This window comes from Cydia amplana, chromosome 25 (genome assembly GCF_948474715.1).
Source record: "Cydia amplana chromosome 25, ilCydAmpl1.1, whole genome shotgun sequence".
Classification (NCBI taxonomy): Eukaryota; Metazoa; Arthropoda; class Insecta; order Lepidoptera; family Tortricidae; genus Cydia; species Cydia amplana.
The window spans coordinates 1,388,943-1,449,890 of NC_086093.1; the positions used below are offsets into that span (position 1 = coordinate 1,388,943).

At 38.2% G+C, this 60,948-nt stretch overlaps 5 protein-coding genes and 1 non-coding gene across 6 annotated transcripts in view; 1 reads left to right on the top strand and 5 right to left on the bottom strand.

Moving 5' to 3' along the window:
• LOC134659567 (uncharacterized) overlaps window positions 1–5,201 on the bottom strand; it is a 6,994-nt gene extending 1,793 nt beyond the window's left edge. Inside the window, exons 1-5 of the mRNA XM_063515234.1 lie at window positions 5,062–5,201; window positions 4,671–4,801; window positions 3,005–3,134; window positions 2,031–2,185; window positions 1,161–1,292 (exon numbers count right to left, since the gene is read on the bottom strand). Coding sequence (XP_063371304.1) covers window positions 1,161–1,292; window positions 2,031–2,185; window positions 3,005–3,134; window positions 4,671–4,801; window positions 5,062–5,143 — 630 coding nt within the window. The 5' untranslated portion in view covers window positions 5,144–5,201. The remainder of the gene's footprint in view (window positions 1–1,160; window positions 1,293–2,030; window positions 2,186–3,004; window positions 3,135–4,670; window positions 4,802–5,061) is intronic.
• A 3,032-nt stretch (window positions 5,202–8,233) lies between these two features.
• Window positions 8,234–11,433, bottom strand: LOC134659541 (large ribosomal subunit protein eL32). The gene is made up of 3 exons (XM_063515207.1): window positions 11,243–11,433; window positions 9,678–9,787; window positions 8,234–8,436 (listed from the first exon to the last, which is right to left on the bottom strand). Exons 1-3 carry the CDS (start codon window positions 11,355–11,357, stop codon window positions 8,257–8,259), a joined length of 405 nt encoding a protein of 134 aa, XP_063371277.1. The 5' UTR covers window positions 11,358–11,433; the 3' UTR covers window positions 8,234–8,256.
• Window positions 10,627–10,706, bottom strand: LOC134659909 (small nucleolar RNA psi18S-841/snoR66). Its single transcript, XR_010097837.1, has one exon. It is a non-coding gene; the product is annotated as a small nucleolar RNA psi18S-841/snoR66 (small nucleolar RNA).
• Window positions 11,434–11,839: 406 nt separating the features above from the next.
• LOC134659564 (single-stranded DNA-binding protein 3) lies at window positions 11,840–32,248 on the top strand. Its single transcript, XM_063515231.1, has 7 exons — window positions 11,840–12,313; window positions 13,712–13,921; window positions 16,162–16,308; window positions 19,246–19,422; window positions 21,504–21,620; window positions 27,093–27,197; window positions 32,057–32,248. Exons 1-7 carry the CDS (start codon window positions 11,968–11,970, stop codon window positions 32,188–32,190), a joined length of 1,236 nt encoding a protein of 411 aa, XP_063371301.1. The 5' UTR covers window positions 11,840–11,967; the 3' UTR covers window positions 32,191–32,248.
• Window positions 32,249–40,715: 8,467 nt separating this feature from the next.
• LOC134659584 (zinc finger protein 271-like) lies at window positions 40,716–42,228 on the bottom strand. The gene has a single exon (XM_063515247.1). The coding sequence runs from the start codon at window positions 42,144–42,146 to the stop codon at window positions 40,716–40,718; it is 1,431 nt and encodes a 476-aa protein (XP_063371317.1). The 5' UTR covers window positions 42,147–42,228.
• A 1,991-nt stretch (window positions 42,229–44,219) lies between these two features.
• On the bottom strand, window positions 44,220–54,650 carry LOC134659870 (zinc finger protein OZF-like). The gene is made up of 2 exons (XM_063515579.1): window positions 54,419–54,650; window positions 44,220–45,338 (listed from the first exon to the last, which is right to left on the bottom strand). Exons 1-2 carry the CDS (start codon window positions 54,648–54,650, stop codon window positions 44,221–44,223), a joined length of 1,350 nt encoding a protein of 449 aa, XP_063371649.1. The 3' UTR covers window position 44,220.
• Window positions 54,651–60,948: the final 6,298 nt, after the last annotated feature.

A 60,948-nucleotide genomic window follows, 5' to 3' on the forward strand; every position in this document is an offset into this window, starting at 1 on the left:
CGCCACGTCACCGAAGTGTCAAATCTGAAATTGAACTTTATGCATATGCACGTATGTCTATGTGGCTCTGTAGTCTGTGACCGATTAATCGATCTTTGGCGTTCAAAAGCTTAATAATTTGTTACTTCGTATTGCATGTCGTGATGTCCTATTAAAGATTAGATATATGCGTTTATATTTATAAATTAAAACCAATGGCTTTTAAGAGTTTCAAGCTATGCCGTAATTGTCATGGTAGGCTAAGACAAGCACCCATAGAATAACCTTTCATTCTTCCTCGCGTTATCCCGGCATTTTGCCACGGCTCATGGAAGCCTGGGGTCAGCTTGACAACTAATCCCATGATTTGACGTAGGCACTAGTTTTTACGAAAGCGACTGCCATCTGACCTTCCAACCCAGTGGGGAAACTAGGCCTTATTGGGATTAGTCCGGTTTCCTCGCGATGTTTTCCTTCACCGAAAAGCAAGTCACCGAAAGGTAAATATCAAATATTTCGTAAATAAGTTCCGAAAAACTCATTGGTACGAGCAGGGGTTTGAACCTGCAACCTCCGGATTGAAAGTCGCACGCTCTTACCGCTAGGCCACCAGCGCTTTTTTAAGCAGCCATAGTATAACGATTTTAAAAAATAACGCTACCCAAAAAATATCAACATTTGATTAGAGTGGAAAAAAGCTCGAAAAATAAAACTTACGTCATAGAGAAAAAAATACATAGATTGCTCACTCCATACATCACTTTTAGTACCAAAAATACTATTAGCATCTAGCATCGAGTAGCGGAACTATCAGTACTGCTACTTGACAATAGATGTAGCAGTACTGATAGTTCCGCTACTCGATGCTAGATGTAGACACTGAAATTAATAGTCTAACTGATGTATGGAGTGAGCACTCTTGTCTTACTATATTTCTCTATGCTTACGTTTAAAAATGCTATAGGTATATCGCTTTGCAACTTGTGACTCTTCTGAGACTGCTCATAAAACTTTTCTAAAGTTTTATGAACACCGCCATCTGTGTTTAGCACACTACAGTCTAAAGTGTACGGTCCTCGCGTGCTGCACCTTTTTTTCAGCAGATAGCGCTTTACAAATTTATATACTACAAAAAAAACTAAAATTAGTGATCAGCGCCATCTGTGTTTACGACACTGTACCTGCGCGACCGCGGTCCTGGCGTGCTGCACGTGGTGCGCCTCCTCTTTCAACAGATGGCGCTTTACGTGCTCTATCTCTGCGGTCAGACCCAGCTTTTCTTTTTCGAGACGAAGGTTTGATTGTTTCAACGCCTAGAATTAAACATGATATCGTGTAAAAAACGTTGACTGGAGTCATATAACAGTAAAAGAAAATAAACAAGTGCAAAATATTGTAGCCGCCATTTGTCAAAATGTATGCATTAGATCGGCGGTTCTCAATCTTTTTTTTGACGGAACCCTTTTGGAAAGCGAAATACTTGATGGAACCCTACAATACGGTGGCGGCATAGTAAAATGTTTCGAGGCGACTAAAGCATAGTGTTCTAAATTCTTGCGGAACCCCTGCAGGGGTGTCGCGGAACCCTAGGGTTCCGCGGAACACACTTAGAGTATGGCTGCTCTAGATGGCGTTATACGTAAGGCGCAAACGCTGTCGCTTAACATTTAACAACCTATAGTTACCGGTTACCGCATGCTTGGAGTCGTACAGCGCCATCTAGTTTTCCTACGCAAAGTGTTCAAAACTTTTGTCTTAGTCAGTCTTAGCATAGAGAAAAAAATACATAGATTGCTCACTCCATACATCAGTTTTAGTACCAAAAAGACTATTAGCATCTAGCATCGAGTAGTGGAACTATCAGTACTGCTACTTGACAATAGATGTAGCACCGACCGGAAAGTCTTATGCTGTTGAGATAAGACTTTCCGGTCGGTGCTACATCTATTGATAGTTCCGCTACTCGATGCTAGATGTAGACACTGAAATTAATAGTCTGAACTGATGTATGGAGTGAGCACTCTTGTCTTACTATATTTCTCTATGATTACCTTCAACTTTTCCTTCTTCTCAAGATGGCAGTCTTCCACCCGTCTCTTGAGCTTTCTTCTGAGTTCGTCTAGAAGCGTCGAGAGTGTCAGTCTGTTTGACTCAAGCTCTGCGCGCTGCTGCACGATCGTGTTTATTTGGTTCAGCAGCTTTATGCCTGTAATATTTTACAGACATTATACTAAATGACTGTCAGTTAAATTAATATTAAATAAAAAAAAAGTTTGCGAGTGGTGCAAATGGCCCGTAGTGTTCGTTTAAATGGGCAAAGTTACAACAAAATGATCATATTGGCAAATGCCTATCCTCGTGCCGCCCACCATACAAAATTATAGCCAAGGAAGTTTGAATCTTGTTGTATTTTCGATTGGATTGAATTTTATTTCCACTAAAATTTTACGAGACAAATGAAATGCTACCTACTTTCTTTTTAATTAAGGTTGATATTCCATCGAAACTGAGTGTACATCCTAATGTGCATTGGGCGGCACGAGGCTATACATTTGTTGGCCGTGGTTGGTGATGCCTACAACGATGTTTCAAGTAGTTTCAACTAAAAACACAGAACAACATGGCACACATTGAGTTAATGAAAGTACAAACTTGAAAGTGTACATTACATACCTAGGGAGGTGAATTCGTGAATGGTCCAGATCACAGGTGTTTGTGAACCGAAGGTGAGGGCCATAAATATGCGTCTGGGGCTTTACGAATTACCGCCCGTGGTTTTACGTCTTGCCTTGGCCAGGAAGTGAGATTTTCTTCTCGCGTAGCGTAGACGTAAAAATATTAATGTACGTTGACATTATGATTTTAAATTTATAATTTCTTTAAATAGGTATTTTTTCTGTCCAAGCAAACTTGTAACATTTTTTGGTGCTTATTGTTATTCTAAGCACTAAAATAAATATGCCATTTTTTTATTCGTTTACAAAAGTTTTCTCCGTGGGCAAAGTTGACAAGTTTTGTTACTCACGCTGTTCATTATGTCGCAAGCGATGCGCGGCCGGCTGGAAGCTGGCGGGGTACTCCGGGCTCGGAGCCCCCGAGTCGTGGTTGGGGTACGCGCTCGGCGCGAACATAGGAGGGCTCGAGTCTGAAGAGTCCTGAGGAAGTTATATAGTTGCTATTTAACCTTTTGGACGCCAATGACCGATATAGAATAGAATAGAATCATTTATTTCGAAGTCAATAGAATCATTTATTAAAAGTCCATAATGTGTTAGTAACATAAATACTAATATATCCGCACCGTAGGTTCAACGCCAAAGACCGATTAATCGGTCACAGATCACAGAGCAACATCGACCTACGTGCATACCTATACATAAAGTTCAACTTCAGTTTTGACACTTCAATGATGTGGCGTCTGAGCGACAGCTTTTGTGTTTGACACGGCGTGGAAAAGGTTAATTTCATTCACACACTTTTCACTCCCTCCTCACAACAAGCTTACACATATACAAGTACACACTCCTCTTTCTTTCCTAAATAATTCCTATTCTTTATGTTTAGTATAATTATAAATTTTATTTCTGGTAACTCGTGATGATCATGACCCCCGCGATACAGGCCATGCCTAGTGTGGGTTCACTGTAACGTGCCTGCTAAACTTTTATTATGAATAAAAATATGGTTATTATTGTTATTATAATTTCACATTTGTGTCTATTTAGATACGACTGCACAGTGTGTATAGTACACACTATAATGATATCTTAAAAACAATTAATCCGCCCAATAGTTATTTGTTTTACAAGGGGCCAAAGTTTTTGTTTAACCCCTCGTGCTAATATGGAATCTTGAGCGTTGCGAGGGTTTCAAGCACTGACAATCCAACCTCTAGACTGAGCTTAGGCCAATTCTTTCATGAAACCGATGCTGCCAAAAATACGGGGGTGCGGGGGGACGAGGTGAGCGAATCCCGTGCCGTGATTGGTCCGTTCAAAGACACGGACCAATCACGGCACGGGATTGACTCGAAGATGGAGTAACGCTACCGTATGTGTGGCAGAGGGGGTAGCGCGACTATGCTATGTCTAGAGGTTGGATTGTCTGTGGTTTCAAGGCACGAGGTTAAACAATTTTTGCCACCGAGTGAAACAGTACACAATACTGCTATCTTAAAAACAGATAGGTTGCCCAAAAATTATTTTATTCGCCTATTCCAATAAGTTACTTTACTACTAATAGTAGTCGTATATTTTCATCAGATACTAAAGCAAACGAAAATAAGTCATATATGTATTTATTAGTTTTGTATATTCCTAGTTCTTCTATTAACTGATTGTGACTAAAGAACACAAATCCCCTACCGCCTTGTTAAGGGGCCCACAGATTAACAGTCCGCCGGGCCGGGCGATATTGGCCTGTCAGTAGTTCGGAACTGTCACCTTTTGCGTTTAACTGACAGGCTGATATTGTCCGGCGAACTATCTGTGGGCCAATTAGTATGTAAAAAAATGACTTTGTTTTCTTACAAAGATGTGACGTTATCTATGAAAAGGGATCTTATTGTCGATGGCGCTTACGCCATTATTAACCATGCTCCGATATAAATACAATGCCGCGCGACGCTGCGCGGCGTAAGCGCCATCGACAATAAGGTCCATTCATAGATAATGCCCCATATATTCACTTACGAGAGGCTTGTATTTGGGCAGTTCATCGCTGGTGAAGCGCACCGAGTGGTGCGTGGTGCGAGTGAGCTTATGCTGGATGGGGTTTATCGTCTTCATCGCCATCTTGGAATCTGCGGGTGGTAGGGCTGGTGCTGCAACACAATGGTAATTTCAGTGGGCAAAGTTACATTTATAACAATTAAAATTTGTGAAAAAGTCATTGTCATATAAGAAGTTTTATCTCAATTATTGACTTCTTTTTCATTGTGTATGTGTACTACAAGGGTGTGGGCAAAGTTGTATGAAAACTTCATCAGTCTAATACCAACAACAGTACCATTTTTTTTGTACAATTAAATATCATTAGTTATTTACTTATTTAAAATAAAGTAATCTGCTGTTTAGTGCCTACCTGGGATAGAAACGTTATGAAATATATATTGTGGGAAGTATTTAATCTTGACAACTGTTTGAGACCGTGCGAATGATGACATCGATATTGGTAGTTTCCACTTGCATGAGTTGGTTCTATTAACAAACGGAGAATACAACTTCTTCTTTAGTATATATGTGACGTTATCTATGAAAAGGGACCTTGTCGGTGGCGCTTACGCCATTATTAACGATGCGCCGATATAAATACAATGCCGCGCGACGCTGTGCGGCGTAAGCGCCATCGACAATAAGGTCACTTTTCATAGATAATGCCCCATATTTAGTTTAGGGATTAGAAGTTGGCGAATATCGACGAGTCAAAAGTTGGTTTATTTGTATAGCGTCGAATTAGACAATCTCATTTCAAGCATATAATATCTGACTAATCTGACTAATGAGCGTTTCTTTTATTTTTTTGCCATTTTTATATATTGTGACCTTTTTTGCCACTTTTGTGTTATTGCTACTCGGAATCACGAGCTCTGTCGATCCTAATGGGATAAAAAAAGGTCCCAGAGTTTTTTTCCTATTGTGTTACCACTTCACTTCACTTTGTATGGCGGTAACAAAAAGGAAAGCTTGAACAATGTATGGAAATTTTAGGACACTTTTTTCTCCTATAAGGATGAAAAGGGCTCGCGATCCTGACTAGAAATAACACAAAAGTGGCAAAAAAGGTCACCATATATAAAAATGGCAAAAAATAAAAGACACTAATAGCCAGATAATAGTCGATTGCGGAGTAGTATAATTAAGCTGTAACTCACCACCGCTCCCTGAAGAGGTCGCTTCGCTATGATAAGGTTTCACGTAAACAAGGTCCCATGCAAATCCTTATACAGGGTGTCCGGAAAAATCCCTTGAAATGAAACCAGGTAAAATATGAGAATGATCACAAAAACTTCACGTTTACACGTTTAGCGGAGGCTACAATTTGGAAATTGTATGAGAAATGTTATGACAGTGTACTTTATTTACTGTATATTATTGTTATTAGCGTAGGTATATTTACCTACATACAGTGCATATTTCAGTACTTACACAATGTGGTTATCATAGGAAGAAAGATGCCTCACCACCTAATAAAAATAAATAAGTTAGTAAACCGATTGTGCACTACTGTGAATAGAACAAAGTGAGGCATTGTGTTATATACATCATACTTTCATAGTAGTTTGTTTATTTATAAGATTTCTGCGCCCTTGCAGGGTCCATATTATGTATAGGTACCTACCTATTATTGTGTAATATGTTTGCAATAAATGCTTTTGAAATACATGAATTATAACATTGCCAAACTCTACGGCGTTTTGCATCACCCCGTATCCCTAACGACTCCGTACCAAGTACGGGCGTGTATAGTAAAAAATAAAATCATAACCCAACTGTTTTGCCAATATCGCCATTCCGAATGGCACTGAACTGTACGGAACCAGAAGAGAACGTTTATCACAATCGTTATACTTATTCATAACATTATAGTATACCTAAACATCTTTTATCTTATCTTATCTTAATCACATGCATTGGGCAAAGTTGTAAATATTTATACAGGCATGGGCAATGTTACACCAAACCATGGACTAATGACCAAACCCAATGTAGGCTAAAAATGTATAGCGCCTGCAGAAAATCTCATAGCAACGCGAAGGACTTACAGTTTTTGTTTGCAATGAAAAATAAATAATTTAATTTCCATTGGTTCTGCAAATAATACATTGGGGGCCTTGACCCGCGCTGCGGGTTTTTCCTGGTGCAAAGGCTGTCCATCGCAATTCAACGCGGTAACGCAGCTAGTGTGATGGGCACCTTTGCGCCGGGAGGCCTCATTCAGTAGTTTTTATATTCCTTGTTTTATTTTAGATATAGGATTTAGGGTTGTTAGTTTTAATTTAGTATTATTACTGTCTTTTTCAATGAAATAAATTTGGTATTACCTTTGGTCCCCAATAATATTTTTATTTGTCCTATAATAATAACGAAATCGTCTAACTTTAGGTAACAGTTAAATACAAAACAAATCAAGCTAACTTATTTTACTCTTGCATTCCGCCGTCCCCTTTTGACAGCGATTCGGCAAAACTTAAGTTATTAGCTTTTGTCACGCGACCACGCGCGCAGTTACCTAACGATCAAAATGCGACCCTGCCACGAAAACCAAAGTTCGTCAATTGCAGGCATTTTTCTCTGTCACTCTAAATACGCCTTCATTGGAGTAAAGGAGAAAAATTCCCGGAATTAGCGAATTTCGGTTTTCGCGGTAGCCCCTCTGTCGCTGCCGTGCGTTAGATACCTAATACTGATGGGTACTGGATATGTGGATAACGACCTCATGTCTGCATAGTTAGACCAAAATAAGTCTGTAGGGATTTTGATAGCAACAGCAAGTGTTATTTTAACCTTTTCGACGCCGCGCCGTGTCAAACACAAAAGCTGTCACGCTGACGCCACGTCACCGAAGTGTCAAAACTGAACTTTATGCATATACACGTAGGTCTATGTTACTCTGTGGTCTGTGACAGATTAATCGGTCTTTGGCGTTGAACCTACGGTGCGGATATATCGGTCATTGGCGTCCAAAAGGTTAAACGTCATAATTTATTAGAAGCGACGATTAAAATAGCACTCGCACCGTCTGTGCTATCAAAATCACTGCATTTATCTTGGGCCGACTCTAGAACGCAATTACCGCAAAATCCTTGTTTTTGCCTTGTTACCAATGTTGAGCACCATATAAAAAAAAAATGTTGAGCATTATTTTTCGTTCGTCGTGGCATCTATTGTCAACTAGCAGTACTGATAAATTCCGCTATTTGACGACTACGAAATATAGCTGGTCAACCAAATCTTGTCAGTAAAAAAAGGCGCGAAATTCAAATTTTCTATGGGCCGATATCCCTTCGCGCCTACATTTTTCAAATTTGCCGCCTTTTTCTACTGTCAAGATCTGGTTGTCCAAGTATAACTATGCGTTATGTATGTAGTTACCACTCTTTCTTTACGTATATTATTTCTCTATGGTATGGATGGAGTGGAGTGAGCACTATGCTTACTATATTTCTCTTTGGTAATTACTTAATTTTCACGAAAAAATCGTAATCTTCCAAATGTTTTTCATGGTAATAAAATAAAGTAAAAATAAAACAACATTGTATGTAACTAAAGTGACAGTTTATTCGCTCTCCTGCGTACGCAGACGCGCGCTAGCATTAGTGACTCGCACGGAGAACTGTTGCGCGCGCGCGACGATGGCGGCGCGCTTCTTGGCGGAGACTGCGTGCGCGATCTCGGCGCAGTACGTGCGGTTCTGCATCATGAGGATCTCGAGCTCGCGCACGTTGTGGACCAGCACCTGGAATGGACACCGGATTAGAGAAATTATCAAGTCTGCACAAACTTCGCAGTGATAGTATCGAAGTAGCAACATAAATGTCTATACTAGTTGCTCTGTGAGCTGTAGACCTCGCCATAAGTTAAAAAAATGTAAAAATAAATTAAGTTAAGCCGTGTCCAGACGAGACAATTTTTCGCCAATCTGATGAAATTGTCCGATCGAATCAGGCCGTGCGGACTCAAACGCCAATTTGGCTCGCTGATTTCGATCGCCGATTATGACCAATATTACAGATAAAATGGAGGTGCGGACGCAAGAATACGAATTTGTTACTCCAGCCAATTTCTTTTATGGTGAAATCGGTCGATTTGATCATTTCGTCTGGACTCTACTTTGGAGTAGTTATCATCACAATATTCACAATAGTCTTCAGTGCCCCAGCCCATACTGGAGAAAGATCTATAATATGCCAATTGAAAAACGCATTTAAAAAATTAAATTTATATTACTTACGAAAGCAAAAGAATGTAAATTATCGTATATGATTTATAATTGTTACATATTTTCTGTGACTTGTGTTTTGTAATAAAAAGACGCCAAGATCGCTTACCTTATTTTTACTGCTAAAAAAACGGACTATACCCTTCAAACTGCTGGATCGATTATTATCAAACATTGCTAAGAACCAGTGCTAAGAAACTCGCTTTCACGTAAAAAAAAAACGCATCGAAATGGGTTCATCCGTTTGAGACCTACATTGCCATGGACAGACATTGGCGTCAAACATACATGTATAATTATAACACCCCTCTTTTTGCTTGGGGACTTAAAAACAGACCTAAATTATTCGTGTACAAATGAACAAATGAAACAATATAATATCAATTTTAGTTCGTTTTTTTTAGCATTAGAAAAAAGGTAAGCGATCTTGACGTCTTTTTATTAAAAATCACTTCTGATAAATACGTCACAGCAAATATGTTAGAATTATAAATCAAATACAATCTCTTACATTATTTTGCTTTCAAAACTATTTTTTTAAGCGTGTTTCAATATTTGTCCATAAAAACATGCATCGATTGTTTACCTTTTTTCTAATGCTAAAAAAACAAAGTATAGAATTATCCCCTTATTCATAAACGTCTGCCAAGTTAATCGTCGTTTCTCCTTCTCTATGGCATAACGATAGATAGGGACAAACGGCGATCATCAACTGATTAAGTTAGCAACCGTTTATGAATAACGCCGTTAGTCCTTACCTTGCGGAAGCCATTGGGGAGCATGTGGCGGGTCTTCTTGTTGGAACCGTAGCCGATGCCGGGCATCAGGTACTGACCCTTGAAGCGCCTGCGCACCCTGTTGTCGATACCTGGAACATCACAAGACCAGTGTTATAGTCTATGAAAAAACTAGTCCATATATGTACTCCATATTATTATTATCATTAAAAAACTTGCTATATCTTCCTTTATTTCTCTACTAACCAAGATAGGAGTCTAAAGCCTCGTCTCCATATCGCGCGGCAAACCATCGAACATTGGCTCGCGCGGCAGCCGCGCGCAATGGATACCGGGCTGCCGCGCGAGCCAACTCGATGCGCCCGGTATCCATTGCGCGCGGCCGCCGCGCGAGCCAATGTTCGATGGTTTGCCGCGCGATATGGAGACGAGGCTTTACTTACTTGAAATAAATTATTTATTATTATTATTAAAGACACTTCAAAGGATTCTTTTTATTAATATTTTTTTGTACAAAACAAGTTTAATTACAATAATGAATACAAATTTTCTGAGAAATAAAGATTCTTACATTATGGCTGATGGGACACGGATGTTTTTTGATTTTGGAGTTAAGTCTTATATTAAAAGTTTAAAGTGTGACCTTATGCATATTTTAGCCATATCTAGTAAAACCAATTCACACTATAAAAATTTAAAAGTGATATGATAAAAGTTTATACAAGAAAAACTTTTGTTTTACATTTGATTTTCTGGATTATATGAACCATAAAACTAGTAATAAATTTGAATGTATTAAAATTATTTATAAGATTATTAAGACAATTAATTATTTTTAAGTTTTATAATGCATGTAGTTTAGTTTTATTGTCTAGTTTGTCTTTTTAAGTCCCAGTAATGAAGTTTTAATTATTAAAATAGTCAAAATGTATCTACCACTATGACCAGATTAACTATGGAGTTATCCGGAATAGGGTTTGGTAGTTCTAATCTAGCAAGGTAACAAATTGTAATTATCATACAGAATGAATAACACAGAGTGCCCTTGCATACTAAACCCATAGAAAAATACTAAATTTAGACCTCAGTCAAGGTTTGAACCCAGGACCTCATGATCTAAATCCAGAGCATGAAACCACTGGACCAGATTGGTTGTTAGGTAGAAGGGTGAAAATAGCAATGTGATTCTTAATGTGCAAAAATAGGTGTAACAAGTTTAGGTAAGTATCTTTTATAGTTATAATACTATGATAGTTAGTAAGATGTGAGGTAGGTGGAAATAAGTTTTTTCTAATATTACTCTGTACAGTCTAAATTTAGTAACAGCTTGGGAATTTATTTTAGTTAAAATTCGTATTATACTCTATAGGAACGTCAGTATTCTTAATAGGATACAAATATAACCTAACAACAAAATATCAGACATGCATTCATGTTAGGTTAGAACAAGGTAAATAAATATAATTTAGTTCGTTTAGTCATGAAACTCTCTTTAAATGTTTTTCAGTGAGTTAAATGGACATTAAAGTAAGTACGCAGGCATGGTCAAGTTAGTATGGTTTAACGAAATTTTGCACATCTCTTACCTCTCGGTTTACGCCAGTTACGCTTGAGTTTGTCATATCGGTCTGACTGGTGACGAATGAATCTTTTCGTCCTCTTTTTAACGATCGTAGGCCTGTATACTGGTTTGATAGCCATTTTGATATTTTTCACGCGAAATGCGGCAGTGAACCACGCGGTGACACGGCCACACGAAAAGGAAGAAGGAATAGACAATTGTAGACATTTATAGATTTTGGGTGCGTTTTCGATTACACACTACGATTTTAAAACAACGCGTCATGCAATTAAATCTGTAAAAATAAAATCGGATTTATTGTTTCTAAATAAATGTTTACAACATATTTTATAGTAAATTACAATATACATTTATTTTGTTTCGATACATAGTTAATAATTTACGTCTGATTAAAAAAATAATCTTAATTGAAAACAAAAATTGGTTAAAACAATTATTTTATTTTTATTTTGTATTTACTAGGTAAAAAATGTATTATCGTTTTTTTAAATAATTGCTTCAAAAATATATCTGCCACTTTAGGAGCGGAAATGCAATTTGTCTATTACTAGTCATAGACACACTTTTGTGACAGCTCGCTGTTTACATAGAGAACAATCCGATTTCTCTATGCCACAGACGCCAAATGTCGCCATCGATCAATGACATTTTGTAAAGTTGAATTTATTGATATAAAGCGTTAATGTAAATAATAAACAATTTAATCATAAACGTCGACTTCCAGTCGATATGTATGCCAAGGGCAAAGGCTCTACGGTGCCTTCGGACGCTCAGGCTCGCGAAAAGTTGGCCCTCTATGTGTACGAGTACCTGCTTCATGTTGGGGCTCAGAAGGCGGCGCAGACGTTTCTCTCAGAAATACGATGGGAGAAGAACATAACGCTCGGGGAGCCGCCGGGGTTCCTGCATTCGTGGTGGTGCGTGTTCTGGGACCTGTACTGCGCGGCGCCCGAGCGCCGGGACACTTGCGAACACTCCTCTGAGGCTAAGGCCTTCCATGACTACGGCTTCGTTAATTCTGGCTATGGAGTGAACGGGATTGGACACAATGCCGGTCCTGCGCCTCCTAACGACGGTACGAAGCTTTATATCACTTAAAAACATCGTATTTATGATACATTTTACTCACTTCATCTCCAGATGTAGGGCATAGTTTTTCTTATCACAGTGTGTAAATAGTGGTTTGTTCTGAGATAATGCGTGGTTTTTACAACATTGCCATGTTATTCGTGGGTTTTTACAGGTTTTGGTGTAAAATCATGACTTGTAATATCAATTTTGTGTTCGAAAGTAGGCAAATCATATTTTTACTTTTCTGTCTCTTACATAGATTATGTGTATGTTAGAGAGATTTGTTTTAAAGTTTTATGGTAAATTCTGCCATGTGTAAACTGACTAAACTCCTTACACCAAAGGAAATGCAAAATATTCCTAAAAGTGTACTAATATTATGTTATAGGCATATTTTACCCATATATTATCATACAATTGTGTGCAATATAACCTTAGATCAATTATTATTTGACATTGTTTCAAAATAAACTGTAACCTTTACTTAAATAACATTGAAAGTAAAAAAAAAGATTGTTTTTTACTACCTTTAATTTCCATGAGGAAATTCTTATAAAAAACGTAACAACACGACTACAACTATACTATAATTTTATTTTAGTATCTTGCCTATTATTTCCAATCCAAGCTTTACATCTAAACCCATGTCATCCAGAAAAAATAAACTTTTCTATAATACAATCTTCATAGCAGAGTGAAACTATAATTCAGACTTTTTTGTTGATTTTTGGCCGAATACTTGGTTTTGTTTGTTTGCTTGAGGCTCTAAATTTAATTTCATTTATTTACTGCAATCCACGTAATCCAGGGGTGGTACCTTTTCTCTGCAGCTGACTGTACATATAGGTGTTATAATACTTATATTGTGCCACCCTTGACAAACCAAGTAGTCGGTCAAAAATCAACAACAAAGTCCGAAGACCATATTACTTGCCAAATTCCATAATTCTTAAAGTACCCTTAAGTAAGTAAATTTTGATTGCCTTGAAAGTGTCTAAATGGAAGTTTTTTGCGGCGTAAATGAAACGGCCGTATCTTTTTTTACGTCAACTTGATTTTTTCACAGCTTCAAGAGGCTGTAGACCTGAGTACATGGTTTAAATTTCAACTCGATACCTCCACGACTTCCCGAGATAAAGGGCCTTGACAGACAGACGGATAACAAAGTGATCCTATAAGGGTTCCGTCTTTTCCTTTTGAGGTTGGAACCCTAAAAATTGCTGTACAGTCACCACACGGGATTGTTACGCCATTTAGGGCCTAACTAAATTGGTTATTACATACTTACACTATTGAATGTCCAATTTAGCTAGAACCCTAACGGCGTGACAATCACGGAGCGTGACTGTAGATGACAAAGTTGTACTAAGTAAAATAAATTATTGTAACCTTTTGATTGCAGGCATGGGTGGCGGCGGCATGCCACCCGGCTTCTTCCCAAACTCCTCACTCCGGCCATCACCGCCCGCACCTCACCCCGGCTCACAGCCGTCCCCGCACGGCCCGCAGCCACAGCTCATGGGGTCGCAGCCCTTCATCGGACCTTGGTACTCCAGCGGACCCCGCCAGCCTGTCAGGATGGGGATGGGCAACGATTTTAACGGACCGCCAGGTATGTTTTGTATTATAGGGACTGATAAGATAAGATAAGATAAAAGATAGTTTATTCAAGTAGGCATAATTACAATGCGCTTATGAACGTCAAATAAAGCTAGGTAGACCGGCTCCAACCCTACACCTCTGCCCGGAGAAGATTTAAATCCCCCCTCAATTGGAGGAGGGTATCCCATTATGGGACCGGCAACAAACTCGGCGGGACACATCTTTTCAAAAATAATTACATCTTATAATTAACATGCATTACGAGAAAATAAGGAAAAAAAAATACAATTTAAATCACTATAGAATTCATGCAATTATACACATAAGGTGTAATAGAAATTTGATTTAGAAAACTGCATGAACTATAGGGGGTAGCACAGGAGCTGTTAGATTTTTGGCGCGAGGCGTAAATACAATACAATACAATACAATACAATACAAATGTAAATGTAAATGTCAAGTTTATGCTTCCGATGTAGCCCACAAGATGGCAGAACCTACATTAGCCTTCTATTATTCAATAAAAGTTAGTACAGACAGAGTGTATAGTTCGTTTTTTTTTGCATTAGAAAGACTATGCGATTTTAATAGAAAAACTTTTTTTTAAATTCAGTGTCTATTACTTATATGCAGCAAAAGAATGTAAATAATCGTATATGATTCATTTTTGTTACATATTTGTTGTGACTTATTTTTCAGAAAGTGTTTTTCTATAAAAAGTCACGTCAAGATTGTTTACCTTTTTTCTAATGCTAAAAAAACGAACTATAGTTAGTAACCTATAAAATAAATAAATAATATCCCAGCTTTTCCACCATTTTGGTAAATCATCTTATTAAAATGTGTAAAAATTTACGGCCTTACTCATAAACGTCTGCTAAGTTAATCAGCTGATGATCGTCGTTTGTCTGTATATAACGACAGATAGGGACAAACGACGATCATCAACTGATTAAGTTAGCAGCCGCATAGAGAAATATAGTAAGACAAGAGTGCTCACTCCATACATCAGTTCAGACTATTAATTTCACTTTCTACATCTAGCATCGCGTAGCGGAACTATCAGTACTGCTACTTGACAGTAGATGTAGCACCGACCGGAAAGTCTTATCTCAACAGCATAAGACTTTCCGGTCGGTGCTACATCTATTGTCAAGTAGCAGTACTGATAGTTCCGCTACTCGATGCTAGATGCTAATAGTCTTTTTGGTACTAAAACTGATGTATGGAGTGAGAACTCTATGTATTTTTTTCTCTACGGCAGCCGTTAATGAATATGATATATGAACTGGAATAGGCTACATGACTAATTTTTTTTATGGTATCAATCGATCGGGTTTGTTTTTAGGATCAAATGTCTATATGGGACCCTTTGCATTAAAGTAACACAAAAGTCAGAAATTGTAGTCAAAGGCCGACAGTCGCACTTCACTCGCGAAACGCCCTATACAAAACGGCCAAGGGCCGTGACGTCATCGCCCATCTTGTAGTATGGACAAAACAAGAAAATTGCGTTTTTGTCGGTGAAATATTGCGTTTATGTATATAGTTGCTATACAATATTTTATTGCATGAAATGTAAGGAATCGAATGGTACCCTTACTTTTATCGTTTTTGGAAGTTAAAAAAAAACTTAAATTTTGAAACTTTCAGGTCCCGTATTTTTGTAATTTTTCAATATTTTATTTCAATATCCACATTATAGTGATAAATTGCTCGTTTGCTATTTTACTAGATTTTGTTATAAAATTCAACATGTGTCATCATCCCTATTTAGCGGAGCCCTATCTTATCGAACGAGCGAGCGAAGCAAAGTGAAGTTCTTACATTCAACTTGGAGCACACGGCTGGCTAGGGGCACGTCCCGGCATTTCGATGTTTTTAAGCTGAACTATCAGAGGATAGTTTGATACACAATAACTTAAGTAAATTTGTTCTATTTTAAATGACATTGGGTAAACGTGTAGTCGAGGGCATTATATTTTAGTCATTAAATTATGAGCAGGCTCGATCAAGGGGTTATTGAGCTAGAAGAGCTTAGAAGGCTAAAAAGCTATATGTGAGGGGTCTTGCTATTCTGGTCACCGTTTTTGCAAGAAAGTATGGTCGAGTTTGGTTTGGTATCAAATGAAACTGCTCGGCTTACACATTTATAATATAGTTTTAAATATACAATTTTAAAATAATGATCTAACATTTTGGCGAACCGCGAGTTCTCAGGGCGAACTACTAGTTTAGTGTCGTTTGCAGGTGGTATGATGGGGAACTCGATGGAGCGGGGCGGCGGCGGCGCGGCGGCGCTGCTGGGGCCGCGCATGACCCCGCCGCGGCCGGGCTGCGGGCCGATGTCCCCCGGCGCATACTCCGGCATGCGCGGCCCCCCGCCGCAGGGACCAGGTGAGACCCCCCCCCCCTCCCCACAGACAAATATAACGTGATTTTTGACCGAAGTTAAGCAACGTCGGGCGGGGTCAGTACTTGGATGGGTGACCGTTTTTTTGCTTTTTTTGCTCTATTTTTTGTTAATGATGCGGAACCCTCCGTGCGCGAGTCCGACTCGCACTTGGCCGGTTTTTTTGTATAGGAACGGAAACGGTATTTTTTCGTTCTTTGCTAATTACTTCATTTCTAATTGGACAATCTAATAATACGAAGTCGTAACCTAAAAATACAACTGAGTCCTACATTTCGAGTATAAAATAATTCGAAAAATATGGTTATTTCTAAGTTTTTGCAAAAAACCGGTTCCGATCCCTGTCCCCGACCCCTCCCCGCTCCGACACAGCATCCCGATGATTTATAACGGGGTCCCGTCGTTTCCCATAAAATTTTAAGTCATAATGTATTGTTTGTCATATTATCATTAGTCATAAAACTGAAACATTTAAGGATTTTCGTCAGGTTATCCCATAGACAGGTTAGGTTAGGTTTGTTTTAAAAGTGACGCGTTTCTGAACCAAATGAATTATGACTAACGAAAATGCGGGCAAACGATACATTAAGGGCTTAAAACTATTTGGGAAACAATAGAGACCCATTTATAACTCAAGATAGTTCCAAAATTGAAGTGCTTACCTTGTGACAAATTGGACAAGTTGCCTTTAGTCGCGGCTGGACAAGCGTGAAATGTGCACGCGCTAACGAGCTCCCGCACACCGAAAGAGAAAGAGACGACCAAAATATCCAGCATTGCTGGTGAAAATTACGCAAAAATATTGAGTCGTGATATGTTCATCTAAAGAGTTCACAGCGACGATAGAGATATATAAGTAAAGGAAGAGTGGTAACTCCATACATTAGTCGCCATCTAGCGTCAAGTAGCGGACATTATCAGTTCTGCTAGTTGACAATAGATGTCGCGGCAAAGTAAAACTTTAATGCTCAACAGTTTTCAGCTAATCGAACTAAAACTGTTGTGAGACATACTAACATTGAATAATTTTATATAACATTGAATATCGCGTACACACGGCCGCGTGAACGCTGCTCGCACTGTTAGTGCTTGAGAAAGGAGACCTAGGCTCTCCGAAACATATCGCGCGAGTGACTTAAAACAAGTGAGTCTAAAGCGTAAAATTATTCAAAGTTTTCAGCTAATTTTATAACCGGATGCACCGGAAGTCTGTTTTCAACTCCTTCTGCTTATAATATTAGTTGTAAATTGTTTTAGTAGCACTTTTTTCGTCGTGTATTTCAATAAAAAGACATGTCAAAATTGTTTACCTTTTTTCTAATCTTAATTTAAAAAAAAAAACGAACTATATGAAGTGGAAATTAAAAAGAAATCACATTTCAATGATTACACAAATAAAAATACTTTACAGTCATAATAGGAATTTTAATAGCATTTATTTTCAGGCAAGTAAATAAGGCCCATAGATGGGAGTTTTCAGAAAGTAGTGTCCCTAATTAGCGTGAGTTGTTAAGAAAAGTTAATCACTGTCAAGTTTTGTGACGATAATTAAGCATAAAAATTTAATAAAAACTTAGTTTTGGTTCATAAACAATAAGACATATATTACCTAGTTTGTTGTATATTACAATGTAAATAAAAAGTTGATTCCCATAAAGATGTCTTGTTTAATTGTCGTCACAAGACTGACAGCGATTAACATTTCTTAACTGCTCACGCTAATTGGGTAAACTGTTTACTGAAAATTCCCATATATGTACATACCTTACAGATCACAGACAAGACATCCTCCAGACTGAGCATAGTAGCGCTACCCCCTCTACCACAAATATACGGTAGTTTTACTCCATTTTCCAGTCTAAGTGTCTTTGTGTGACGTCCGTGTCTTTGAACGGACCAATCACGGCACGGGACTCGCTCATCCTCGTCCCCCGCACCCCAGTATTTTTGGCAGCATCGCTTTCTTGAAATAATTGCTCTAAACTCCGTCTAGAGGATTCCTAGTCTATGTTACAGACATACAATAATACTCTTCAAAACATTTTGTCACAAGTTTTCTGCTGCGTCGCCATTTTCGGCTCAGGAATCAGCAGATTCCCACGCAGCCGTCGAAATACCGGCCCGTTCCTCAGAAGTCCGCGCCGCGATGGTTTTCAGCAGCGGCCACCATTATACCAAAACTGGAGAGCAGGGTGTCTCAAATGTGTTACGCGTACCCCTAATCAATTTCCCTGATGACTGCGAACCACATGACGAAAATAAAAAAAACACCATTCTGTATGTTGTTAAAGCCTGACCAGTAATATATGATCATTGTCAAGAGGGCGCTGTTATTCTCATGTATAGCTTGGCAAAAAAGAGTAGAAATTAAAAAGTGGCAACACTGTAGTGTCGTCCCGTTTTTCTTAGATTTATTTGAAAGGGACGACACTACAGTATTGACAGTATTGCCACTTTTTAATTTCTACTCTTTTTTACCAGACTGTATAGGGTGACAGTTCAGTTTAGTATGAAAAAAAAATAGTTCCAGTGAAATTCCGCAACATGGCGCGTGATCATATATTCCTGGTCAGGCTTTAATAAAAGTGGTGGTAAGGATGGTTAAAAAAACAACTTTTCTTTCTGATGTTTTGGGACACCTACATTTTTTTACAAAACACTACTGTTTTTTTTTATTCATAAGACGGAAATGGCTTGACAAACTATAGTTACCAAACCTACGAGCTAAGATTAGGCATGAGCTATGTGCTTGGAAAAGAAATGTTAAAATAGTTTTTGTTTATACAGTTTTTCTTAACCTATTTTTTTGGCAAGTGCAAAACATTGCCGCACCAAAAATCCGGGCTATACTCGTAGTCATGGGGTCGAGAACATTCTACCACGACATGAATACTGGAGTGCTAAACTAGCTGTGTAACCAGGTATGCCACCAATGGGTATGGGTCCCCGCGGCGCCTGGGCGGGGGGCGGCGGCGGCGGCGCGGCGCCGCTCAACTACAGCGGCGGCTCGCCCGGCTACGGAGCCCCGCCGGGCTCCAACGGGCCGCCCGGCCCGCCCACGCCCATCATGCCGAGCCCGCAGGACTCCTCCAACTCAGGTGAGCGCAGGTGACAGGCGGCAGGTGCGAGTGCGGGGTGGTGGCGGGTTACCGATACCACATTTCTTGGTACCGGGTACCGAAACCGAATTTCGAGTCGGTGATTTTTGGTTGGACGTTTGAAATTAAAATAACTACGAATCTTTTCTCAGTGACAATACCTTATTTTGAATATAAGGAAAAGGTGACTTATTCTAGCTGTTAAAATTAGCTTAGTTTGTTTTTATTTCGAGGCAGAAACAAGTTCGCATTTTCCAATATTTGGCTTTTCAATCTTTGAATAATATAAAAAATAATCAATAGCCTGCGCCCTCGATATTTGCTAAAAATATTCTATATTCTATGCCTAAGATAATTGATAAAAATGTTCTATGTCCTTCCGGGCCTCAAACTATCTCCATTCCAATTTTCATCTAAATCGCTTCAGCTGTTTAAGCGTGAAGTGATCACAGACAGACAAATAAAGAAATGTACTTTCGCATTTGTAACAGTCGGGATTTGAATCGCAAATATATTTTTTTGACTGAAATATGTATTAACTATTAACAATATGTGTTTTTCTTATATTTTCATATAATCTAACGCTTTTCCACTTTTTTTCCTTGTATCGACTTTGAGCCCCTTAGGGTATCATTTCTCTGATAAAAAGGTATCATCTTGGGTCGTCCCATTCGTTTTTCGTCAAGTTCTTAAATTAGTCCTATTCTGCTTTCGTCACGCATTCTACATTGAAAGCCACCGACGATTGTGACGAATGTAGAATGGGTGACGAAAGCAGAATAGGACTAATTTAAGAACTTGACGAAAAACGAATGGGACGACCCAAGACGATACCATAAAAACGATTACACGTACAAAAGTTTCACAATTAAAACATTTGAAAAAATTCTGGTTCCGAATTCGGTATCGGTACCAAATCAGTCAACCGGTACCCCAGCTTTACTGTGACTACTGGCCGAGCCAACGGCGTCTAACCTAACCTTAAAACTGTACTGTTTATTTAGACATTTGCAGGTTTTAGTATCGTTACATCACTAAAACAAGGTATTTCACTGTGGCACTTCCTTAAATGTATACTTAATGATTTTCTTGTGAAAAGTTTTAGGCGCGATGTAACCAAGAACACTATTATCAAATTTTTAAAGTGTAATGAGTCTTAAACCCATATTTTCTATTCCTGTAAGAAAAAGGTGCTTTTAAAAAACCGCGCCAAAAACTTTCCGAATCAAAGTCAATTTCACAAAATCTTATTTTTCGTTCTGCTTGCTTCACTCTTGCTTAATCTTGGTTGTACACGCTTGGGTCTCTTCTGTATAACGCTTTTTATGTATTTTTAAGTTGTCCCAATTTTGTACATGACCCCTTTTTATGTTTGTATCGATTCTATATTTTCGATCAGAAACATTATTTCGTTTGTTATATACTAAAAAATAATAAAAAATAAACAAAACTCGTGATTCGTGATAAGCATTATTTTAGAAACAATAAAAAAACTCCATCCTGACTAGAAATTATGCCTGCCTTTGTTAATTTTTTTTTGTTTTATTATGGCTATGTTTCTGGCCGAAAAACCCTAGTTATTTCCTGTCTGTTAAAATAACTCGATTAAAAATAACATTTCCCTTCGAATTTACAAATCGACTTTTATTAAACTAAGTACTTTTTACTTTTAGAGAAATCCCAAAATAAATTTACCAAGTATATTTTTAATCGAGTTTTTATCTGTAAAATATTGAAAAATAATCATTTTTGTATAATTGAATAACATAGGCAAAATTATCATGAATTATACTTGAAATAAATTTTTCCAATTGCATTTTTTATAATTTTTGTTTCTATTCATCACCTATCGACCCGATATAATTTTGTCTATGTATTTATCCCATAAAACTTAAAAGTAAATAATATTGTATTATGTCATAAAAACGATATCGAAACAAAAAGACAATCAATAAGTTTCAATAACCCTACATTTTGCATATCAGAAAAAAAAGTTTATTTCGCTATCGTCTAAAGAGACGTGACGCGCTCGATACCAGAAAACTGGTATCGGCCGAAACCGAAACAAGCGTTTACGGCAGGGGGCGACAACATGTATACACTGATGAAACCGGTCGGCGCAGCGCTCGGGGCGGAGTTCCCGCTGGCGGGGGAGCACCCCGCGCCCCCGCACTTGCCACAACCCCCGGCTACTGAAGGTTAATAAAACATAACCTAATATACGTTGCCAGGCGATAAGTCAGTCCTCGCCTTCAGGGCGTCTGAGAACGTAAAAAAAAAATACAAAATCGGTATTAGCCGAAACCGGAATGTCCCCTGCCCGCGCTTATAGTTATTTGCGTCAGATAAACGTCCGTGCGAGGGCTGACTTATCATGCGTACTCAAAACTTATGACATATTTATATTATTTTAATTTATCGAACTTTTTATCTTAACTTTTGTAATTATTGATAAGCTCAGTAAAATGTCATAGGTTTTGACTTTTACAGTCAGTATTTGACTGACTTAGATCTATGCAAAAGCGAGCTAAATTAATAATACTAGTAGGTATCAGTTTCAGTAGATAATACAAGTAATACTAGACCAGTCAATCACTGAATAATTATCGTAAACCCAGTGGGTTACGACAAACCCACCCAAATATGTCCAATACTGCAACTATCGTTCACGAGTCTAATCCGTAAGTTAGTATCAATAATCAATACCAGTCTTCTTTTGGGTGTTGTCTGCGTTTTTTCTTCCATTTATGAAAATATTTAGCCTTGGAACTGTGGTACCTTAGAATTTTCATATTTTAGACCATAGTTGGCAGCTTTTAGACTATATAGTTTGGTGGTTTAACGGTATCGATTATATTATAAGTTAGAACTGATCAAAGCAGGTCTGGGCAACGCTGTAGACGTACTAATCAATAATAGCAATATTTTATATATAAAAAAAAACATAATAGACTAAGACCAAGATAAGTCTGCAACGATTTTGATAGCATACGCAGTGCAAGTGTTATTTATACGTCATAATTTCATAGAAGTTTGACGTTTAAAATAACACTTGCACTGCGTGTGCTAGAGTCAGACCGAGAAAAGTCTGCAGCGATCTTGATAACCCACGCAGTGCAAGTGTCATTTTAAACGTCAAACTTTTATGAATTCATGACGTGTAAATAACATTTTCACTGCGTGGGCTATCAAAATCACTGCAGACTTTTCTTGGTCTCACCCTATCAAAATCGTTGCAGACTTTTCTTGGTCTGACTCCATACATCTTATTTGCTGTTTAACCAGTTAAAACGGCAAAGTACTAATATATTTATTAAATGTTTCTATTTTATTTTTACCCAAGCCGCTACCGCCCTTCTGCTTTTTAAAGTATATTTTAATAGCTAGCATATACCGGGTGGGGCCTGTATAGGGGCCCACTGATTAACAGTCCGCCGGACGGTACCGGACTGTCAATTGTTCGGAGCTGTCAACTTTTTGTTCTAACTGACAGGCCGATATCGTCCGGCGGGCTGTTATTCAGTGGGCCCTTCATACGAGCAAAAAATTAAAACATATTGTACTCCTCACACTGTGACACTTTTGTTTAACTTTTCAAAATTATGGACTTTCTATTTTTCATACAAATGAAATATTATCTTCTGATTTGACGTTGCTTGTCACGCCTTAAAAATAACAAAAATCGCAATACATTGCGTCTTAGAACAAACTTTAAAATAAAACACAAGTTATTTTTAAAAGTCGCTGAACAAAGGTTGGTTGGTACCTTGGTACAGCCTATAGTTTAATTTTTTGCTCCTATTACGGGCCACATTATACCGGGGTATATACTAGAAAAATACTACGTAGTATAGAATAAAATAATTATGCAGCAATTTAATTATTTTTGATCTGGATTTAGTGCTAAAGTTTTCGCAGTATTTCTCAGTGAATGCTAGTTTATGGTAGTTTTTTTTTATAGAAAAGTATTGAGAAATTTAATCAAATTCTGCTAAAACTCATTTTGGCTTGGAATTTTCTGAAATTCGGCACTTCTAAGTAAATTTAGTAGGAAAGGATTTTATAACGCCACAGGGTATAAGATTTTTTTATTTCATTTATTTATAGACTTTATCTTCGCTTTCGAGATCTTGATATATATTATTGGAATATTTTTTCTGTTAATATTTTTATCATGTTCTTGTACTTATGGCGTTTAATAAGTACATATAATCTTAAGTTTTTACCATGGGTAGAACTATTTAGATATTTTATAACAAAAATTTAGTGAAAGTAACGGTAATAGGGGGTATTACTGCGATGTTCTGCCGCCAGAGGGCAGCACTAGCAGACATCGTAAACCATAGAGTAACTTATACATACTGCGCCTTAAACTGTTTCTGACAAGTTTTCACAGACAATAAAATATGACAATGATACATCAAGGCGGTTTGTTTACAAAGGGCCAAGGGCCAACCGGGAAACGCGAAATCGAAACTCTGCTATCTGTCTCTTTATCGCTCGAATATGCAAGAGTGATAGAGAGGTTAGATAAGAAAATTTCGACTATCTCGTTTGCGGTAGACCCTTAGGTTGTGAGGGGTTGGAAGTGGCGCCCCCTACGCAGAGTTTCGCGTAGTATTCCCTATTGTGCTCCTACATTGGCAGTTATATTAACGTTATATAGCATCTACTTAGTTAAATTGCTATATTCTCGACAAGCGGAAGAAATCGTTATACCCATGGTTATAAATTAAAATTTATTTATTTCAAGCTATTTGGTATTATTATGCTGTAGAAGGTTTTTAAAAGCAAATAAATAAATATTTTTCCCCTTTGTTAGATTATTACGTAGAATAGGAATATGATCAAATCTTCATCGTGTTATTTTTATTTGCTTCCAATATTTATTTATGTTTTGATCATGTTTCTTTTCTAGCATTATTTTTAAGTAGCATTAATCATAAGAATGAAGCAAACTGAACAATTAGCCCTAGTGCCCACAAAATACTGGCCTGAAAAAAGTTGAACTTGTTTAGAGTTAGACCAAGATAAGTCTGCAACGATTTTGATAGCACAAGCAGTGCATGTGTTATTTATACGTCATAACTTCATAGAAGTTTGACGTTTGAAATAACACTTGCATTGCGTGTGCTATCAAAATCACTGCAGACTTGTCTTGGTCTAACCCTAGATGATTAGAAATTCTATATATTTTTTATTTTTTCAAGTCATTGTTAATATCTGGTATAAATTAGTGTTTAGATAGAGTCCGACCAAAAACGGATTTTTGCCGAAACCGAAGGTTCGGTTTTGCTCTAGTTTTCGCCGAAATCAAACCTTCGCCGAAACTAAATTCCTATGCCGAAACCGAAGCTTAAGTCGAAAATTACCGAAAGTACAGTTTCGCTCGAAATGTTCGGCAGGTTTTTGGCCGAGACTGAACCTTCAGTTAGTGTTAGAAACTAATAATACCAGAATACTAAAATTACCTTAACGATTCTTAGACGTTTAATATTCTGCCCGCGGTGCAAATACATGGGTGGATCAACTTTTTTTGATAGCACACGCAGTGCATGTGTTATTTACGTCATAATTTCATAGAAGTTTGACGTCCTCTGACCGTTTAAGAAGTGAAACGCTCTTACGGTAGATGTCGCTTGGGAAACCTTGACCCATATCAAAGAGAATAGAGTGAATAGAGAGTTACTGTCATGGTAAATTATGAACCCCAGTACATTGACTGTCATCTTTTGACAAAAGATCAAAACTGTTAGAACGCCATTTGACGTTGACCCTTATTCTTTCACTGATAAGTGATATGTGTTAATTTGTTAAATATTGAAATTAACGCCATCTACCCGAGTGCATTCCAAAGGTTATGGCGCCATCGCTCGAAAAGATTGCACCATAACTTTGGCCTACTCTCGGGTAGATGGCGTTAATCGATATTTAACAAATTAACACATATCAGTGAAAGAATAAGGGTCAACGTCAAATGGCGTTCTAACAGTTTTAATCTTTTGTCAAAAGATGGCAGTGAATTTACTATGGCTACACAATTTACTTTGACAATCCGCCTCTATTTCAAATACTCTTTGCCCAAGTGGAAAGATTTGCTGGATATGGATGAGGTCTTGGTGGCTCAGATGGCAGAGCGATCCAGAGGCCGTAAGTTCAACTCACCCAAGACAGTAATTTTTCCACTTTTAAATGTATTCTAAGTGTAAGGCCTGAGTGGACGCTCGAAGCGGAGCGTTCGGCGGGGCGTGCAGCGTGGCTGTGGGCTCACGCGTGATGTGAGCAGCGTGCACTAAGGCCGCTCCTATACGTGCGCATTTGTTTAACATGCACGCTGCACGCCCCGCCCCGCTGCACGCCCAACAAGAGCGTCCACTCAGGCCTTACACTAAGGTGAATAGGACTTGTATCTGAGATGTCAAGATAGGTACATAAAAAACGTCAAATATTACATTTTAGTAATTTTTATTTCAAAAAACAGGCTAAGTGCGAGTCGGACTCGCGTTCCAAGGGTTCCGTACATTAAGCCCCACTCACGCTTGACTGCTCATTTCTAATAGGTTTATTTGGTTAATGACTAAATTACCTAGCAGTCTAGCACTTGCGCCGATGCTAAGACGTTCTTGTACCGACCTGTTCCACATCCGCATCCGCATTAAACTCCGCATCGATTTTACGCGGATGCGGATATCGAAAATACAGTGTAAACTCTATATAGCGACACTCAAGGGACCGGACACTTTTTGACGTTATAAAGAGTTTTCGTTAAATAGAGAGAAATTAATATTAAAGTAAACCAACTAGAGGCAAAAATGTCGACGTTATAGGGAGTGAAACGTTATATCGAGTGACGTTATATGGAGTTTATACTGTAATGCGGAAGTTCCGCGGTTGCGGATGCGGATGCGGATATTCGCAACCAGGGATGTTGCGAACATCCACATTTTCAACATCCGCATCCGCATAAAATCGATGCGGAGCTTATGCGGATGCGGATGTCGAACAAGTCGGTACAGGAACGTCTTCGGCGGCGTAAGTGCTAGGTAATTTCGTCATTACCTATAACGAAATCGTCTAGATCCAGAAAAGTCGGCCAAGTTACTGTTTATTAAATATAATGCACCTATATTCTTGCTCAAATACTAAACGTTTCGTTTTATTTTAAATAAAAAAATTCTAAAAAGGTAATATTTGACGTTTTCCAGGTCTTGACACCTAATCTCCGCATCCGCGGATGTCAAAAAATCTGCATTCGCAACATCCCTGTTCGCAACATCCCTGATTTGTATAGGCCCCCATGTGTGGTCATAATGTTGTGTTGGTACATAGAGAAATATAATAAGACAAGAGTGCTCACTCCATACATCAGTTCAGACTATTAATTTCAGTGTCTACATCTAGCATCGAGTAGCGGAACTATCAGTACTGCTACTTGACAATAGATGTAGCACCGACCGGAAAGTCTTATCTCAACAGCATAAGACTTTCCGGTCGGTGCTACATCCATTGTCAAGTAGCAGTACTGATAGTTCCGCTACTCGATACTAGATGCTAATAGTCTTTTTGGTACTAAAACTGATGTATGGAGTGAGCACTCTATGTATTTTTTTCTCTATGTCATAATGTAGTGTTGGTGTGACGGTATCGGTGTGACGGTATGCTTGCCGCAGGGCTCGGCGGTGTGGACGGCATGAAATCGTCCCCGGGCGGCGTGGGCGGAGGCCCAGGGACTCCGCGCGAGGACTCGGGCTCCGGTATGGGGGACTACAACTTAAGTGAGTCCTAATATTACGAGTGACGGGTTCAGGGGAAAAACAATGACGGTATAGTTTGTAGCTTTCTAATAGACCCCGAAGGCTAATCCTATTGTCTATTGTTCAGTAAAACCGCACGTGCTACTTACCTGCAAAAAAGGGTCCTAATTATTCTATTTGGCACGTGAGCGCGGGCTAGTCCAACGCTCAAAAAACCAGTGTAGGTGCGCTCTCCGATAACGCGCCTTTGATACGCATCTCGATGACACATTTTAGACTGGTTCTGTAGCGTTCGACTCGCCGGCACTCAGTAACCGAAGTACCGATTTTTTATGCAGGTGGTTGTGGCACGTGGCACGAGCGGTTTTTCTTAACAATAGACAATAGGATTAGCCTTCGGGGTCTATTAGAAAGCTACAAACTATACATGTACCGTCGTAGTCATAGAGATATACAAGTAAAGAAAGAGTGGTAACTCCATACATTATATTATTATATTGTATTTATTGTGAAAACCAACAGCGATACAGTTTTTTATTTCGTTATGCTAATTTATACAATAGTATGGCCAATTACAGGTTTTCCTGTGTAACTTGAAATTGTATACAGAACATCGAACGGACTTATATCTAGTTAGTAATATAAGTTATTCAAGGAAGCTAGGTACATTGAGTGCAGATATATATATATATATATATATATATAATATATTTTCTTACCAAAACGCGAGTTATTTCGTAGTCGACATCTAACGTCAATTAGTGAACATTATCAGTTCTGCTAGTTGACAATAGATGTCGCGGCAAAGTAAAACTTTAATTCTCAACAAATTTCGGCTAATATTATATTTGGATGCACCGGAAGCCTATTTTCAACTCCTTCTGCTTATAATATTAGGTTAATTGTTTTAGTAGTACATTTTTCGTCAGTAGTGAAACTTGTGACATCTAGTGTCAAGTAGCGACACTGATAGTTCTACTACTTGACGTTAGATGTCGACTACGAAATAACTCGCGTTTTGGTAAGAAAACTGATGTGTGGAGTTACCACTCTTTCTTTACTTATGATACGTATCAAAATTTTAAACAATTATTTGAACATTAACATTACAAATTCGAAAAAAGGACGTTCATCGTTTTTCCTCTTAACTCTTCTTAAACCCTTTCAACGCCATGAACAGAAGCATCATCTTGGATTGTACAGTCGCCATCAGATATATCGGAGCGGCCAAGGTGTTCACAATATCTGAACACGCACTCTAGCGCCATGACAATAGAGGCGTGTTCAGATATTTGTGAGCACCTTAGCCGCTCCGATATATCTGATGGCAACTGTAACTATCTATAGCTCCAATTAGAATTGGTATATTGGTACGACCAGTGTTGGCCGAAACGTTAATGCAATTGAAAATGTTGGCCATGAACCATTATAAATTGAACCTTAAACCGTAACGGACGATTACAGTTTACGGTTCAATTTATAATGGTTAATGGCCAACATTTTCAATTGCAAGGTGGCGTATCGTATTTCTTTGTTTTATAAGGCTAGTTTCCTAACAGTATAAAATACAACAATTATGAAAAGAAAAAATATGTGACTAATATGTCCATATTTATTATCTAAATACTTTATATAACTTATGAGCAGCAATTATTTAATTTGTATAAAGAAAACTAGCCTTTTCTGCGTTATTTATTAAATATATAGTACATTACGATACAAGTGCGAAATATAAGAAATCAACGAGTGGTGATAAATTAAATCGTCATGAGTTGCATATTACCTATTCGCAGTATTCGCACATGTATCGTACAAAGTTTTACAGTACATATGGCCCTTTAAGTTTTCGACATAGTTACGTAATGTGCTAATTATCGCACTAGTGCGGTAAACTAGCACCATATGTACTGTAAAATTCTTTTTTTTTTACTCAAATATACCTTTGTTCTGCTAAATCCAACAAAAAATACCCAGTAATTTATTTATTAGCAGAATTCTCAATTAATGTGCCCTTATTTTATATTAAAGGAAAAAATGGAAAAATTACGCTTCCGGCTTTTTTTCCTTTAATATAAAATTTGGAATATCGCTCGCAGACGTAATCTGCATGTTTAAAAAATTGAAAAAATTAATGTGCCCTTGTAAAGAAAAGGTGCTAATTTGACCACGAGTTTTATTATCAACTAACCGACAAAGTAGTATTTATATAAAGTGTCATTCTATGGAACTTGCTATGTAAAAAGTCACTAGTAAAATGACATTTAGTGACAATTTCAATATGGCAGTTTGTTTTCATCATGAATCTAGTATTTTAACTAGATCTGGCACGAGGGGTGGGGGGAAATTACCGAACGGGATAGTCTTATGTATCTTTCAGTAGGAGTAGCAGCGAAAGCGCTATTATTGTTTGTCCTTGTCACAGTCTCACATTTTTTTTATTCCCCACCACAAATTAGTATGGATTATGGTGGGCAACAAATAAATTCTACCAATCATAGTGTCGCATTGCCTATGTTTTGTCCCTCACGGAGGCACGCGTATACCACTTCTATACGATCCTACCTTCTATGGTTTTCATAGTTCGCAAGTTCCATAGAATGACACTTTATTCCCATGATTGTCGTGAGGGGTGCCATTTTGACAGGTCTGATATTCAATAACAACGCAACACTAATAAATGTTTACTCTCTTAGTTGGTACATTCAAGTGTGAAAATATGGATGTAGACAACTTACTCAAAAATTAGTCCCGTAGTTTTTAACTCGCTGACATAAGAGCTATAGGACATATTTTAAAGTATGATTTGTCAATTTTTTTACACTTGACTGTACTAAATGGGAGGCTATATTATTATATCGTTGGCTACGAGTGTAAACCTGCTAAATCCATTTTTTGAAAATAGAGGATTTTGTACCTAGGGGCTGTTCATAAATTACGTCATCTATTTTTGACGATTTTTGACCCCCCCCCCCCCCTAAAATCATATTTAAAAATAAATCAATTTCAAAAATGGATTTAGCCGGTTTAAACTCATAACCAGGCATCGGAGTTTTTGTCGCATGGTAAGACTAATAGCAAGCTATGGAGTCGACATTTGCCATAAATGTAAACTCTTATTCATACTCATACTCATTTATTTAATTTATCTTAAAATGCCTTTAGAGCGGTCGGTCGTGTATATTATCTTAGTCGAATTATATAATAAAATATTTTTCTATTACATTATGAATTCATAACTTCAACTATTTTAACATACAACTATACAAACTACATCGCTGCGAAAGACCTAATGTCATGTAGGTACTGACCGCTGATAAAATTGATTAGTATTTGTCATGTGTCAATCACTGGTGATTGCAAACGTAGTAGTTATTTATATCTGTATGTGGTAAATACGTTGAGGAATATTCCATAATTAATTATTATGCCTAACCCAGAAATAGCTGCAATTTTGGCATGGATAGAGCCATACAACGATTTACAATATGACTATGAAAAATCTGCTATAGTGTGCTTGAGTTGTGAAGTACAACTCGCCCAATTGAAAAATACATTTATTGCAACAAATGAGGTTTAATAAATTAAACATATATACGTAGTAACTATTTAGTAATCTGTTCTCATATTAAATAAAATTAATCATGAGTATGAGTATGAATAAGAGTTTACATTTATGGCAAATGTCGACTCCATAGCTTGCTATTAGTCTTACCATGCGACAAAAACTCTGATGCCTGCTCATAACCGACGATATGTTACTTGCATCTATTTCTTAGACCTCTCCGAGTGGCGCCATCTATACATTCTATGAGGCACACGACATGTTTATTAATCCATCTTTCCCTAATTCTGTCATTATCTGTAGGCATAGAGAAAAAAATACATAGAGTGCTCACTCCATACATCAGTTTTGGTACCAAAAAGACTTATTTTCATAGTCGCCATCTAGCATCGGGTAGCGGAATTATCAGTACTGCTACTTGACAATAGATGTTGCACCGACCTAAAAGTCTAATGCTCAACAATTTTCACCTAATAAAATAACTGGATTAGCTGGAACTCTATTTTCAACTCCTGCTTTAATATTAGTTGTAAATTGTTGTTCAATACAATTTTCCTGAGTCGTGGTACTGATATATCAAGTAGCAGTACCATAGATAAATATAATAAGACAAGAGTGCTCACTCCATACATCAGTTCAGACTATTAATTTCAGTGTCTACATCTAGCATCGAGTAGCGGAACTATCAGTACTGCTACTTGACAATAGATGTAGCACCGACCGGAAAGTCTTATCTCAACAGCATAAGACATTCCGGCCGGTGCTACATCTATTGTCAAGTAGCAGTACTGATAGTTCCGCTACTCGATGCTAGATGCTAAGTCTTTTTGGTACTAAAACTGATGTATGGAGTGAGCACTCTATGTATTTTTTTCTCTATGGCAGTACTAATAATTCCGCTCTTTTTGGTACCAAAACTGATGTATGGAGTGAGCATTCTATTCTTACTATATTTTATGTAGGTGGGTGAATCAACTTTTTCTTGTCACTCGTTGCCATGGTTACTTTCTTCTGGGTCACTCTTTAAAACCTGATTTTTAGGCATTTAAATTCACCTAACACGCTTTTTTGATATACTTATAAATAAACCCTTTCCATTGAGGGTCGTCTACCAAGCGTGTCAGAAGGTGGTGGACAATGTCTTCTAACAAACTATGCTACTATTGTCTCTTGACTGACCGGACACAATAACAACAAGAAATAGTTGATCCACCCAGGTATTCAATCAAAATTCACGTGACATCACAAATGCCAACATCAAACCCGAACCAGCCAACCTTAGATATAAAATATGAATGTTAAAGGGTACTTTTCATAGGTTTCGGAGGGCCGGGCGGTGACCAGAGCGACCAGACAGAGTCCGCCGCCATCTTGAAAATCAAAGAGAGCATGCAAGAGGAAGCGAAGCGGTTCGAGAAGGATCCAGACCATCCGGACTATTTCATGCAGTGAATTTGTTAGCCGGCCGCCAACTTGCCAAAATTCGGTATCGATTTCGGTTTCGGCTAAAGCTTTGGATTCCTCCGAAAACGGTGCCGTCATATGACGGCCGTCATATAGCGGCAGCAAAAGACGGCCGTCTTTACGGTGGCGACATGTGGAAAGTACCACGGCGTCATAACACACCGTCAGCCACCAAGGTCAAAGCGGCAAATTTGAAAAATGTAGGCGCGATAGGATAACGTCCCATAGAAAATTTGAATTTCGCGCCTTTTCCTACTGACAAGATTTGCTTGATCATCTATAATTTACTTGGAGGATGAAATATCATCAGAAGAGGAAAATAATCGTAGTACGGAATCATTTATTCACATCTCGTGTCATTTATTCAAAATGGCGTCACCGCTATCTAATAAAACGTTCACGAAACTATCGACAAGGTCATGACGGCCGTCATCTTACGTTACGTTGACAATCAACGTAACGTAACGCCGTCTAGGAAACCGCGCCATCTTGTTTACATAGACAACGTTCTAGTGACGTCAATCAACGCTATATAGCGGCCGTAATATGACGGCACCGTTTTCGGAGGAATCCAAAGCTTTACGGGGTGTGGGACAGCACTATTCAAGGTCATAAGGTGGCGGCGCCAGTATGGACAAGAACCAATTATGGTCATTTATTTACGTAAACTCAATTTTTAAGAAACGGACTCTAGTTTTTTAAAGAAACAACAATATAAACTGAAACTCATACACTAAAGAGTGTATGAGCGTGTGTAGTGTGAAGTGTGACTACTTAAAAAACACAAATCCACTAGTTCCATAGTCCATTACTGGGTACTACTGTGCTTAACATGTCCATGATTGGTGCCGTCACCCTATATGTAGTTTTTCCGGTATCAGTTTCGGCTAAAGCAGTGTGGGACAACACTATTCAATGTCATACATTGTTTACGTTCAAAATTATGCTCCTTTATTAGGAAAAAATTAATTCGCTTGCCGCGTTACAGTAAAGAATAAGTTGTTCCAATTTAAAGATAAAAATTTCGTCACATTATTTGCAAAACTGTAAAAAATGTCCCATAACTTCCTGACCCCATTTTGACAAAAAATATTTGTATGATCTCAAATTTATCCTAAATGGTGGGTTGGCGTGACGTCGTTAATCTCGGATCTGATAAATACGATTATGCAATAGCTTCGTCAAATTTATTTGCTGGTTTATTTATTTTTAACCCCTAACTGTTCTCGGGTCTTATAAGGAAGGGTACCCAACTGTCCGACTCCGATTTGATTTATTTTGATATATGTTACAGAGTAGTCTAAAATAACGGACACGTATTTTTTTTTAGCTGCCCAAACTCGACCTGTTAGGAGAAAATGGCCTTCAAAGTACTGAAAATTGACCAAACCTTCTAATTACTGAGAAGAGACTTGTTCAAAAAAAATTGATAATTAATTACTGGTTTCGTTATATGTTGGAGAACATGAATAAAGAATGGGGACGTGTTTTGTCATTTCACCACAAACTCATTTTTTATATAAAAATATATTTATTATATTTATTTTTTTGCCATTTTCTCCTAACAGGTTGAGTTTGGGCAGCTAAAAAAAAATACGTGTCCGTTATTTTAGACTACTCTATAACATATATCAATATAAATCAAATCGGAGTCGGACAGTTGGGTACCCTTCCTTGTTAGTCGGGTAACCGCAGTATTTCGATGCGATGAATTTATTTATTTTGAATCACAATTTTTAAATTGTATTAGTAAAATTGTACAACTGATGAGGCATTCCAGAAAAGGGTCGGGTACGTGACGCGTAGGTATTTTAAAAAATTCCAGGCGTGTCTCACTCCGCGATTTCGTCGCTTTGCTACAGGTAGCTAAAAGTACATCCGTTCGGTCCCAATTTTGGGGAAAGCCATAAGCCGCGCGTGGCGCTGTCGCCACCTAGCGGCCATATCTGTGCTGATCGTAACAGACGCGTTTTGTTAGAAAGTGAGTCTTCTGTACTTAGTACTATTATTTATTCTGTGATACTTCGGATAAAGCTATGAAGCCGATATTAAGGCATGATAACGTTTGATAACTTAGCTTTCAATACAATGATTTATAACTCAAGATAGGTTATAGGTGTTCCAAAATTGAAGCCCTTACCTTGTGACAAATTGGACAAGTTGCCTTTAGTCGCGGCTGGACAAGCGAGAAATGTGCACGTGCTAACGAGCTCCCGCACACCGAAAGAGACGACCTTGTGTTTAACAACGAGTGTGACAAAGATGGATGGAATGAGAAAATTAATCAAAAATAACAGATTTCTTCGTAGGCACAGAAATAAATATGGAAGTATTTTTTGTGTTCTTCAAGTATGAGTATAACCTATCTATGGTTATATAATATCATCGATTCAATACAGATTTCTGCGGGTTATTATTATGAAGGTACCTTACGCGTCACGTCCCCGACAAAGTAAACCTTTTTTTAATGCGCCATTATTTAAAAACTGGTATTTATTTCAACTTTGGTTTCGGCTAAACCTCTATCTTATCCGATTTTTAACAGTCTATGTATATGAAGGTGGTCTTTAAAATTTACTGTGGAAATAGTGTAATACCCGAAATTCGTTAGAAAATTGTTCGTGTATTAACACCGTTTAGTTTCTTTCTATTTCGAATAACATATTATGTAATTTATGTATGTATTGATTTTACATAGATATTTTTTATCTGTGACGTGATTTCAAGTATTCTCATAATATTTGAAGTTGATTTTATAATGTTCTATTCAATTGTAGCAGGATTATAATGTGTTAAACTGATTTAGTATATGCAGCTAAGATTATACAGAAACCAGTTATAGAAAAAAACTTATGGTATGCCCTTCGCCTATATATTGATCTACATTAACTGAAAATGTATGTTAAAACGGATCGTTTTGGCGTACATTTTTATACATACTTGCTACTTATAAATAGACCAAGGCCACTCGTAAAGTTTTTGACCTATTGTTATTGTGTTAAATTATAGATTGCAGCTTATTTTTATCCCACAAAACAAATATATTCCTTTATTTACTATTGATGTACCATAATTTGTATTGATATCAGCAGAGTTGCGTGGAAATATTTTTGACGTGATTTTTGTTGAGTTTTAAAGGCCAGTCCAGTCCGGGACAATTTTTCGCCAATCTGATTTAATCGTCAGATCACATCAGGAGGTGCGGACGCAAACGCCAATTAGGCTCATCGATTTCGAGTGAATTAGCGATAAAATGGAGGTGCAGACGCAAGAATATCTGTTTGTGACACTAGAGTTCGCGATTGGGGGCGCTTTTTTTTTAATTTAGAGCGCGCAAATATCACCATATCTAAAATTGGTGATTGACGCCAATTTCTTTTCATATCAAATCGGTCGATTTGATCGTCCCGTCTGGACTGGCCTTTAGACGCCCGCTGTTGGTTTATGAATATATTTTACCCTGTTTAAGCCTGCTACAATGGAAGTTTCTTTGAAAGCGCACCGATATTAGATTTGTGTGTTCCGATAACATTTTTAACTAAACATCTTCCACATTTTAAATAAATTATTTAGAGTATTTCGTTTTAAGCTCTTAATGTTCCTAGATTTGTATTTTTTATTTTTTAAGTCCACTAAGCGGTTTCAGCCGCGAGTTTTATGAATTTGGAAAAATGCGCAAATATTTATTGATTATCTGTAATAATAGGAAGACTACGTTGAAAAAAAAAACGTAATTTTATTTTAAAAGGTTCCATTTTAAACGTATTGCGTCGATATTAGATTAGAAAAAAAAATTTTTTTTATAAATTGCACATTTTTAACGTTGTTCTATTTAAGAATATTCAAAGTAGTGTAAATAACTTTTATTTATAACCCCAATTTCATTATATGCATATATGCGCATTTTTTTTCATTCCTCATATCAGCTGGTCGAATTCCGGAATACGGTTTCCGAAAAAACGGTTTCGGCGAAATAATTTTCGGCTACAATCCAGCGTCAACGAGAGCTTACGAAAGGTTTTATTTAAGACGCGGATTTGCCGAAAATTGTTTTCGTATTTCGGATCTGCATTTATTCATGTTTATATGAAAATATGGATTGTGGAAGCTATTCTCACGGCTTTGTGTATTTGGGAGCGTTGTTGAAAAATATACAACTAGCGTTGTCGAAACATATTCATAACACGAACCTTTGTTAATGTGTTTCCGTACCTAACAAACAACATGACGAATAAGTACAACCGATTATCAAGGGTTTATAATAAGCTCTTAGAATTCATTAGTCATAAAAGTATTTTGGAATTATACACACTTTATGCCGCTGGGCAGCAAATTATTTTCGTCTTACGCGCTGTTGATCGCTTACTGTTTAAATCGGCGTTCGGCGAAATAGAAATTAAATTATTGAATAAACTGAGATGTTAGATTTTCGGCGATTTGAATTCGGCCATAGAATACAAATTACAAATAAGACATTGTATATTTTTCGACAATGCTTTGCTCGTGAAGATTTTTATACGAGATAGCGTGGCGGATTTTTTCTGGTATCATATGTAGAATAGGGTTTTTTTCTTGGGGTGTATGGAAATCTGTATAAATTAGATTATTTCTTAGAGATTCGGCGGTAGGTATTAAGTTAGGAGCGTCGGCTCTGTCCATAGTTTGAGCAACTTTGGGTTCCTTTAGTGAAACCAAAAAATTGAAATCATAAAACCGGTATCGGTTTTGAATCTCGACTGAATGCGAACATCACTATTTACTTTTTTTTTAAATAATGTAAATAAAATCAATATGAATATGGCGTAAGTATAATGAGTTTTTTTTTTATAAAATTTTACGTGTCAAGAGTAATATATCAAGTTTTTAGCAAAATTTACACTAAACGGACCCAAAAATTGTAAAATAAATGCAGCGTTAAAAAAAAAGAATAGTTTGTAAGAAATTAGGTGTTAACTTAAAAAAAAATCGACAATGCAATTTAATAATCTGCAAGTTTTTAAAAATAATTTAATTGGATATTTTTTAATTTAATCTTTTTAAAATACGTGTAGTGTGAGGTTGTATGTTGTTTTAAGGTATATTATTTCCTTCATTTTTGTGTTAGGCAAATGAATATTTTTTTTCTAATCGATGTAATGTTTATATACTTAAATAAATAGTTATTATATATTAGATTAGTGGTTTTATTTTTGACATAAGATACCATCCGAATCTATGCGACCTTAATACAAAATCATTTACAATTTTGTAAACTATATGGGGCATTATCGATGAAAAGGAACCTTATTGTCGATGGCGCTTACGCCGCACAGCGTCGCGCGGCATTGTAATTATATCGGGGCATCGTTAATAATGGCGTAAGCGCCATCGACAATAAGGTCCCTTTTCATAGATAACGTCACATATGTGCTATTGTAATTCATTCGTTTGTAAGGGATTTTCATGAGATTTTTACCTATCAATAGAGTGATTCTGAGGAAGGTTTAGGTGTATAATTTTTAATTTATCAGGGTTTTGTGTAACCCGTGCGAAGCCAGGGCGGGTCACTAGTGAATAAATAAATACAGGTATAGTTTGTAGCTTTCTAGTAGAGCCCGAAGGCTTATCCTATTGTCTATTGTTCAGTAAAACCGCACGTGCTACTTACCTGCAAAAAAGGGTCTTCATTATTCTATTCGGCACCTGAGCGCGGGCTAGTCCAACGCTCAAAAAACCAGTGTAGGTGCGCTCTCCGATAACGCGCCTTTGTTACGCATCTCGATGACACATTTTAGACTGGTTCTGTAGCGTTCGACTCGCCGGCACTCAGTAACCGAAGTACCGATTTTTTATGCAGGTGGTTGTGGCACGTGGCACGAGCGGTTTTTCTTAACAATAGACAATAGGATTAGCCTTCGGGGTCTATTAGAAAGCTACAAACTATAAACACTATTTTATACATTACGACCCGCCCCGGCTTCGCACGGGTTAACAAATTATACATTAACCTTCCTCTTGAATCAATCTATTAAAGAAACCGCATCAAAATCCGTTGCGTAGTTTTAAAGATCTAAGTATACATAGGGACAGACAGACAGCGGGAAGCGACTTTGTTTTATACTATGTAGTGATAATTAAGTCTCTCCGATATTGGATCGGACAATGTGAAAACGCTCGATACTTACCGCCAGAAATAAGACACTTCGTATTATTGGAGCGCACTCTGTATAATTCGCTGTAAAATACAAAATTAAACAAAACAATGTTTAAAGCATTATTTATTTTAAAATGATACTAATAGCGCTACCGCTACGAGTAAGTATAATTTATATTTAGGTATTATATACCTATCACACTAACCCGGGGTTAAACGGATAAACCGTTAACCCAGTGTCAAAATGTACTGGTAACCATGGCAGCTCCAGGTTTAACCGGTTAACCCCGGGTTAGTGAATGGTGCAAGTGGCCCTTAGACACCTTTATGTCATAGGTGAATAAGTAAATTGCCTGTTTTAAAAACAAAACTTTCGTGAGACAGACATATATAAGTAGGTACATATTAAAACGTCACTCACTAATTTTAAGTCGAAGGAGCTCGACATGATTCGCTTCATAACGAGGAGCTTCAACGGGAGCAGCGTTGGCGGACCGTCGCAGACTACTGGCTGCAGCTCTCCGCAACCGATTTCGGGAGGTCTATCTACTAATATATCTACGACTAATACTAATAATACAGGGATCGGATACCGGTATTTTTTGTATGGGAACGGAAACGGTATTTTTTCGTTCTTTGCTAATTACTTCATTTCTAATTAGGCAATCTAATAATACGAAGTCGTAACCTAAAAACACAACTGAGTCCTACATTTTGAGTATAAAATAATTTGAAAAATATGGTTAGGTACTTCTAAGTTTTTGCAAAAAACCGGTTCCGATCCCTGTAATAATAAGTCGATCTGTGTAAAAATGGTTTAACACATTTTGCCACCCAGCCAAACAAGACATCCGCGCCAGGCCACAAAAATTTCGTCATATAAGACTGCAGTACCACGATCCCGACTATCGGCCGGCCTGGGAACGAAATCATAAAATTCACTGTAAAATAGGTACCCAATAGCGGGTTTTCGGCACTGAATGTGTCAAGTAATTAGTAAAGTGTCATTCGATGGAACTTGCTAACTATGTAAACAAACCGCCATATAAAAATTGTCTCTGAATGTCAATTTACTAGTGACTTTTGTTTACATAGTTAGCAAGTTCTACATATAGAATGACATTTTACCTATTTATATTTTAGTTAAAAATAAAATCTGAAAATATTTAACTAGATTAATTGTTGTCGTTTTGAAGGCGTTTGAGTGCGTGTTCAGATATTATGAACACCGTGACACCTTGGCCGCTCCGATATATCTGATGGCGCCTGTATACATATTACAATTGTAGGTATCTCAGTTTGGCCCTATGATTGACTGGTAGTAAATGCTTAGAAATTAAGTTTGCATGTTGTACATATTTATGTGTAAGGGGTCATCCATTAATTACGTCACACGTTTAGGGGGTGGGAGGGGGTCAAGAAAATGTGACATGTTGTGACATGGGGGAGGGGGGAGTTACAAACATTGTGATGTCACTTTAACTTCATCAGTAATCGAAAATTAATTTATATTTTATTATTCGCTGTACAATTAAATAATGAGATTTTGGATGTAACTTTCTTTGTGTTATAAAATTACTAATATTTATATATCAAAAAAATAAAAATAAAAAAATTATGACGAGTTAATATTGTCGATTTCGTTGAAAACAAAATTGCCTAAAATGTGACGTCACACCAGGGAGGGAGGGGTTTGCAAAATGTGACCAAGTGTGACAAGGAGGGGGGAGGGGTGAAAAAAACCTAGAAATTCGTGTGACGTAATTAATGGATGATCCCTAATAAAGTTAAAAATAAATAAATAAATAAAAAGTGCCCGAAGACAGGATAAACTATTGTTGCCAGCAAAACCAAATCTACAAATGTTCAGAAATAGCCCTCATTATAGATCTGTGATAATTTACAACCAATTACCAAAAAGCGTAACTAGTGAGCAAAAAACGCAATCATTTATTAACAAACTTAAGTCAATTTTAATACGAAAGGCATATTATACAATCGAGGAATTTTTATCAGATAATGAATTAGAGTAAATATTAGTTGATTATTTTAATTTCATTTTATTATTTATTATTGTTGGGCTTTTATGATGAACTAAATATATGTATCAAATAAGTAATAATGCAATATGAATGACATTTAATTAAAATTCTGCTTATAATTATAATTAGTTTTGTAATTCTTAAGTCTAATAATGTATAATTTGTAAATAGTTAACATTAAGTAGTATTAAGACTATTGCAATGCCCTAACGGGGTACATGTACCTACTACATAATTTTGTATACCATCCTCTGTAATGAACATGATCGCAATAAAATATATGAAATATGAAATATAATAAATAATATGTTTGTGTACTGTTGCCAGTTGCCATCAGTTTAAGATGATTCAGCTTCCTGGGTATGCTTTTTTAAGTGCTGTTCCAATCTACCTTTATGTTTAAACACCTTATCGCAAGCATTACATGAATACAAAACTTCACCAGTGTGAATTCGTCTGTGCTTACTCAAGTAACCTTTAACTGCAAATTGCTTGTTGCATACATCACACGTGTACGGCTTCTCCCCTGTGTGCGTGAGTTTGTGTGACGATAAATGAGCTACTTGGAGAAAACTCTTTTCACAAACATCGCAAGAAAACGGCCGAATGCCTGTGTGGCTACGTTTGTGTCTTTCCAGGTCTATGTTTGACGCAAAATTCTTGTCGCATATTTCGCATGGAAAAACCTTTGGTGTTGTAATTTTTTCTGGGTGCGTTAACATCATGTGGTTGTCAAGCTGGTATTTTTCTGTAAACCTCTCTTCACAAATTTTACAAGAAAACTCTTTAACACTCAAGTGAACGCGTTCGTGAGTAACCAATTTGTATCTATGATTAAACTTCGCTGGACATTGTTCGCAATAAAATCGTTTTGCTTTATCTCCTTTGTGGATCAGCGAATGGGCAGCCAGATGTGCTTTCTCCTTGAATTGTTTATCGCATACTTCGCAGCGATACGGCTTCTCGCCAGAGTCGCTGTGTGTGCGAAGGTGTCTAATAAGACCATTTGAAGACGGATAATACTTTTGGCAAACGTGGCACTGGTAACGCTTCTCCCCAGTGTGTAATAGTTTGTGCACATTCAAATGAGCTTTTTGAGTAAAACCTTTTTCACATATATCACATTGGTAAGGCTTGCTTCCAGAGTGAGTGTTTTTGTGTCTCAACAAATCGTGTTTTGACAAAAAGTTCTTATTGCATATTTCACAAGTAAACGGATTATCACCCGTGTGAACTCGCATATGGTGACCGAGCAGAACATTTTGAGTGAACCGCTTGTAGCATATAGTGCATTCGTATGGTTTCTCACCAGTGTGTACGCGCTCGTGACGGACCAATTTGTATTTGTGCGTGAATTTCATCGGGCAGTCTTTGCAGGCAAACCGTTTTGCAGTCTCACCTTTGTGAATTAGCGCATGGATATACAGTTGTCCTGATTGTCTGAATTGCTTTTTACAGATTTCGCAAGTGTGCGGTTTTATGTCGTCGTGGATGCGCTCATGTCTGATCGATTGCGATAACATTGTAAACTTTTTGTCGCATACTTTGCAGGAGTACGTATTCTCACCTGTGTGTATTCGTCGATGACTATACAAGTGGGAGCGATACTTGAATTCTTTACCGCAAAAATCACAGCAAAAAGGGCCGTGGTAATTTCTAAAATGTTTGGTCAAACGTGCTTTGGTTGTAAACAGTTTATTACACGTGTCACAAGTGAAAGTGCCTTTTTCAACCTTGACCTTGACATTTGTATGTTTTCGTTTTTTCATTGCATGTGTTTTGTTTCGTTTACAATCTGGAGTCGCGTCAAAGCTTTGCTCCGTCTGATGCTCGACTTCCGCTTCGTATGGAGGGACTGAAAAAAAGATAAATGTAGGTTAATATGTATATTCTTATTACAGATGAGCGTTAGGTTGAAACAGAATACGTAAATATAGGTAACTGACATATTTACAGCTACAACTTTGCCGAAAAAAGAAAAAAAACAGTAGAGTTAGATTAGACCAAGCGATTTTGATAGCATAGACTGTGCAGATGTTATTTTAAACGTCATAATTTTATAGAAGTTGACGTTAACACTTGCACAGTCTGTGCTATCAAACACGCGGCAGTTAGCTTAGTCTGACTCTAGTCCAAGTCATATTCGTATTTTTACGTCTTAAATGAAACTGCAAGTGTAAGGCAGTTAGCGATTGAAGTGCCTTATCAACAAACCCCGTTGTCAATGTAGCAGTTTATTGAAAAAAAAAAGGGTTGGCGAAAATACGTACCTACCCTAAATTCGCCTTCTCTCGTGGAAACACTCACAACGTTCCACATCCTCGCACCGCTCGACGGTACATCTCAGGTAGAAACGCAGCCTAACCCTTTGAACGCCACGCCTATCGTGTGCGGCGCGTCATCGTGAACTTAGTCGGGACGCACGAAGGTTGATATTGGGCTGTAGACGAGCGCGTCAGTTATCGTCCTTGGCGCTATACACAACTGAATTCGAGTCCCATTTCGACCAATGACCATTTTTTTTTATCTTTAATGTGTCTCGAAATTTGATGCTAAGTGTAAGGCCTGAGTGGACGCTCATGTTGGGCGTGCAGCGGGGTGGGGCGTGCAGCGTCCATGTTAAACAAATGCAAACGTATAGAAGCGGCCTTAGTGCACGCTGTTCAAATCACTTGTGAGCCCGACGCCACGCTGCACGCCCCGCCGAACGCTCCGCTCCGAGCGTCCACTCAGGCCGTACATCGTTTTGTTGAAAGTTCCTACGCTGCGCCAGTTCCCAATTTCATCAGGCTTTTTCAACACTTGCCCATACTCTGTGAGGGGAATGCGTAGGCATATGGCTAAAAAAGTTAGGCTGTTCCATTTTCAATTTCCAAAATAACTCGCCGCTAACGCTCATACAATCGAGGTTACGCTCTTATTTTTAACGACATCCTTAACCTTTTCGACGCCGTGTCAAACACAAAAGCTGTCACACTGACGCCACGTCACCGAAGTGTCAAAACTGAAATTGAACTTTATGCATATGCACGTGGGTCTATGTTGCTCTGTGGTCTGTGACCGATTAATCGGTCTTTGGCATTGAACCTACGGTGCGGATATATCGGTCATTGGCGTCCAAAAGGTTAAAGTAGGTACATACATGAAATTTGGCATGAAAATTTACGTAACATAATGTCTTTTCGTATGCCTGTACTAGTTTTCATTGCTAAAAATGGCGGCGGCTAGGTTTGTGGGACTCTTAATCGAAATTGTTCAGTATGACAAGTATAAGGTTGACGAAATATAAAGTGAGCCGATCTCTCGAACAAGTTTGAACAAAATCGGCTCACTTTATATTTCGTCAACTTTACATACGCTGTAATAATTGTACCTACATTAAAAATAATGCTTTAAATAATAGCATAGAGAAAAAAATACATACGATTGCTCACTCCATACATCAGTTTTGGTACCAAAAAGACTATTATTTTCAGTGTCGACATTTAGCATCGAGTAGCGGAATTATCAGTACTGCTACTTGACAATAGATGTAGCACCGACCGGAAAGTCTTATGCTCAACAGCATGTGGAGTGAGCACTCTTGTCTTACTATATTTCTCTATAATAATAGGTACTTAGCAACAGAGCTCACAGTAAAATGATAAATAAAACCAGAAAATGTTCTAAAACCATTTATTAGATATCAATAGGTCGTTATGCAAAAAGAAGTCATTTGCATCGAAAACGAATTTAATAATTCGATCTCGTGTGGCACATACAAATTGTTACCTTCGCAGCGGGAACACAAAAAATATTAAAGCTATAAATAATAATCATAATGATGGTGTCTTAAAAAACGTATCAGTCTATGGATTCAGCTTCATGAGAATGCTTTTTTAAGTGCTGTTCCAGTCTACCTTTATGTCTAAACACCTTATCGCACGAATTACATGGATACAGAACCTCACCAGTGTGAATTCGTTTGTGTTTATTCAAGTAACCTTTAACAGCAAATTGCTTGTTGCATATATCACACGTATAGGGTTTCTCCCCAGTGTGCGTGAGTTTGTGTGACGATAAATGCGCTACTTGGAAAAAACTTTTGCCACAAACATCACAAGAAAACGGTCTCGTTCCTGTGTGGCTACGTTTGTGTCTATCCAAGTCTATGTTTGATACAAAATACTTGTCGCATATTTCGCATAAATAATTTTTTGGTTTTGGAATGAATGTTTGTCCCGAATGCGTTATTTTAATGTGCTTGTCAAGTAGGAATTTCGTTGAATACCTCTTTTCACAAGTGTCGCATGCAAACTCTTTAAAACCTAAGTGAACGCGTGAGTGAGTAGCCAATTTGTGTCTTTGATTAAATTTCGCTGGACATTGCTCGCAAAAAAATCGTTTCGCTTCATCTCCTTTGTGAATTAGCGAATGGGCAGCCAGATGTGACTTCTCCTTAAATTGTCTTTCGCATATTTCGCACCGATGCGGCTTCTCGTCGGAGTGGGTGCGTATGTGTTTGTTCATCTGTGTGTTGCAGGTAAACTTCTTTTGGCAAATTGTGCACGAGTAAGGTTTCTCGCCCCGGTGTGTACGGAGGTGTCTATTGAGACCAGTTGAAGTGCCAAAATGCTTTTGGCAGAGCTCACAGAAATATGGTTTTTCTCCAGTGTGTGTACGTCTGTGTTGGTTCACGTATTTATTGGACATAAATTGTTTGTTACAAATGTTGCAGTAAAAAGGCTTATTCGTACTGTGATAATATAAGTGCGTCACCAATTTTTTTTTGTTAGTATATACTTTTTTGCATAAATCACATGTATATGTTTCGTTTTCTTCGCTAGCTTTTGTTTCAGTTGAAAGTTTGCGTTTTTCTAACTTTTTTCCTTTCTTTTCTATTTTTGCCTGATTGTCAGAACTTGTGCTAGCTTCGCTTTGGATCTCCTCTAGTTTGCAAGTCCATTCTCCATGTGGTGTAACTGAAAAGAAAAAAATACGGCTTGTATTTTTGATATAACCACAAATTTAAACGAGACCTGGGTTAAAGTGCAATGAAACACATTATTCTTAATTATAATTACCAAAGGGTATTTTATTTGTTAAAAAAAATCCGTGTGGCTATGTGTTGCGTAGGTACATAGTCATCAGTTCCTCACTTGTGACAGTTGTATCGCCGCGTTAGAAGTTCGACGGTTTGAATAAAAATAAAGTATAACTATTAAGTAACAGGGAATAATAATAAGAGTTGTACATTTATAATAAAAATAAAGTTTGTTCATCGGGCCTATACAAAGAACTAACATATAGTGTGGTCGTATCAAAAATACACTCTGTATCTTTAACTTTATGACTTTTCCGTACATTACGAGTGTTTCAAGTTTTCAAAGCAATAGACAATCCACAAGAATATATAACGGTTTATGTGAAGGGTTTCCTCTCGCGGACGCTCTGGAACGCTATGGAATAAGCTGCCGAGGTTTTCTCGAGGGGCTACAGTATGGGATTCTTCAAAAACCGGCCAAGTGCGAGTCGGACTCGCGCACGTAGGGTTCCGCACCAACAACAAAAAATAGAGCAAAACAAGCAAAAAAACGGTCACCCATCCAAGTACTGACCCCGCCCGACGTTGCTTAACTTCGGTCAAAAATCACGTTTGTTGTATGGGAGCCCCACTTAAATCTTTATTTTATTCTGTTTTTAGTATTTGTTGTTATAGCGGCAACAGAAATACATCATCTGAGAAAATTTCAACTGTCTAGCTATCACGGTTCGTGAGATACAGCCTGGTGACAGACGGACGGACGGACAGCGGAGTCTTAGTAATAGGGTCCCGTTTTTACCCTTTGGTAAAGATGACATCGTGTCAGTGGCCGGAAACCACTGGACCCGCTTGGCCCAAAACAGGAACGACTGGCATGAGATGGAGGAGGCCTTCGTCCAAAAATGGATGATTCCCGCGTAACCTAACCTAAACCAATTGTTACCACCTAATTTTTTTAGTATTTTAATTTTGTTTTATTTAGTTTTTAAAAATACGTTTAATAAGTAAAAAAAAAACTATGTACCTACCTACTTTCCAGGGAAATAAAGGCTATTTTTATTTATTTATTTATTATTTTACCCTTTGGGTACGGAACCCTAAAAAGGAGTGTACAGGTTTAAAAGAGTAGTCTTCGTGAAACCCGTGTTTTTTTTAATCTAGTAACGTGCTTTCCAAATTGTTCTAAATTCGAACATTGCTTCTCGATGTCTCTGTGGAGACATCTGACATGACATGAACTCGATGTCAATGTCACAGTCGAGTAAGACATGAACTATCACCGAGACAATCACTATAGGGACCGTGCGCGTTGGAGGGTCTGCCATCTTGTGGCCTGAATCGGAAACATAAACATGTAACATTGCCAAAGCAAGTGCTACCATATTTATCTATCGTCCTCGTACGTTTCCATGTGCATAGTAGGTTCTGCCATCTTCTGGGCTACATCGGAAGCCTAAACTTCACATTTACGCCTCGCGCCAAAAATCTGACGGCTCCTGTGCTGCCCCCTATAGTTCATGCACGGGGCCTATCGACTACAAGTTTACCCTTCCTGCCGCTTCCCCTAAAAACATCCAGGCACTACTAGTGCATAGAAAACAGGAATAGGTAGGTGTCTCGTTGTCATGGTTACGAAGTCCACATTAAAAACAAAAGTAAGTAATTAAGTAACGTTTATTAAGCAGAAAGAACAAATATAACAATAACAACTCCTTATGGTGAAAGATATTAACCTTTTATACGCCAATGACCGATATATCCGTACCGCAGGTTCAACGCCAAAGACCGATTAATCGGTCACAGACCACAGAGCAACATAGACCTACGTGCATATGCATAAAGTTCAATTTTAGTTTTGACACTTCGGTGACGTGGCGTCAGCGTGACAGCTTTTGTGTTTGACACGGCGTCGAAAAGGTTAAATGATAAATGTAAAGTATAACTCAACTAAATATCAGTGGCGGATTTGCCCTTAGGCCAAGTGGGCCCGGGCCTAGGGCGGCAGCAAGTCTGCACTGCAGTATATGTAGTGTTGTGAATAACGCTTATTTCGCGGCTTAAAGACTCGAACCCTTAAGACTCTCGAGGCTTAACGACTCAAAGGCGGAAAAGACGACTTCTTACATCATACGCGTAAAATAAATAAATACAATTCTCAAATATAGTCGATTTTTCAAGACTTACGAGTCTTGAGGGCTCGAGTCTTTAAGCCTAAAAATAAGCGTTATTCACAACACTGAGTCTATGTCAGGGGTGCTGAGAAATAGGCGGCTAGTATTACTACAGGCCATGGGGCCTAGGGCGGCAAAGACTGCAAATCCGCCACTGCCAGCTATGGTCTAAAAGTAACCGGAATATCTTCGTTCAGTGAATATTATTTGCATGTCGCAGTTCCGAGGCTAAATATTTTCTTAAAAGGAAAAAGTTATAAAAAAAACAATAAGATTGTTATTGATACCAGGCGTGGCTCACTCCGCGATTTCGTCGCTTTGCTACAGGTAGCTAAAAGTACATCCATTCCACACCAATTTTGGTGGCTAGCCATAAGCCGCGCGTGGCGCTGTCGCCACCTAGCGGCCATATCTGTGCTGTTTTGTTAGAGAGTGAGTCTTCTGCACCTAGTACTATTATTTATTCTGTGTTGATACTTAATTACGTGTTGAACTTGTGGACCATAGTTGTAGTACCGTCGCCATCAGATACATCGAAGCGGTTAAGGTGCTCACAAATATCTGAACACGGCTATCAAGGCGTTAGAGTGCGTGTTCAGATATTTTATCTGATGGCGACTGTATTGTTATGGTTTATGGTCGAGTTCAGAAATATCTGTACAAGCCAACGTCCAAAAATATATTTACCGGACCTTATGTCGGTGTCTTAGACTTTAGTGTAAATATTTTTGGAACGGTGGCTTGTAAAGAACTACCTAATCAGTGGTGCCTTAAACATTAGCTATTATTATACATTTATTATTACATTTTGATTGATTATTTGCATTGTTTTTACTTTAGGGCTACAGAGCCGCGGCTTCACAGGCAGTCGTCAAAATAATTAGCGGAAATCGCGGGTACTGGTGTTTGTAACTAGCTGGTCGAAGTGACGAAGTTTATATAAATAAAATGAATAACATAAATTAAATTATTTCTTAAGTCTTATACATGTATGTAGCTTCATATATTATATGTAGACTAGTACATAGCTTCTTCTAGTCGGCTTAACCTTTTGGACGCCAATGACCGATATATCCGCACCGTAGGTTCAACGCCAAAGACCGATTAATCGGTCACAGACCACAGAACATCATCGACCTACGTGCGTAGACATAAAGTTCAACTTCAGTTTTGACACTTCGGTGACGTGGCGTCAGCGTGACAGCTTTTATGTTTGACACGGCGTCGAAAAGGTTAATCAGATTCGGCATCAATAGACCTATCGACACTTTTACTATGCGTCTGTATATGTCTTTTCAAATTCGATTTATTCTTGAATTCTTTATTACATACATTGCATTTGTGATGCGAGGCTCTAGCGTGCGCATATTCGTGTATCTTCAAGGTATTTGCTCGCAAAAACTGTTTGCCACATATTTGGCAATTGAACTTCTTACCATCCATATCATACTTATTGCCAGAATGTATTCTCTGTACATGTTTAACCAAGTAGCGTTTAGTAGTGAACCGCATCGCGCAATTTTCGCAGGCGAATGGTTTCTCACCGCTGTGAGTCAGTTTGTGCTCCGATAAATGCCCTATTTGGGTATAGCTTTTATTGCATATTTTGCACGCATAAGGTTTGAGCCCGGTGTGAATCACTTTGTGTTTCACCAAGTTAGTTTTGCAACTAAAAGCTTTATCACAAACATCGCATACAAAGCAATATGTGCTGGTGATTTCTGGATGAGTCCGTCTGTGATCAAGGAAGACCCTTCTTGTTTCGAAACAAGCGTTGCAGATTTCGCATGAGTAAAAATTGAGTCCGGTGTGTACACGCAAATGCTCGTCCAGTCGGTATCTTTGGGAAAATCGTTCGCTACACAAGTTACACGGAAAAGGCTTGAAGCCTGTGTGGACGTGTTCGTGCTTAACCAGTTGATATCTATGTAGGAATTTCTTCGAGCAAATATTACAAACGTATCGCTTTACTGAGTCTCCTTGATGTCTTAGAGCATGAAGAGACAATTGAGATCGCTGTTTAAATCGTTTTTTGCATACTTCACATGCATGCGGTTTCTCGTCAGAGTGATTCCTCTTATGTCTCATCAAAGAACCTGTATCTAGGAACCTTTTTTGGCAAATATCGCAACTGTATGGTTTCTCCCCGCTGTGCGTGCGCCGATGTCGGGAAATATAGGCGTAACTAAAGAATTTCTCGCAAATTTCGCAGTAAAGAGACTTCGAAATACCCATGTGATTAAGTATATGTTGGAACAGATTGCCTTTGTTTGAAAATGTTTTGTTACAATAATCACAGATAAATGTTTTCGCTTGTATTTCACCTGTGTGAACTCGCACATGTGCTTTAAGCTGATACTTTTGCTTAAACCGCTTGTCACATATTTCACATATGAAAGGTTTAACTCCTGTGTGTAAGCGCTCATGTTTGAGTACCATATATTTAAATAGGAACTTTTTCTTGCAATAATTACAACTGAATCGCTTCGCTGCATCACCTTTGTGTATTAGCTCGTGAAGAGACAATTGTGTCTTTTCTCTAAATTTTGCATTACATATTTGACAGACATGAGGTTTCTCATCAGAATGAATCCGCTTATGTTTAACTAAAGAACCGGAGAACGTGAATCGTTTCTGGCAGATATCACAGCTGTAGGATTTCTCCCCGGTGTGTATAGGCCAATGCCGATACAAGTAGGTTTGATGGGAAAACGCTTTGTGGCAGATATCGCAGCTGAAAGGTTTCTTGTCAGAGTGACAACGCATGTGTTGGACCAGTCTCTTTTTAGTTGGAAACGATTTTTTATCAGTGTCACAGATGAATATTTTTTGTTTTTTTCTTGACCTCTTTCCAGGCGCACTGATATTGTCCAGGATTATGTTGGTATTTGTCTTCCTTCCAACAGGTCGTCCTCTCTTTCGCACCTTACCAACCGCGGGCACCTCGGCACTTGGTACATAGTTCTCTCGTTTGACCAAGAGGTCCCCCGGATCTGAAATAAAAACACTGATTTCAGATAATAAGTGCAATAAATTTACAAAAGTGCACGTTTGTCGCAAGTCAGAATTCTGTAATTCTGTTCTTGTCGCAACTAATACGAGTATATCCCAGAAGATGGCATTGAGCATTTTTCAAGGAAGATACAAAGTATGTGTTAATTGTATGTACTTAGCCTATGTGTTTCGATCATTACAATGGTATGTACACACAAACACCCGCCGTATAACTTTCACAGTTTACAATATTCACTTTTCACTAATAGGGAGTATTAATGCAATGTTTTGCCGCCAGGTTGCAGCACTAGCTACTTAAGTATACAATAGAGTAACTTATACATACTGAGCCTTAAACTCTTTTTCACAGACAATAAAATATGACATTGATACATCAAGGCGGTTTGTTTACAAAGGGCCTACCTGGGATACGCGAAATCGAAATTCAGCTATCTGCCTCTTTATCGCTCGAATATGCATGGGTGATAGAGAGGTTAGATAACAAAATTTCGACTCTCTCGTTTGCGGTAGACCCTTAGATTGTGACTTATTGTGGGAGTGGCGCCCCCTACGGAGACTTTCGCGTAATATTCCCTATTATAACATTTATAACCCTTTCGTATTTTCGTTGCCAGCAATCGTAATCACACCATAACAAACAAACAATGGCGGCCGAACACAACACAACAGTAAATTGTGTATTAAGGGCGGTAAACAAGAATTAACGACCGAGTGTGAATTGAGGCCCGAATCCGAAGGCGTAATTAACACGAGTTCGTAAACTTCCTAATTCCTATATCGCCCGTGGCACACACAATGTTTTTCATCACATTTGTTAGGAAAAAAGGGAAATGATAAAACGAAATCCATAAAATGATAGATTTCATTCTTCAAGATGCTTAGTTAGTGAAGTTATTAAAAAAATAGTATTCATATTTAATTATTCATGGTTAATTTAATTTATTCATCATTATCTTATCACGGCACAGACAGCGATATATCACTTAATTGTTAGAGAGTTCGGTTCACAACTGCCCCAATAAATAAGGTTGATGTGCCGTCAGAAATATCCCAAAATTACAAAATTTCCACATGAAAATTTTTCGTAACCTTCTGGACTTTACCAGAAGGCACACAGAAATACAAAGTACAGTCGCCAACAGATATATCGGAGCGGGTAAGGCGCTCACAAATATCTGAATGTCTCTATTGTAGACATAGACATAGAATAGACATAGACATTTTTTATTTAACACCACATTGAAAAATGTTTACAGGCAATGCTACAAAACATTACAAGCCTTAGAATTAAACTTAAATAGGCACAAATTAATTTGTTTACATGTAGATATAAGTTTTTTTAAATTATGATGCTAAAAAGGAGCGAACCTCAGAATGTGTTGCAGCAGGCTTACCTACTACAACGCTGGTTTTCAGGCCGACCCTTCGTACAATACGAATTTGCTAGCTGTTTGTCGGAAATTCTACGGCTAAGACTATTTTAGTTTGTGTAGAAAATAATATAGGTATGTATATATATATATATGTTTATGTTTGTGTATGTATTTATAAGATTATACTGTATGATACTATGACATATGTGAAGATAGGTTTAATGTTTAGGCTAAATAAATACTTGGGTAATAAAGTATATATTGAGGAAATAAATAACATGAATGTAATAATTTTACTATAAGTAGGTACTGAGATTAACAAATTATATTGTCAGAGCGCTAGAGTGCGTGTTCAGATATTGTGAACACCTTGGCCGCTCCGATATGTCTGATGGCGACTGAACAACATGATTACTGTAGATTATAATGAATAGGGGCCAGTGGTGTAACTAGAGAGTGGGATAATCCCACGGACTCGCAATGCCTCTGTCTCAGCCACAGGCCCCAGATGGTATTAGTCACGTCACTTTTAAAGCCCCGTCTTCATATCGCGAACCAATGTTCGATGGTTTGCCGCGCGATATGGAGACGGGGCTTAAGGACAACATATTTTGTGATGTTCTACTATCAACCATTGATTGTGTTCATAGATTTAACCCCGTGCCTGCTTTCCTACACCCATAGGACTAGTGGCAGATTTGCCCTAAGGCCCAGTAGGCCCAGGCCTAGGGCGGCAAGCAGGGTTCGAAAGGATAATTATCAATGATAGTTATCTTGATAATTATCGCGATAAGTATCGTGAAGATATATGCCTGATAATTATCGTCAGGATGTTATTATCGCGATAATTATCAAAAAAACTATAATTATCTGGATAATTTAGAACCCTGGCGGCAGATATTAGGGGCAGCAAATTGTGACAAAAAATTCACTAATGATAACAAGAAATAATTCAAAATGTAGTCAATGCGATGGGTGCTGAAAAGGGGGCTGCTACAGGGGCTAGGGCCTAGGGCGGCCACGACTGCATATCCCCATAGGACAAAGGCATATAGGTGCACTTATATATGTGATAAATAGTTCATCTTAGAAATATGAGTAGGTTCCATAAATAGCAAAAAAACATCGACATCTGATCAGCCAAAATGTGTAAAACTGCCAAAACTTTTGCGATTCTGGTATTGATCCGAAAATAAAAGTAGCTCAGTTTAGAGACAATAAAATCAAATCCTGCAGTTAAAGCCCCATAATAGACGACACACTGTATAAAGCAGATTTTACTGTACAGTATCATGATTTATATTATAAGCCTTAGCAATCTTCATTTCGGACATTTTCAACTTAAAGGTACCACATTGTTGGTTGTTGATAAGGTTGATTTTAAATTGAAGCTATATGGAAATAGCGTCTTATTGACAAACAACAATAAGTACCCTTTTCTTTGGGAAAGGCACATTTTTCTTTAGAGTAATATGGTAATATTCATTAACACAAAGAGATTTTTATCAGTAAATGAACAGTTAGGCTGCTTACAGACGAGCGACAGTACGCGACACACTGTCGGCGACGGTCGCTGACGACCGCCTGCGACGGCTATCGGCGACGGTCGGCGACGGTCGGTGATAGCTGTCGCGGCGTCGCTCTTGTGTCACAGCACGCAGTTGTCGATGTGTAGTTCAAGAGATAGCACGTATTTTCTTTAAACAATAATGCATCAGCATCAAAATCGTCATTACTCATTTTGAAAAAGAAAATACGTGCTCTTTCTTGAACTACACATCGAAGACTGCGTGCTGTGACACAAGAGCGACGCCGCGACAGCTATCACCGACCGTCGCCGACCGTCGCCGACAGTGGCCGACCGTCGCCGATAGCCGTCGCAGGCGGTCGTCAGCGACCGTCGCCGACAGTGTGTCGCGTACTGTCGCTCGTCTGTAAGCAGCCTTATTGGTTGCTAAAACCTTATATAACCTTAGATGTTACAGATTATGCAAAACATCTAAACACCTTGCTAGCTAACATGCAATCATCATCATTAGTCGTGCCTGCACCCCTGCACATGATTGGCGCGACAGTAATTGCGGTGAGATAGACTACCCGTCTTTTTCTATGTCAATAAAAGAGGGACGCATAGCCTATTTCGCCAATAGATACTGTCACGCCAATCATCTGCTAGCCCAGCAGGTATAGGTTTTAGAAACTCAAGTCCCGTGGGGGTCCGGGTTCCAGTGTCAAGTCAGGTATAAGTTTTTTAAGTAATTAAAAAAGAATAGAAGTGTAGCAAAAACATTGAGATTGCATAGTGAATGACCTAACTTTAGTTTTATCTGATTTTTATTGAGGCTATGGACACTCTAGGTAAACATGTCAGCCTCATGGGTGCTTTCATAGTTCCCTCAGGGGAGAGTAGATGTTTAGCACAACCTGTAACTGAACATTACAATAAATCTACAACTCACCCCCAACAAATTCAATCGTAGCCTGCACAGGCTCTTGCTTGACGACCACCTCGTGTTTAACTCGTCCATCAAAGACTCCAGCATCAGCGGCCTCATTCCCCCAATCGTTCTGTTCCTCTTTAATACATTCTACGAATTCATTTTCCTGTTCGACGCCTTCTCTCTCCAGTTTTATTTCTTCCACTGTTATAAGCACATTAGTTACAGTTTCACACTCGTTATTATCAGACATGTTGTCTTTTTGCGGAATCTTTAGGTCAATAATTGCTTTTTTACATAGTGACAGACAATGTACCATCAACTGGGTCATACAGAAATTATTGGTGTATCTTGCATAAAACTAAAAGCTGTTTTGGCCAGCAAACCATCTAAGAAATTCGATTACTCGCTGCTTTAATACAAGCAATATAAACATAGTACACGAACCAAAATGGCAGCCACGTAACGCAACCACGAAAACCATGAATATGACATTGACAAACATGAAACAAAGTGTGAAGCCTGAATGCCTACCGCGAACCACGTTCGACGTATTGCTTCTCTGTCGCACTTGTAAATTCGTACGTAAGTGTGACAGGGAGACATCACGTCGAACGTGGTTCGCGGTAGGCCCTCTGTATGTATGGAAGCCTGTGAAGCATATAGTCGATTTAGACTCTCGCGCGAGCCACGAGACGAGCCGCGAGCCGAGCCACGAGACGAGAGTGTAAGCGGTGGGCTCGCGGCTCGTCTCGTGGCTCGCAAGCTCGTCGAGCTAATATAATTTAAACACTAACGGCACGGCATAAGGTTTATAACCGAATGACAAGCCGAACGCGAGTGTAAACGGTGGACTCGCGTCTCGTGGCGCGGCTCGCGGCTCGTCTCGTGGCTCGCGCGAGAGTCTAAACCGAGTGATAGATATGTGAAGGGTCAAAAAAATAAAGTGTGTGTGAACCAATCGCTTTCCTCCACAGATAACATGCACTGTGTACAGTTTGTACTTGTACATTTCCTTTGATGACCCCTCTACACAGTCAATCTGATCCATCAGTTCAAATAAATGCCTTTTTGCATCTGGCTCCCTATCACTCTTGCAATTTCGAGCGACAGAGAGGCAGATAACGAAATTGAACGTGGATATTTATGTTTCACGAGCGATTAAATTGGGCCCAAAATCCGCGTCAAAAAGATTATTGGTCGTGCATTATACGGCTGCGCATTCACCGATCGGAGTCCTGTCACTGCAGTTGAATTGCTATCTGAGCATCTTTCTCTGTCACTCTAATTACGCCTTAATCGGAGTAAAAAAGAAAGACGCCAGCTTTGTGTTCGCGGTAGACCCTCTCAGTGTTTTTAATGATTTTCTGCTCTGCAGATTTTGGATGGTTCTTAATCCTGGATATTGATTTGAATCCTAACTAAACTAACAACAAATCATTAATAACGTGTTCATTAATCATTACATTTAGTTACAACGACAAATCGATGCTGGAAAGCGCAGATTTGCTAGTGTAGCCTGTAGTTTTCGTGATCTCCCGGCCCCATGGATACAGAGTTTTTAATCTGAGCTGAGAGCGCACATGCCGAGCATAATTATTGAGTGAGGTCGCAAAGAAGAATGAATGAACGAATAAAGACCGAATGCGAGTACGAACACTCGCTAGGCGTGGGTGAAATAACTACGGCTGAGATTGCACAGAATGGACAGATAGAATATTACCAGGTCAAGATAGAACTGGTAGAAGAGGCTGAGCAGAGTCTGTGTGAGGAACATGAGGTGAAAAATGTGTTGGGCCATGAAAAGAAAGTAGATGTAGTGCATCAAGGTTAGTATTGAATCTTTATTGAACAACATAACATAAGTATAAACTAACAGTAACAAGGGTTCCGTACATTACACAGTTTTTAACAATATTATGTTTTTTTTAACGAAAAGTGAGTAAAAAACCCATCAAAAACTGCACATTTATAATAGGTTTTCCTGTCATCTTTAGGTAAAGAACTAAGTATTTAGTGTATTTTTTTCAAAATTTTAGACTCAGTAGTTTCAGAGATAAGGGGGGGGGGGAATGGTCATTTTTTGCTTATTTTCTTGAAGAACTGCTAAACTATTTATCTTAAAATTATAAATAAAATATATTTGAGATTCTCAAAATGAGCTCTTTCATTTGATATGTTTACATTTGATACGATATAGTTTGAAAAACTTTATTTTTTAATTTGCTCTTTTACCCCCCAAAAGTGGCCTCCATATTTAAAATTTATTTGTTTACGTGACATGTCCGTCTTTGGGTCACAAACTTACATATGTGTGCCAAATTTCAACTTAATTGGTCCAGTAGTTTCGGAGAAAATAGGCTGTGACAGACGGACAGACAGACGCACGAGTGATCCAATAAGGTTTCCGTTTTTTCCTTTTGAGGTACGGAACCCTAAAAGTAACCTAAAATTAAAACTACCTACAAAACTAAAACTACTACTTAAAAAAAGATGCCCTGGGCATAGTGCCAAAGATACTGGCAGCATTTCCCCGCTGAATTGCAATGCTTATTCGTTGAGCGAGGAAGCTGCCAGGTTAGTATTATATTGTGTATAATAAATAAATAAATATTATAGGACCTTTTTTACACAAATTGACTAAGCCCCACAGTAAGCCCAAGAAAGCTTGTGTTGTGGGTACTCAGACAACGATATATATAATATACAAATACTTAAATACATAGAAAACAACCATGACTCAGGAACAAATATCTGTGCTCATCACACAAATAAATGCCCTTACTGGGATTCGAACCCAGGACCGCGGCTTCACAGGCAGGGTCACTACCCGCTAGGCCAGACCGGTCCTCTAATAATGGTCTGATAATGGCTATGTAAATGTTGATTTAGGCTTCTACAGTACAGATGCAACTAATGGCATGCGTTTTAGATCATTGCTGGTTAAGTAGGAACAACAAATTCTATACAGGTCAATATCGTCCAGCGGACTGTTAATCAGTGGGCCCCTTTAATCTTCTGGTGCTTTATTTCATGCATGGTATAAAATAATATATTTTAAATACAGCCAAATACCCTTTTGTTTGTTGTATCCCAGTAGGTATAAATTCAACCTCATTTTAGGAACCATGGCCTCAGGAATGACCTGTTCCGTCCGACTTGAACACATGCATGTGGACCTTGAGCTCCGTACATACAGGATTGGTGAAAACATTTACGAGTTCCTGCATTTCCCGGGTCACGAAGACAGTACAGGAAATGAAAAGACAAAGAGTAAGTTTAATAAAGTAGAGTAGAGATTTTTTTTTATTTTATTTTATTTTACTTTATTAGGTACACTAAACAGACATCGTACAATATCATGGGTAATAGAATTGTACATTATGGCTTAAATCTAGCACGAGATCCAAAACAAGTGTACACAGCATGTTTTACAATTTAGCGGAAATATTACAAACTAATTAACACCATATTATAGCTACAGTGAAAAATATCAGAGAAATTAACACCATATTATAGCTACAGTGAAAAATATCAGAGAAGAAAAAACTAAAAAAAAAAAAAAACTACTGGACGAATATGGACTTTGCCGAATACGAATATTCGGTAGGGCTAAAACTGCCTAAAACTAGTTCATTCAGGCCCGTGGACTCATGTGTTTTTGACAGTTCTCCGGGACCGGGAATGTTTAAGAACAGTAAAGGAAACGTCTCATACCTGATCGCGAAGGCCATGCGCGCAACCTAGCGGACGCCCTTAAAAAATTGTTTATTAGGTAAATATTCGGCAGTTCGAACCGAACTATTCGGCCGAATACGAACATTGAAAAATACGCCGAATATGCCGAATACCGAATATTCGGCCCATATCTAAAGTAGAGACACATACCATATAGATTTTCGTAAGTACATTAACTCGCCCGTTGCTATGGGCGTGTGTGAGTTTGACGACCTGTCTGGCCTAGTGGGTAGTGACCCTGCATATGAAGCCGATGGTCCCGGGTTCAAATCTTGGTATTACCAGGCCCTTAAAGGGCATTTATTTGTGTGATGAGCACAAATAAATCTTTAGTTCCTGAAATCCTGAGTCATGGGTGTTTTCTATGTACTTAAGTATTTATAAATATTTTTTTATATCATTGTCTACCCAGACAATGATATAAACCAGAGGGTGCCAACCCACAACACAAGCCTTATTGAGCTTACTGTGGGACTTAGTCAACTTGTGTGATAATGTGCTATAATATTAATTTTATTTATTCCTGTGCACTATTTATATTGTCTATGGATTTCCACTGTATTTCTATGGTATTCATAAGATACCTTGACACCAAGCTGAGTGTAACCTTTTCAGTGACGTTTTAGAATTGAATAGAATATAATAGAATATGATTTATTTCAGCATAGGAATTTTAAACCGTTAGGGGTGTAGGGGTATAGGGGTTTTAAACCGTTTTTGTGACATGTTTTTGTAAAATTTTGTTTTATAAGCATCCTGAATAAATCTTATTCTATTATATTCCAGATCGAGCTCAACTAAAGCACAAAACCAAGATAATAGAAGAATCTATAAAGACTGAAATTCCACATGATCATCAGAAATATAAAACTAAGATAGCAGAAGAATCTATAAAGATTGAAATGCCCCTTGATCTTACAGGAATGCTATATAAATGTGCCTATTGTACATTCTCCAGTAACCAGAAGGCACATTTACACGACCATCAAAGTGAACATAGCATAGAAAAAATCGAAAAACCTTACAAATGCTCCTACTGCAGCTATACTGCATATATTAAAAGTCGTATAAAAATACACGAGAGGACACACACTGCTGAAAAACCATACAAGTGTAACTATCGCGATTGCAGTTACGGTAGTTCCAGAAGCAACATTCTAAAATTACATGAAAGAATACACACTGGTGAAAGACCATACAAATGTAACTATTGCAGTTACGCCAGTTCCACAAGCAAAGTTCTAAAAACACACGAAAGAACACACACTGGTGAAAAGCCTTATCAGTGCGAACACTGTAACTACGCCAGTGCCAAGAAATGTTCATTAAAGCTCCACGTAAGAACACACACAGGTGAAAAGCCTTACGAGTGTAAATACTGTGGACACAGAGTTGCCAATAAAAGTCATATGACAACCCATGAAAGAATACACACTGGTGAAAAGCCATACAAATGTAACTACTGTAGCTACGCGAGTGCCCATAAAAGCGATATAAATGTTCATGAACGGATTCACACCGGCGTGAAACCATACACATGTAACTACTGCGATTACGCTAGTTATCTAAAAAGTACTATTAAAGTCCACGAAAGAAAACATACTGGTGAAAAGCCATACAAATGTGCTTACTGTAGTTACACTAGTGCCCAAAAAGGGCATTTAAAGGCACATGAGATGACACATACTGGTAAAAAACCCTTCAGATGCGAGCAATGTAATTTTTCTAGTATGTTTAAGAGCAGGTTACTGGAACACAAGAAGGGCCACTTGCTTTCGCAAGTGCCCGGCGACCATATAGATGTGATAAGCGGCAATGAAGATAATGACGTCACTAATGCATGAACTTGGGGATACAGTGACGTTGCACACAAAAAAATATCTAATCTAAATATCTGAGAAAGCCCTCATTACTCGGTCGTGAAATATTATATTCAAATTCCGATTTCTATAAAGATTTTAACAGTTACAGATTTTCTCACTGATTCTTTAAGTACTTAACATAGTATTGATCTCTTACTGTAAAACTAGTTTAGTAAGTATTTAGTACTTAGGCTGGTTTTAGTGTCATGCGGACCGTCCGTACGGATCGCTCCGCACGGACCAATATGTATTAACCTGTCAGCTCCCAAGGGCTCAAATTTGAGCCAGAACGCTTAAAAAAGAAAAAAAAAAAGTCATTTATTGTCGCTTATGGTGACGTCACACACACGTGGGAACTCGCGGGTTAAGCTTAGGGAGCGTTTTAGAGTAAAGCGGACGCGCCTCTGCCTGCAGTGAGCTAGGGATGGGCGAAATGTGTCAGTAGAAAGAAAAGAGTGATATATATCTGAAACGCTTGCCTTATGAAAAAAGGCTAAAGGTACTGAAGCTGCCCACACTCAAAGCTAGGAGAGTGAGAGGAGACCTCATCGAGTGTTTTAAGATTGACACCAGGGATGCTGCGAACATCCGCATCCGCATCCGCAACCGCGGAACTTCCGCATTATTTTCAACATCCGCATCTGCATCCGCATCCGCATAAAATCGATGCGGAGCTTATGCGGATGTCAAACAAGTCTGTACAGGAACGTCTTAGCGGCGGCGTAAGTGCCAGGTAATTTCGTCATTACACTCATTACCTATAACGAAATCGTCTAGATCCAGAAAAGTCGGCCAAATTACTGTTTATTAAATATAACGCACCCTATATTCTTGCTCAAATACTAAACGTTTCGTTTTTTTTAAAATAAAAAATACTAAAAATGTAATATTTGACGTTTTCTATGTACCTAATCTTGACATCCGCATCCGCATCCGCGGATGTCAAAAAAT

Coding starts and splice junctions, on each gene's coding strand:
- LOC134659564 (XM_063515231.1), top strand. CDS start 11,968: ATGTATGCCAAGGGCAAAGGCTCTACGGTGCCTTCGGACGCTCAGGCT. Junction 13,922..16,161: donor CGATTTTAACGGACCGCCAG/GTATGTTTTGTA, acceptor TGTCGTTTGCAG/GTGGTATGATGGGGAACTCG. Junction 16,309..19,245: donor CCCCCCGCCGCAGGGACCAG/GTGAGACCCCCC, acceptor CTGTGTAACCAG/GTATGCCACCAATGGGTATG.
- LOC134659584 (XM_063515247.1), bottom strand. CDS start 42,146: ATGAAAAAACGAAAACATACAAATGTCAAGGTCAAGGTTGAAAAAGGC.
- LOC134659541 (XM_063515207.1), bottom strand. CDS start 11,357: ATGGCTATCAAACCAGTATACAGGCCTACGATCGTTAAAAAGAGGACG. Junction 9,788..11,242: donor TAACTGGCGTAAACCGAGAG/GTAAGAGATGTG, acceptor GTGATGTTCCAG/GTATCGACAACAGGGTGCGC. Junction 8,437..9,677: donor TCCCCAATGGCTTCCGCAAG/GTAAGGACTAAC, acceptor TGTCCATTCCAG/GTGCTGGTCCACAACGTGCG.
- LOC134659870 (XM_063515579.1), bottom strand. CDS start 54,650: ATGTCTGATAATAACGAGTGTGAAACTGTAACTAATGTGCTTATAACA. Junction 45,339..54,418: donor TACGATTGAATTTGTTGGGG/GTGAGTTGTAGA, acceptor TTTTCTTTTCAG/TTACACCACATGGAGAATGG.